The sequence below is a fragment of the Oncorhynchus clarkii genome, chromosome 9, assembly GCF_045791955.1.
Source record: "Oncorhynchus clarkii lewisi isolate Uvic-CL-2024 chromosome 9, UVic_Ocla_1.0, whole genome shotgun sequence".
Lineage (NCBI taxonomy): Eukaryota > Metazoa > Chordata > Actinopteri > Salmoniformes > Salmonidae > Oncorhynchus > Oncorhynchus clarkii.
In genome coordinates, this window is record NC_092155.1 from 38,245,765 (window position 1) to 38,317,853 (window position 72,089).

Genomic DNA, 72,089 nt, shown 5'->3' on the forward strand with positions numbered 1-72,089 from the left:
GTTGTAAATCATGCAGCGCCTTGTGTCACGATCGCAGTTTTTAGAGAAACAACAAATGTCGGTACATATAAGTGTATTATGTGTATTAAATTCGTGTTAATATAACTGCACTGTCCAATGTACAGTAGCTATTACTGCGGAAAAAAAATGTAATGCTATTCTTTGAGGAGAGCTCCTAACAACAAAACACTTTTTTTCACCGCGAAAGGTTTGATAAATTCCCCTCTGAAGGTGAAATGTGCACTTACATTCTGAAATCTTGCTCATACTTAAATTTATGAATCTGCACATACACTGTTGCCATCTTGTGAACACCATCGGAATTACAACCAGAGTGATGGCTAGAAGTGGAGCCATTCTGTTGCATTTCAAAGATGGTGGTAGAAAAGAAACGGTCGTTTTTTTCTTTGTATTGTCTTCTACCAGATCTATTGTGTTATATTCTCCTTCATTCAGTTCACGTTTTCGCAAACTTCAACGTTTTTCCTTTCAAATGGTACCAAGAATATGCATATTCTTGCTTCAGGGCCTGAGCTACAGGCAGTTAGATTTGGGTATGTCATTTTAGGCGAAAATTTATAAAAAAGGGGGCTAAATCAAAGTCCAAGTATACAGGATTGTAGTTCACGAGGCAGTCGTGGGCAAAGATAATGGCCGAGTACTGTTTGATAGCTAGGGTAGAAGTTTCCCTTATGCACAGATCTAGGATAAGTTTAACCTCTCCGATTCCTACCCTTTACTTTACGGGAGAAGATTGACATTTGACCTGAGATGCATGGGTGACTGAGAAACATGGGCAACTTCATCCTAAGCTAGCAAAATATGCCGGCTGATCCATTATGATCTTACTTCTCAGATGTAAACCAAAGTTTAAATAAATCAGGTTCTTCCATTTCATCTGAATGGCAAGAGACAGGTAATTGAATAACAACTTGGATGCTGTATCAAAATCTTACCTGGCTGAAAATCAGCAACCTGCAGATGTGTTGGTATGTCGCAGCTCCATATTATCAATATTTGTGACCAAAATAATTATATGTACAACAAGGTAAATACTAAAAGGCCATTAAAAAAAGCATACACAAACAAACACTGCCGAGCCACAAGTCCGAGAGGCTACTCCAGCCTGCAGTCACTAAGAGAGCAATCACTTTCTTATCAGGCTTGGCAGAGCACAGCACCTGGCCTGGTTGCTGCTTCCACCTAGGGATGGGGTGTGGAAGTGGAAAATTGACAGTATAACAATGGACCATATATCCTAACAAAAAGATAAACCCAAAACTATGTCATATGTGACCAATTACAGGATCTGAGTTGTTTCACGCTAGTTCCTAATTCACAGAAACACTTTTCTTAAGGTATTTATAAACTGTGTGTTCACCATTTATTAATCATTACTCCCACATTTACAAAACATTTACTAATAATTAGTAAAGTATTTTTGCAGTCCCAAATCTAAAGTGAGCGGTATTTATATGTCACGCCCTGACCATAGAGAGCTGTTTATTCTCTATGGTGGTTGGGGCGTGATAATGACTAGGGTGGGTTATCTAGGTGATTTATGATTTATGTTGGCCTGGTATGGTTCCCAATCAGAGGCAGCTGTTTATCATTGTCTCTGATTGGGGATCATATTTAGGTAGCCATTTCTCCATTGTGATTTGTGGGATCTTGACTATGTTTTTGTGTAGCTGCCTGTGAGCAGCCTAGAACGTCACGTTTAGTTTGTTTCTTCTGTTTTGTTTGGTGAGTTTATTCTTTATTAAACATGTGGAATTCTACGCACGCTGCGCCTTGGTCCAATCATTATAACGATCTTGACATTATACTTTAGAAATACTTAATAAATGTTCTGAGACCAGAGTAATTTCTGAAAAAAATAGGCATGCTAATGGCAGACATTCCTGCAGTATCTGGTACAAATATATATGTACACACTACCAGTCAAAAGTTTTAGAACACCTCCTCATTCAAGGGCTTTTCTTTATTTTGACTATTTTCTACATTGTAGAATAATAGTGAATACATCAAAACTATGAAATAACACATATTTGTATTTATTATGGATCCCCATTAGCTGCTGCGAAGGCAGAAGTTACTCTTCCTGGGGTCCAACAAAATGAAGGCAGTTTATACCATTTTAAAAACATTACAATACATTCACAGACTACATATATACAGTACAAAATCCATGTGTACGTGTGTGTATAGTGCGTATGCTATCGTGTGTGTGTGTGTGTGTATGCATGTGTCTGTGCCTATGTTTGTGTTGCTTCCAAGTCCCCGCTGTTCCACAAGGTGTTTTTTAATGTGTTTTTTCAATCAAATTTTACTGCTTGCATGAGTTACTTGATATGGAATAGAGTTCCATGTAGTCAGGGCTCTATTTTGTACTGTGCGCGTTCCATAATCTGTTCTGGACTTGTGGCATGTCTTGTGGGGTATGCATGGGTGTCCGAGCTGTGCGGCAGTAGTTCAGGCAGACAGCTCGGTGTATTCAACATGTCAATACCTCTCATAAATACAAGCAGTCAATGATTGATGAAGTCAATCTCTCCTCCACTTTGAGCCAGTAGAGTGGCATGCATATTCTTAATATTAGTACTCTGTGTACATCCAAGGGCCAGCCGTGCTGCCCTGTTCTGAACCAATTGCAATTTTCCTAAATCCTTTATAGTGGCACCTGACCACATGACTGAACAGTTGTCCAGGTGCGACAAAACTAGGGCCTGTAGGACCTGCCTTGTTGACAGTGTTGTCAAGGTAGAGCAGCGCCTTATCATGGACATACTTCTAAACATCTTAGCTACTGTTGTGTCAATATGTTTTGACCATGACAGTTTACAATCCAGGGTAACTCCAAGCAGTTTAGTCACCACAACTTGCTAAATTTCCACATGATTTATTACAAGTTTTAGTTGAGGTTTAGGGTTTAGTGAATGATTTGACCCAAATATAATGCTTTAAGTTTTATAAATATTTAGGACTAACTTATTCCTTGCCACCCGCTCTGAAACTAACTGCAACTCTTTGTTAAGTGTCAGTCATTTCATTCGCTGTAGTAGCTGACTTGTGAAGTGTTGAGTCATCCGCATACATAGACACTCTGGCTTTCCTCAAAGCCAGTGGCAATTCATTAGTAAAGATTGAAAAAGTAATGGGCCTAGACAGCTGCCTTGGAGAATTCCTGATTCTACCTGGATTATGTTTGAGAGGCTACCATTAAAGAACACCCTCAGTGTTCTGTTAGACAGGTAACTCTTTATCCATAATATAGCAGGGGATGTAAAGCCATATCATATACGTTTTGGCAGCAGCAGACTATGATCAGTAATGTCAAAAGCCGCACTGAATTCTAACAAAATAGCACCCACAATATTTTTATCACCAATTTCTCTCAGCCAATCATCAGTCATTTGTCTAAGTGTTGTGCTTGTTGAATGTCATTCTCTATAAGCATGCTGAAAGTTTGTTGTCAATTTGTTTACTGTAAAAGAGCATTGTATCTGGTCAAACACATTTTTTCCCAAAAGTTTACTAAGGGTTGGTAAAAGACTGATGCTGCATAGAAGGCTGCCTAGAAGGCCAGCATCCCTGAGTTGTCTCTTCACTGTTGACGTTAAGACTGGTGTTTTGCAGGTACTACTTTATGAAGCTGCCAGGTGAGGACTTGTGAGGCGTCTGTTTCTCAAACTAGACAATCTAATGTACTTGACCTCTTGCTCAGTTGTGCACCAGGGGCCTCCCACTCCTCTTTCTATTCTGGTTAGAGACAGTTTGCGCTGTTCTGTGAAGGGAGTAGTACACAGCATTGTATGAGATTTTCAGTTTCTTGGCAATTTTTCGCATGGAATAGCCTTCATTTCTCAGAACAAGAATAGACTGACGAGTTTCAGAAGAAAGTGCTTTGTTTCTAGCCATTTTGAGCCTGTATTCGAACCCACAAATGCTAATGCTACAGATAATCAACTAGTCTAGCCAGTTTTATTGCTTCTTTAAATCAGCACAACAGTTTCCAGCTGTGCAAACATAATTGCAAAAGGATTTTTTTATGATCAATTAGCCTTTTAAAATTCTAAACTTGGATTAGCTAACACAACGTGCCATTGAAACACAGTGATGGTTGCTGATAAAGGGCCTCTGTACGCCTAAGTAGATTTTCCATTTAAAAAATCCACCGTTTTCAGCTCCAATAGTCATTTACAACATTAACAATGTCTATACTTGTATTTCTGATCAATGTGATATTTTAATGGACAAAAAATTTGCTTTTCTTTCAAAAACAAGGACATTTTTAAGTGACCCCAAACTTTTGAATGTAATATATATATATATATATATACACTGCTCAAAAAAATAAAGGGAACACTTAAACAACACAATGTAACTCCAAGTAAATCACACTTCTGTGAAATCAAACTGTCCACTTAGGAAGCAACACTGATTGAAAATAAATTTCACATGCTGTTGTGCAAATGGAATAGACAACAGGTGGAAATTATAGCCAATTAGCAAGACATCCCCCAATAAAGGAGTGGTTCTGCAGGTGGTAACCACAGACTACTTCTCAGTTCCTATGCTTCCTGGCTGATGTTTTGGTCACTTTTGAATGCTGGCGGTGCTTTCACTCTAGTGGTAGCATGAAACGGAGTCTACAACCCACACACGTGGCTCAGGTAGTGCAGCTCATCCAGGATGACACATCAATGCGAGCTGTGGCAAGAAGGTTTGCTGTGTCTGTCAGCGTAGTGTCCAGAGCATGGAGGCGCTATCAGGAGACAGGCCAGTACATCAGGAGACGTGGAGGAGGCCGTAGCAGGGCAACAACCCAGCAGCAGGACCGCTACTTCCGCCTTTGTGCAAGGAGGAGCAGGAGGAGCACTGCCAGAGCCCTGCAAAATGACATCCAGCAGGCCACAAATGTGCATGTGTTTGCTCAAACGGTCAGAAACCGACTCCATGAGGGTTGTATGAGGGCCCGACGTCCACAGGTCGCAGGACGTTTGGCATTTGCCAGAGAACACCAAGATTGGCAAATTCGCCACTGGCGCCCTGTGCTCTTCACAGATGAAAGCAGGTTCACACTGAGCACGTGACAGAGTCTGGAGACGCCGTGGAGAACGTTCTGCTGCCTGCAACATCCTTCAGAATGACCGGTTTGGTGGTGGGTCAGTCATGGTGTGGGGTGGCATTTCTTTGGGGGGCCGCACAGCTCTCCATGTGCTCGCCAGAGGTAGCCTGACTGCCATTAGGTACCGAGATGAGATCCTCAGACCCCTTGTGAGACCATATGCTGGTGCGGTTGGCCCTGGGTTCCTCCTAATGCAAGACAATGCTAGACCTCATGTGGCTGGAGTGTGTCAGCAGTTCCTGCAAGAGGAAGGCATTGATGCTATGGACTGGCTCACCCGTTCCCCAGACCTGAATCCAATTGAGCACATCTGGGAAATCATGTCTCGCTCCATCCACCAACGCTACGTTGCACCACAGACTGTCCAGGAGTTGGCGGATGCTTTAGTCCAGGTCTGGGAAGAGATCCCTCAGGAGACCATCCGCCACCTCATCAGGAGCATGCCCAGGCGTTGTAGGGAGGTCATACAGGCACGTGGAGGCCACACACACTACTGAGCCTCATTTAGACTTGTTTTAAGGACATTACATCAAAGTTGGATCAGCCTGTAGTGTGGTTTTCCACTTTAATTTTGAGTGTGACTCCAAATCCAGACCTCCATGGGGTGATAAATTTGATTTCCATTGATCATTTTTGTGTGATTTTGTTGTCAGCACATTCAACTATGTAAAGAAAAAATTATTTAATAAGAATATTTAATTCATTCAGATCTAGGATGTGTTATTTTAGTGTTCCCTTTATTTTTTTGAGCAGTTTTTGAGCATATACACACACACACACTATTCTCTATGATTGACCCAGGTTTATACGCTAAAAGAAATGTCGCAAAAAAACGAACATTTTGCCTATATGGACACTCCTGACCTGCAAACCGATATTTCATTTAGATATTTATGGTTAGATTTCGGGTTTAAGTGCGACTGCACTCCCTGGAGAAGACCCTTGCTCTTCTTCTATGGTATAATTGCGGTCTGTAACCAAGCGTTTAAGGTGCATGCCACCACCTACTGTGCTGGAGTGTGTGAACAATTTTGGTTTGCCTAATTTTGTACTGCTAAGAAAAAGTAAACAAATAATTCCCTACTAACTTTAACCAAATCCTCCCCAAAATCCACAAACCCATCAAATCTCTTCAAACTTCCCTCTATCATGCTGAAACAATCCATCTTTAGGATTGTCTCCTAATAACCCTAATAACTCTGTTTGTCGTATCCACAATAATCTTCAACCTGCCATTTCTGCTTCTTCAATCCAACTCGTGTTGATAACCTTTCCAATGAAAGCTACAGTGCATTCTGAAATTATTAATTCCCCTTGACCTTTTCTATATTTTGTTATGTAACAGGATTATTCTAAAATTGATTAAATAGTATATTCCCCCATCAATCTATACACAATACCCCGCAATGACAAAGCAAAACGTTTTTTCTAAATGTTTCCTACTAAAAAAACTGAAATATCACATTTACATAAGTATTCAGACCCTTTACTCCGTAGTTTGTTGAAGCACCTTTGCCAGCGATTACAGCCTTGAGTCTTCTTGGGTATGACTCTAAACGCTTAGCACACCTGTATTTAGGGTGTTTCTTCTCTGCAGATCCTCTCAAGCTCTGTCAGGTTGGATAGGGAGCGATGCTACACAGCTATTTCCAGGTCACTCCGGAGATGTTAGATCGGGTTTAAGTCCTGGCTCTGGCTGGGCAACTCAAGGACATTCAGAGACTTGTCCCGAAGCCACTTCTGCATTGTCTTGGCTGTGTGCTTAGGGTCATTGTCCTGTTGGAAGGTGAACCTTCACCCCCAGTCTGAGGTCCTGAGCGCTCAAGCAGGTTTTCATCAAGGATCTCTTTGTACTTTGTTCCGTTCATCTTTGCCTCGATTCTGACTAGTCAACAAGTCCCTGCATCTGAAAAACATCCCCACAGCATTATTCTGCCACCACCATGCTTCACCGTAGGGATGGTGCCAGGTTTCCTCCAGACGTGACACTTAGCATTCAGGCCAAAGAGTTCAATCTTGATTTCATCAGACCAGAGAATCTTGCCTTTTGGCAAACTCCAAGTGGACTGTCATGTGACTTTTACAGATGAGTGGCTTCCATCTGGCCACTCTACCATAAAGGCCTGATTGGTGGAGTGCTGCAGAGATGGTTGTCCCTCTGGAAGGTTCTTCCATCTCCACAGAGGAACTCTATCAGCTCTATCAGAATGACCATCAGGTTCTTGGTCACCTCCCTGACTAAGGCCCTTCTCCCCCGATAACTCAGTTTGGCCAGCTCTAGGAAGAGTCTTGGTGGTTCCAAACTTCTTGATGGAGACCACTGTGTTCTTGGGGAACCTTTAATGCAGCAGAAATTGTTTTGTACCCTTCCCCAGATTTGTGCCTCGACACAATCTTCTCTCTGAGCTCTAAGGACAACTCCTTCGACCTCATGGCTTGGTTTTTGCTCTGACATGCACTGTCATCTGTGGGACCATATATAGACAGGTGTGTGCCTTTCCAAATCATATCCAATCAATTGAATTTACCACAGGTGGACTCCAATCAAGTTGTAGAAACATCAAGGATGATCAATGGAAACAGCTCAATTTCGAGTCTCATAGTGAAGGGTCTGAATACTTACGTAAATAAGGTATCTGTTTATGTTTAATAAATTAAAAAAATGTCTAAAAACCTAATTTCACATTGTCATTATGGGGTATTGTGTGTAGAATGCTGAGATTTTATTTGATCCACTTTAGAATAAGACTGTACTGTAATAGTTTTTTTTTTAAGTCAAGGGGTCTGAATAATTTCAGAAGGCACTGTATGAAGCCAATTTTATTTACAATGAAAGTGTCCTTTGACAAAGCACATTTATGGGAGCAGGATTTATGAACAGGCCTCGAAACCATGTCAGGACGAGTAGAAGCACCAGTTCTGACAGTAGGTCCACTTACTAAGGAAGCAGTCATAGTAGCGCCATAAGTCCGAATTGCAGTTCCACCAATATGTCTTTGGGTCTCTCTAGCCTCTTTCTGCACCTAGAAGACACTTGTTCTACAAAACCTTGCAACAAAAATAGCTTGCAACTTAGTTTCAACACGTTATGTACAGTGCCTTCAGAAAGTATTCATACCCCTTGACTTATCCACATGTTGTGTTATAACCTGAATTAAACATTTATTTTTTTAAATTCTCACTCATCGACACACAAAAAAATAATGTTAATCACTATTATTGCACACAGAGTGAGTCCATGCAACTTATTATCTGACTTGCTAAGCAAATCTTTACTCCTGAACTTATTTAGGCTTGCCATAGAAAAGAGGTTGAATATTGTTTTAACGACACAAGACCGTTCAATGGAAACGCACCGTAGGAGGCAATTGTCACATCTATTTTCTATGCAAACTTTCTAAATGTCGACAACAAGAAACAGGTTATTCCACTTCCTCTGATATTGTCAAAAACAAAATAACCCTAGTGCTGACTTAAGTAAGCTATGTTGTATGCAGGATGTTGGTCAAGCCCAGCACTTACACAATTTACACAATATCAAGGTATTGATGAATTTGGTGTGTTAGTCCTGAACTGGAGCAAAAACTCAAGTTGTTTTTGGACCATGCTCTATTTTATTCTCTCCTATGACATGGCTCTCAACCTTATCAAAGTCCCATTTATTTTGATGGGCCTACTATTGTTATACTTCTGAACCCGGCGGTTGCTAGACTCCATTAGACCAATAAGAGATGCCATTCAGATTATTGGAGGTTCTTAGCACTACATACCAAATTGTTAGTACAGATTTGTAGCTCCCATCAATTGGCGTATAACGCCTCCATGACAGACTAACCCTCATATGTCCAAAAAGCCACCAGGACAACTAGCTCATCATGAACCTAAGGGTTTGATCTCCAGGTGTGCAGAAACAAAAAGAAAACTCAATAACAGGTGGTGACAGATGTGGTGCATGCTTTTAGATTGCTAGTCATCATGATTAATAGTAATGGTTATCTAATAGTAGCTAATAGTTATCAAAGTGACATATGATTTGAAACATGTTTATTTTAATAGATATTCTTCTTTGAACAACCAAGGATGTAAAAAAGAAAACCAACAGTGAAAAGTGAGTGCCTTCCACTTATGATAAAAAAATTGTTTAAAAAAAATTGCCTGTCTCTTCCCCCTTGTTCAGAAACTGTTCTAAAACCGAAAATAACAAAAAATAAAACAAAACCGTAAAGCGTGGAAGGTCATTACATTTCTTGGCAATTATAAATATAGTGGTTGGAACAGGGGTCTGAAAAGGCTCACATGTAAAGAGCGTACGTTTATACACGACAGTAACGACACTCGGCACTGCCTGTATCAAGTTTATTTGTACAAAAAAAACTGGATCCTTCTGTCCAGTATCAATTCAATGTGTTTATGACAAGTAAATATGTACATTCAGCTCTACCAGTGTGACGTGCCCATTACCCCCTCTCTATAATTATGATCGTCTGTTCAGGGGGAGTAGTTGTGTGAGTATGTGTAATCTGAGTAGTAATCTTGTTCACCTGGCCTGGGCCAGGGGCCTCCAGGTGGGGCTCCTCTACCTCGGCACTCCCCTAACGACCCGGGACCCATTCCCCTAGAAACCATGCTCCCGCGTTCCATACCCCCATCCATCTGTCCAGACATGGCACCTATACAGCTGAAGCGACCATCGCTGAGTGGATGTACACTGGCCACGCCGCCTCGACTACCTCCAGTACCTCCAAGGATTGGCAGCATTGGCCTAGCTATTGAGCCCCCCCTGGTGGCTACAGAGGCAATAGCCATTCCCGCTCCAAGGCTTTCTATACTGTTCACTGGAGTCCGGCGCCCCTGACTTCCAGGGGTACTGCCACCAGGAGTGCCTGTCCTCTCCCTCTCCCCGCTTTGGGTGAGACCGCTGTGGGAAACAGAGCCAGGCGTGGCCCCTCCCTGGCTGTTAGGTGTTCCACCTCCTAACCCCCATGGGCTCTCCCCAGGCCCACTGAGTGTCCTGTCCCCCTGCTGGGTGGGGGTCTCATTAGTGTTGGAGCTGACCCCTTCCAGGTAGCCGAGCTGGGCCATTTCGCTCTGAGAATAGCCCAGGCCTAAGGAGGCAACAGCAGGGTCTGAGTATGTAAGTGCAGTGGATGGAGAAAAGGAAGAGACCTCTATGGCTGTGCTTGACAGAATGCTAGTACTGCTGGCTATAGAGAAGGATGCTCCAACACCAACCCCTGCTGCTCCAGTATCAGAGCCAGGCATCCTAAATGACTGAGACAGAGCCCCACCCAACGTGAGATGTGGTGGAAGGGGAGGCTGGGGGATGTCTGATAGGGTGAGGGGGGCCTGGCTGGTCAGAGGCCCTGTGGTGAGAGTGGAGCCTGGGGCTGTAGTAGGTGCTGTGGCTGGGTGTCTGTAGTCCTGTTCTTGGTTGCTGTTGCAGGGTGAGGCGGGGTAGGCCGGGGAGGCCGTGTAGCCGGAGGAGCCAGAGTAGGATGCCCACTGGGTGGAGGGACACAGGAAGCTCTGGTGGGGGTTGAGAGCAAACGCTCCTGGCGAAGTGCTGCCTACGTCCGCCAAGCCTGCCCTCCCAACCTGGTTAGAGGCTTTGAACTGGGAGATGGCTGATTTGAGAGCAGCGAAGTCGGCCAGGTTGGCGGTGCCGCTGGAGTAAGAGAGGGAGGAGGGTGTGTGTCGGCCGGGGGTGTTGAGCTGGTCGGGAAGAGGGGGGCGGAAATCGTCTGACTCAGGTAAGGGGGGCTGCTGGGTTGCGTCCCCCATGCCCCCTCCTGTTCCCCCCTCCTGGCTTTGGGCAGGGGGCTTGGCGATAAGCTGGTTTTGGGTGTCGTCATCAGAGTCCAGCGACATATCTTCCTCTTCTACACACTCGTCATGCACTACTGAGAGGAGTAGAGGGGGAGAAAAAGTGAGAGGAGAGGGGGGATGAGGGGAAGAGAAGGAAAAGGTTATAGATACATTCAAGTAAAATATTTCACATTTGGTCACACGTTTTTGAAAATTTTGTTCACAAATATCTTGCCATCACAAAGAATTATGCATTTGAATTGTGAAGTCATTGTTCATGATACCCACCAGTAGAGGGCGGCGTGGGCAGCTCGTTCAGATCGCTGCAGCCAATTAGGCTGTGAAAACTTGTCATGATGTCATCGATGTTCGCTATCACTATGCCGTTCCTGGAGTACTGCAGGAACATCTCAAACCGCCTCTCTTTAGGGACAAACAACAAAAGAGGGGTGCTCAACTGTAAAAGTAAATATTCTGATTTACAAACAGAAAAATGCCTTATAGAGAGAGATTCTCAAAGCAGTGAGTGAGAAAGAGGATGATAAATGATAATGTTGTGAAAATTATGATGGTGGTGATACCTGTGAGGAAGATGATGTGGCGGTGCTGGGTGTGGTTAGCCTGGAGCTTGACCAGGCAGTCTAGATCAGGAGCCTGACGTGATTGGGCGTCACACTCGTGGTAAGGCAGGAACTCCACCAGGTGCTTCTTCTGATAGGCTGTTAGCAGGTTCAGAAGAGCCATGGCATCACTGTTCAACCTATGAGAGAAGAGAGGGGGTGGGGATGTCTGTCTGTCGTAATCGCTCCTCTTTCACCCCAGCTGCCAAACTAACCCTGATTCAGATGCCCATCCTACCCATGCTAGATTATGGAGACATAATTTATAGATCGGCAGGTAAGGGTGCTCTTGACAGGCTAGATGTTATTTACCATTCAGCCATCAGATTTGCCACCAATGCTCCTTATAGGACACATCACTGCACTCTATATTCCTCTGTAAACTGGTCATCTCTGTATTTCCCTATCGCAAGACCCACTGGTTGATGCTTATTTATAAAAACCCTCTTAGGCCTCACTCCCCTCATCTGAGATATCTACTGCAGCCCTCATTTTTTAAATTTCACCTTTATTTAACCAGATAGGCCAGTTGAGAACAAGTTCTCATTTACAACTGCGACCTGTCCAAGATAAAGCAAAGCAGTGCGACAAAATCAAACACAGAGTTACACAAACAAAGGTACAGTCAATAACACAATAGAAAAATCTATGTACAGTGTGTGCAAATGTAGAAGAGTAGAGAGGTAGGCAATAAATAGGCCATAGAGGCACTGGAGTGATGATGTGCAAGTAGAGATACTGGGGTGCAAAAGAGCAAGAGGGTAAGTAATAATATGGGGGTGAGGTAGTTGGGTGTGCTATTTACAGATTGGCTGTGTACAGGTACAGTGATCGGTAAGCTGTACTGACAGCTGATGCTTAAATTTAGAGAGGCAGATATAAGACTCCAGCTTCAGTGATTTTTGCAATTCGTTCCCGTCATTGGCAGCAGAGCACTGGAAGGAAAGGCGGCCACAAAGGAAGTGTTGGCTTTGGGGATGACCAGTGTAATATACCTGCTGGAGCACGTGCTACGGGTGGGTGTTGCTATGGTGACCAGTGAGCTGAGGGGCAATTCCTAGCATAGACTTATAGATGACCTGGAGTCAGTGGGTTTGGCGACAAATATGTAGTGAGGGCCAGCCAACGAGAGCGTACAGATCGGAGTTGTGGGTAGTACATGATGCTTTAGTAACAAAACCGATGGCACTGTGATAGATTACATCCAAATTTGCTGAGTGGAGTGTTGGAGGCTATTTTGTAAGTGACATCGCCGAAGTCAAGGATCGGTAGGATAGTCATTTTTACGAGGGTATGTTCGGCAGCATGAGTGAAGGCTGCTTTGTTGCGAAATAGCAAGCCGATTCTAGATTTAATTTTGGATTGGAGATGCTTAATGTGAGTCTGGAAGGAGAGTTTACAGTCTAACCAGACAACTAGGTATTTGTAGTTGTCCACATATTCTTCATATTCACAAGTCAGAACCGTCCAGAGTAGTGATGCTAGTCGGGCGGGACGGTGCGGGCAGCAATCGGTTGAAGAGCATGCACTTAGTTTTACTTGCATATAAAAGCAGTTGGAGGCCTCGGAAGGAGTGTTGTACTGCATGGAAGCTCGTTTGGAGGTTTGTTAGCACAGTGTCCAAAGAAGGGCCAGATATATACAGAATGGTGTCGTCTGCGTAGAGTTGGATCAGAGAATCACCAGCAGCAAGAGCGACATCATTGATGTATACAGAGAAAAAAGTTGGCCCGAGAATTGAAACCTGTGGCACCCCCATAGACCTGCAAGAGGTCTGGACAACAGGCCCTCCAATTTGACACACTGAAATCTATCTGATAAGTAGTTGGTGAAGCAGGCGAGGCAGTCATTTGAGAAGCCAAGGCTATTGAGTCTGCCGATAAGAATGTGGTGATTGACAGAGTCGAAAGCCTTGGCCAGGTCGAAGAAGACGGCTGCACAGTACTGTCTTTAATCGATGGCGGTTATGATATCGTTTAGGACCTTGAGCGTGGCTGAGGTGCACCCATGATCAGCTCGGAAACCAGATTGCATAGTGGAGAAGGTACGATGGGATTCGAAATGGTCGGTTATCTGTTTGTTAACTTGACTTTCAAAGATTTTAGAAAGGCAGGGCAGGATGGATATAGGTATATGACAGTTTGGGTCTAGAGTGTCTCCCCCTTTGAAGAGGGGGCTGGCTGCGCCAGCTTTCAAATCTTTAGGGATCTCAGACAATACGAAAGAGAGATTGAACAGGCTAGTAATAGGGGTTGCAACAATTTCGAGAAACAAGAAAACAATAAAAATAAACAGAAAACATGGTATCATGCTGCCTGCTACTCAGGCCCAAAAGCTAGAATATGCATATAATTAGTAGATTTGGATAGAAAACACTCTGAAGTTTCTAACTGCTTGAATGATGTCTGTGAGTATAACATAACTCGTATGGCAGGCAACCTGAGAAAATATCCAACCAGGAAGTGGGAAATCTGAGGTTTGTAGTTTTTCAAGTCATTGCCTATCGAATATAGTGTCTATGGGGTCATATTGCACTTCCTACTGCTTCCACTAGATGTCAACAGTCTTTAGAACCTTGTTTCAGGCTTCTACTGTGAAGGGGGAGCGAATAAGAGCTGTTTGAGTCAGGTGTCTGTCAGAATGCCATGAGCTAAATCATGCGCGTGGCCGTGAGAGGTAGCTGCGTTCCTTTTCATTTCTAAAGACAAAGGAATTTTCCGGTTGAAACATTATTGAAGATTTATGATAAAAACATCCTAAAGATTGATTCTATACATCGTTTGACATGTTTCTACAAACTGTAATATATATTTGTTTTACTTTTCGTCAGAACTAAGCGATTGCGCATTGAGCATTAAGATTACTGGGCTAATCGCGCGAACAAAAAGGAGGTATTTGGACATAAATTATGGACTTTATCGAACAAAACAACCATTTATTGTGGAACTGGGATTCCTGGGAGTGCATTCCGATCAAGATCATCAAAGGTAAGTGAATATTTATAACGCTATTTCTGACTTTTGTGACACCTCTTTGGAAAATGGCTGTATGTTTTTCTGTGGCTAGGTGCTGACCTAACATAATCGCAAGGTGTGCTTTCGTCGTAAAGCCTTTTTGAAATCTGACATAGCGGTTGCATTAAGGAGATGTTTATCTATAATTCCATGCATAACACTTGTATCTTTTATCAATGTTTATTATGAGTATTTCTGTAATTTGATGTGGCTCTCTGCACTTTCACAGGATGTTTGTTTGAGACAATGCATTTCTGAACATAACACACCCATTTCAAATGAAGTTTTTGGACATAAAGATTAACTTTATCGAACAAAACACATTTATTGTCTAACGTAGTCCTGTGAGTGCCATCTGATGAAGATCAAAGGTTAGTGATTAATTTAATCGCTATTTCTGACTTTTGTGAGCCCCCTCCTTGGCTGTAAAATGGCTGTATGGTTTTCTATGACTAGGTGCTGACCTAACATAATCGTTTGGTGTGCTTTCGCAGTAAAAGCCTATTTGAAATCAGACACTGTGGCTGGATTTACAGGACGTTTATCTTTAAAATGGTGTATAATACGTGTATGTTTGAGGAATTTTAATTATGGGATTTCTGTTGTTTTGAATTTGGCGCCCTGCAATTTCACTGGCTGTTGTTCAGTTCATATCCCAGAGAAGTTAAGAACAAATTCTTATTTACAATGACGGCCTACACTGGCCAAACCCGGACGATGCTGGGCCAATTGTGCGCCACCCTATGGGACTCCCAATCACAGCCGGGTGGGATACAGCCGGCTTTGACACCAGGGTGTCTGTAGTGACGCCTCAAGCACTGAGATGCAGTGGCTTAGACCGCTGCGCCACTTGGGAGCCCCTGTTAAAGGTCCCCAAAGCACACACATCCCTGGGTCTCTTGTATTTTTAGTTCGTTGCAACTAGCGACTGGAACAAGCTGCAACACACACTCAAACTGGACAGTTTTATCTCAAGCTCTTCATTCAAACACTCATTCATGGACACTCTTACTGACAATTGTGGCTGCATTGTGTGATGTATTGTTGTCTCTACCTTTTTGCCCTTTGTGCTGTTGACTGTGGCCAATAATGTTTGTACCATGTTTTGTGCTGCTGCCATGTTGTGTTGCTAACATGTTGTTGTCATGTGTTGCTGACTTGCTGTTATCTTAGGTCTCTCTTTATGTAGTGTTGTCTCTCTTGTCGTGGTGTTTTATTCTATATATTTTTTTATATCATTTTTTTGAAAATACCAGCACCCGTCCCCGCAGGAGGCCTTTTGGTAGGCCGTCATTTTAAATAAGAATTTGTTCTTTAGGTTAACTAAATAAAATAAATACTAAAATCTAAATACATAAGATGAAAAAAAAGAACAAGTTATTGATGAGAGCATGATATCATGTCCTATGTTTAATAATGTTTTTTAATTTATTTTTGTTTCTCAGCGTTATAAACGTCACCACTATTACTACTTTGAACCTCCCAGAAACGTTCCTTATTGGTTGATAGACTTTCTTACCAGTCTTTGTATGGGCTGGACGATGTTACTGAATGGCTTGACATAGACCTATGCAGATGGCCATGCTCAATGGTAATAGTGGAGGTAATTACTGACCTGCCCAGCTCTTTGAGTTTCTTCTGGGACTTACAGTGGATCTTCCACTGCCAGGGGTTCTCTGGAGAGCTCTGTTCCTCTAGGAACCCCAGGAATGCCTGCAACCGGTCTGCACAGGAAACACAATAACACATTAACACACAACACTTTATACTCGTACTGACCCCCCCCCCCGCCCCCCACATAAATGACCTGTCATGAGAGTTCAGTCTTTTCCCCTCCAAAAAAAACACATGGCTTATGCCCTTCTGCTATGTAGTCAATCTATGAACACTTTACTAACCAGAATGTATTTTTTTATTTATTTTACCTTTATTTAACTAGGCAAGTCAGTTAAGAACAAATTATTATTTTCAATGACAGCCTAGGAACATTGGGTTAACTGCCTGTTCAGGGGCAGAACGACAGATTTGTACCTTGTCAGATCTGAGATTCAAACTTGCAACCTTTCGGTTACTAGTCCAACGTTTTAACCACTAGACTACCCTGCCGCCCCAGTAATGGCAGCTGCATGGTACATAAAGCAACAATGGAATTCTAACAATAAAAAATCTGACCAAATACTGTTTCTAATGAGTAAACTCAGCAAACAAAAGAAAAACGTCCTCTCACTATCAACTGAGCCAAAACCGTGACTCGTCAGTGAAGAGCACTTTTTGCCAGTCCTGTCTAGTCCTGCAACGGTGGATTTGTGCCCATAGGTGAGGTTGTTGCCGCTGAGCACTGATGGAGGGATTGAACGTTCCTGGTGTAACTCGGCAGTTGTTGTTGCCATCCTGTACCTGTCCCGCAGGTGTGATGTTTGGATGTACCGATCCTGTGCAGGTGTTGTGGTCTGCCACTGCGAGGATGATCAGCTGTCCGTCCTGTCTCCCTATAGCGCTGTCTTAGGCGTCTCACAGTACGGACATTGCAATTTATTGCCCTGGCCACATCTGCATTCCTCATGCCTCCTTGCTGCATGCCTAAGGCACGTTCACGCAGATGAGCAGGGACCCTAGCATCTTTCTTTTGGTGTTTTTCAGAGTCAGTAGAAAGGCCTCTTTAGTGTCCTAAGTTTTCATAACTGTGACCTTAATTGCCTACCGCCTGTAAGCTGTTAGTGTCTTAATGACCGTTCCACAGGTGCATCATCATTGTTTATGGTTTAAGCATGGGAAACAGGGTTTAAACCCTTTACAATGAAGATCTGTGAAGTTATTTGGATTTTTACGAATTATCTTTGAAAGACAGGGTCCTGAAAAAGGGACGTTTATTTTTTTGCTGAGTTTATATAGTATAGCTGCATGTTATTTCCAAATCCTCTAACGATGGCATTTATCCAACTTCATGGAAAGGACCGGTGACCGAAAACTCAAGATATTCACACGTGGAACCCACGTGACTGTTAACAATGACTGTTAAGGAGATTTGCGGAGACCAATTTAGGCGGCTCACCGTGAGTTATGAAGTCTGGGTTGAGGACAAATTCGTCAGATACGATGAATCCTCCAGAGACAAAGAGCTCGTTGTAGGTGTGGTTCTTCACATCGTCTAGACTGTCCACTCCAGCAAAGCTCACCATGGACAGCTTCTTCAACGACACCAGGGCTGGGATCTGACAGGGGGAATGGTTTCGAATAAATCATTAAATATGACACATACATACAGCTTTAAATTCATCCTCAACACTTAACATTGAAATGTACATTTGTGTGAAACAGAGGTAATGACCATGGCCAGACTAGTTACCGCGAGGAGCATGTCTTCCAGCTCTACCTACATATTCAATTAATGACACTATGTTTATCTCTGTGCTGCATCCATGTTTTTTGTTGGATTTAAAAATCTATTCCACAGGTCCAATTAGAATTTCATTATTTCAGATTTTTTTCTGGGGGGCTAATGAGAATTCTCTCTGGACAGACATTCTGTCTGGTGCTGTGGCGATGATGACTCATCCTAGCAGCCAGCCAGTCAATCAGGCAGTCAGTCAGTCGATAATGATGATGTTACCTTGTTAACGTGGGAAGAGATGTCCTCATTCTGAATGATGATGAGCAGTTTATCCAGATTAATGTTTTTCTCCAGGAATGTCTGGGGGTTACACTCTGTGTTACCCAGGCTCATCAAATACTCCTGTCACAGGGTGAGAGACAGAAAGAAGAGCTTTAGAAGAGGATCAAAGACATCGACACACATCACAAAACCAGATTGACATGGTGAAGATAAGGGAATGAGGGAAAGAGGAGTCGTGCAATATTGTAAACAGTTTTTTTAATGGCAGTAGTGTTCTGCAGTAAAACAAGGAAAATACAATGAAGTGGGACTCTGCTCGTCTTCCAGAGGAGAAAGTTATTTTAAGGATGTTTGTAGATCAACAACATGAGGGAACTCTTGACAAGTAAGCCACTGAGTGACCATTCACAATGCAGACGCAGGTTGACATTTATTGGGACGAGTCTTGTCCTGAAGGCAGAACTGAGCGATTTCAATGAGATGGGCCATCTGCAAAGTCAAAATTGGCTATATTGTAAAAATTCTCTTTTTGGTCTCAATTTAAGGTTAGGGTTAGGCATTAGGGTTAGCGGTGTGGTTAAGGTTAGGTTTAAAAGTTAATTTAAAGATTTACAGTGGACAGAGAAACTTTGGATAAAGGTATTGGATAAAGGTATTGGTGAAGAGTTAGCTCAATCATTGGTGAGAAGGAGTTCATCTGTGGGCAAACATTGACAACATCGGTGCTAATCATAAGTGAGGCCTACAGTACCTTGATCTCCGCACAGATGTCACTCTCGTCATCTCCAGAGTGGATGTAAAACTTGACCGTGTTCTTCTGCACGTCCTTGAAGATCTCCACCAAGCTGCTGAACACCTCAGGCTTCAGCTGGCCTATCAGTAGTCCAGCGGCTGAGGCCGGGGTCAGGGGAGAGGGGGCTGTGAGAGGGGCTTGTTTAGGCCGGGTGGGGGTGCATTCTGGGGAGCCCATGGTGGCCTGGGAAGGGGAGTAGATCTCACACTCTGAGGAAGATGGCTCAAACTTCCTCTTCGTGGAGGACTTCTGTGCTGCGGAGGGGTTCTTGTGTGGCTGTTTGACCGTACCAAGTTTGTGCCGGCTCTGGGAGGAAGAGGCGCTCTTATCCTGAGGGGGCTGTGCTTTGGTTTTGGGGACATGCTTGGGGGTGGGGGACGTGATGGGTACAGGGTCAGGGAGGTGGACGAGGGCAGTTGGGGGTGGAAGGTGAGGGATGGGGGGAAGGGGAGAGATGGAAGTGAGGGAATGGGGTGGGGAAGGGAGAGTGATAATAGGAGGGTTAGGGGTGAGGCGGATGTGATGAGGAGGTGGGGGGAGAGAGGGCATGGGAGGGGCGGGGGTGAGAGCATGTGGAGGGGGTGGCACAGTTGTGGGGGGAGCACAGAGGGTAGAACGAGCCCCATGCGCTTTAACAGAGTCAGTGTGGCGGGGTTGGGGCACCAGTCGGCCCATCCTCTCACACAGGGTGTTGACGTGGCCCTGGACAGGGACAGACACGACATAGGGTGCCACAAAGTCTGAGAAAGAGCTGTTGGGCTGCCAGGCGAGGCGCTGTGGCAGCCGTGGGGACAGCTGGGAGTTGTAGTAGATCCTCTGGGTCTCCATGAGGCCCTGGATGGAGTTGGAGAGGCAGTGGAGCCCCTGGCTAATGATGGTGTCCAGAGTGCTGGACGGCCTGGCTGGCCTCTCCATCTTGCTGTCCCTCTCTAGGGAGGTGCCCCTGGCTACCCTCTCACTTTCCAGTGAGGCTCCTCTAAGAACCTTGTCCCTTTCCAGAGAGGCTCCCCTCAGAGCCCTCTCCAAGGAAGCCCCACTTTCTATAGAGGCTTGCCTCGTAACAGTCTCCCGCTCAAGGGAGTCACCACTCTGACCTCTCTCACCCCCCTCCAGACCTCTCCTCTGCTCCAGGTGGCCGTCAGTCAGAGCATCAAGGAAGGGGAAAGGTTTGTCTGTGTGAGAGGCCAGATCCAAGGTGAGTGGTGGATTTTCTGAGGTGTGGTGTTGTTCTCCTGGAGAGCCGGGGCTGAAGAGGCTGGCCAGACTGCACTCCGTCTGCTCCTAAACAAACACCACCACCACCACCATCACCATGGTTAGTCACAATACTCCATCACAACACCAGAGGATTCAGTACATTCAAAATGTCTGAATCCGTACTTCATTTTTTCTCACAAAAATCTCACCTCCAGGCAGTCCTGTCGGGCCTGCTCCACTCGCCCTGCGTACGGCGCTCCAGCCAGGGGCTTCTCCATGCTGGCCGTGCCCGTGTTGGGCTCCCCGTGGTCGGGCAGGTCGGTGGCGGCAGCACCCTGGGCCATGGCCTTGTTGAGGGTGGAGAGCAGGATCTTGAGCAGGCGCTGGGTCTCGTTGGCTGAGGAGGCCTGAGAGGAGTTGCCCCTGTCCCTCAGGTCAGTGTTGTAGATCCCCATACTCTCCATTACTGCTGCCAGGTTGTAGTTCCCACCCTCCCCCTCCTCCTCCCCCTGGGCTACTGGGAGGACGGAGACAGTTTGGTTAGGATGGATGTAGCCTCACTTACCAGGTTTATACGGTAGGCTTCTACAGTACACACACGGAAAGGTTAGAAAGGATATTATTGACTATATAGGCCTAGATTTAAATGTTAAATCAGAACCTGAAATCAATATTTTCTCTTTGGTTGGCGTATAAATGTTAAAACACTATTATTATTAAACACTACTGCCCTACCAAACTTATGACTCCCTCCCACACTTGTTCTTTCCCTTATTCTTCAGTCTTGCACACACCGACATGGTAACTCCCACACCAACTCACTCATTCATTTTCTCATACAATTTAAAAAAACATTTTTACCCCGTTTTCTCCCCAATTTCGTGGTATCCAATTGTTTTTAGTAGCTACTAGCTGGTCTCATCGCTACAACTCCCGTACGGGCTCGGGAGAGACAAAGGTTGAAAGTCATACACAACCCAACCAAGCCGCACTGCTTCTTTAACACAGCGCGCATCCAACCAGGAAGCCAGCCGCACCAATGTGTCAGAGGAAACACTGTGCACTTGGCAACATTGGTTAGCGCGCACTGCGCCCGGACCGCCACAGGAGTCGCTGGTGCGCGATGAGACATGGACATCCCTACCGGCCAACCCCTCCCTAACCCGGGCGACGCTAGGCCAATTGCGCGTCGCCCCACGGACCTCCCGGTCGCGGCCGGTTACGACAGAGCCTGGGCGCGAACCCAGAGTCTCTGATGGCACAGCTGGCGCTGCAGTACAGCGCCCTTAACCACTGCGCCACCCAGGCGGCCCCTCTCATACAATATTTTGCTTCCTCCCACACCATCACGCTCTCTCACACAAACACACGTCACAGGCTCACCTCTACTGGGCTCTCCGTTGCTGAAGTGGGCTCCCCGTAGATATTTATACATGGCTCCTGATTCGTCCTCCTCTAGTTTTCTTTTCAGGCCGTGGGGGCCCTCCCAGGACCCATCATCACCCCCCTCGTCCCTCTCCTTCTCCCCTGGCTCCTTCACAAGGGCCTTCTTATGCAGCTGGATCAGCTTCAGAAGCTGTTTCATCTTTTCCTTATCATAATCACTCTGGGCTAGCCTGGACCTCTGGGGAGGGGCCCCTGTCCCTGCTGCAGCCCCGTTAGAATGGGCCTGGGTCTGGGAAGGGCCCCCTCTCCTCCTACTGCTACTGCTCTCTGGAGGCTGCCTCTCTGGTCTGTCCGACCCTCCTGAGCCCCCCCAGTCTGACACAGGGCTGTAGTCCGTGGTGGTGGGTGCCGGGGCAGACGGGGGCTGGTTGATCCTGTCCATCATGTCCCTGGCCTTGACCATGGGGAGGACGTAAGCCGAGGAGGGACCATGCAGGTAGGAGCGTAGCAGACCCTCCATGTTGGATTTGGGACGGGGCGCGGGGTGCATGCTGCCCCTCTCATCCAGGTTCTGTTGGTACTCTGGGACAAGGAAGGCCCTGACACTGTCCCTCCTGGTCAGGTAGTCTAGGGCCTGGCGCTCCACCCCGGTGCTGAGGTGCTTGATGTCGGGGGTGGAGCGCATCTTCAGCAGGGCGTAGTGCAGGGCTGGGATGAATGGTTCCATGGAGACCAAGAGGGGGGCCTGAGGCTCAGATGACAGGGGCTCCTGCTCTGGGGGAAGAATGACAGCAGGGACATGGTCAATGGAGGTAGTGGTTAAAAGTGCATAAGGTGCACATAAAAGTCTCTTACTAGAAATCACATATCAAGGAAAAATAAGCTGCAACTGTGGTTTGAAGAAGGATATTTTAGAATACTTACTGTACTTAATGACTCCCCTGGACTCCTGAAAGATAAACAGTGCCTGCAGGCTCTTTTCAAACCGCCCCTGTCGTTCTAGAATACACAAAACAACTTCCTCTGTAATAACCCACACAAACAACATGTCAGATCAGTTGAGAAATGAGAGGTGAGAACGAAAAAGACGTGATAAGAGATAGACAAGACATACCCTTGGGATTGACCATCTGAGTAGATGACAAGAGGAAGAGAAAGCCTTTATCAAATAAAGGCTTCACTAGCACCTACACAGGGGAGGAAACGAGACGTTAACATTCACTACATCTAAACAAACACTTTACATACATACACTGCAGCTGTGCAACACTATTCTTGACTTAACATTACAGCATTGGAATTACCTGATTCTCATTAGCTCTACCGATTAAAAACATATGGGGAACAAATGACAGCGCCCCTTCTAGGGAATTAGCTGCTCCACATTTCAAACGTCATGGGGGACCAAATGGAAGACTGGGAGGATGTACTGTATGACACTATGATCCATCCCCGCATCCCCTTCCTTTTCTAGTCTTCATGTGTAACCATTCAACTGTGACGTGATGTTCTTTAAACACTTGTAGTCCCCTGCACAGTCCCCAACCCTTATATGTGTTTGTACATTGTCAGTTGTTATTTTTATGTCCCGTTAAGGATTTTTGCTGATGCAAGGTACATTTCATTGAATTGTAAATATACAATTCTGTATTATCTATCTTGATTAAACATCCGCCAGAGGGACAGTCAGGGAGTGACTCACCATCCTCTCTCTCTCCAGTTTGTGTATTAGTCCTGATAAAGTGCTGGTGCTCGCTTTTCCCTTCCCATCCACCACCTCAAACAGGCTGCAGTACATCCCACACTTTAGCACTGAAACACACACACACACACACACACACACACACACACTTTGGTAAAAAAACACACACAAAAAACACCTACACAGTGATATCAAGACTCCGGGTGAGAGTTCCTACATTGTTGTTAGTCAGATTCAGTGTTGTTGTTGCTGTTGCCATTCTATAGCAGGGGTGTCAAACAATGACTCAAACCAAATCGAAACTGTGCAGATATGATAATGGTCCACCGTTTCTTGACTGTGTCCAGCTTGCTAATAATCACCGAAATGAAAGCTAGACAGTCAGGGAGCATCAAAAATTCCAAGAATGATGGACAGAGGACTTTTTTATTTTTTTTATGTTGATGGCAAAGAAATATATATTTTCAGTGTGGCCTCTTGTTGAAGAGCTAATGAGGCCCCAGGGGCAAAATTTGTTTAACACCCTCGTTCTATGCCTATGTACTGCTGTCTTCGTCAGAGAATAGATGAGCCAAACTAGGAGTAAGGCTATAGAGGTATGGAGTGTTTCTGACCTTCTCGTGTTCCGCTGTAGGTATCCCAGGAAAACAGAACAGAGGGAATCTTCCTCTTCACCTGGTCCAGCTGCATCCCCATACTCATCTCCAACTTCTCCGCTCTGCAAATAGAACACACACACACGTTAATCTACTTATTATATAACTTAATATTTATTAACTATGAATTACAACTGACAGCCATGTTTTAGTTATAGAAATAAATACGTGTATAGATAATAAAGGGGTACTCACAGTTTGAAAGGGAGGAAATGGCGTGTAGAGGAGCACAGACACACCTGGCACAACTCCTGTCCCTTGTTCACCAGCGGCCCACTCCACACAGTGTAGCTACTCCTCCCTGACAGGCAAATTAAACTTTATTTAAAGTGCATTCAAAACACTTTACATTTGCAATAGAAACAATGGCCCCAGTCACAGGTTAAATATGGACATAGTCAGCCAACATACAAGCTAGCTATCAAACTACATGCTACAATACCTACTTAAAAACAAACATTGGCACAGACAGTTTTTTATTTAACTAGGCAAGTCAGCGAATAACAAATTATTATTTTCAATGATGGCCTAGGAACAGTGGGTTAACTGCCTAGTTCAGGGGCAGAATGACAGATTTTAACCTTGTCAACTCAGGGATTCGATCTTGCAACCTTTCAGTTACTAGTCCAACACTCGAACCACTAGGCTATCTGCTGCCCCACACATGCATACACACACAACATACGCACTATACATGCACATGGATTTAGTACTGTAGATATGTGGTAGTGGTACAATACTTTCACCTCTACAATTACTAAATCCTTCAGTACAAACACATTAAAGCAGAGAGATAATGTGAAAAAGAAGAAATGGGAGCGTACTTCTGCTTCCTCCTTCACAGACAGTGCTGTTGAACCTGTGTGCAGCCATAGGTACAGCAGCAGACTCCTTGCCTTTGTACTGGAAGGACACCACAGCGTATGGACACACATGCCTGGGCCGAGACTTGATCTCATCAAAAGCAAACTCATAGAAATACTGCTGCGTGAGCTCAAAGGCCCTGTATGACAGCAGGGAAGTGACCCGTGTGGCGTTCTTAGAGACATGACAGTCAAACTTGGGCGTGGGGTCCAGTACACTCTTGGGCATGTTCTCAAAGATGCTCTTCAGCCGGCCCTGAGGGACAAACACACTTAATGGGTTACAGATCATTTAAACTGGTGTGGTATACAGGCTGGTATATGTTGCAGGGATGCAAACTGGTGAGGGCCCAAAAAGGCGACACTTTCTTTTGCATTGAAACATGCAAAGAATCCCTGCTAGGGGGAAATGCATGTTTTAAATAATTAAACAAAGAATATGATCTACATGATCAGTCTCTGTGTGTAAAATAAAAAGTGGTTCATGTGAACCTAACTCACAGCAAAAGAAAAAAAATGAAAGCAATCCAATGTTATTTGTTGCCTATACTGCAAATGACACTCAAGTCTTGAGAAAAAACAATACACTAATATGGCAGTTAGCCATGACAGCCTTTATAATAGAATGCTTGTGACCACACACACATTTAAATATTGCACTTGGGGGGAAAAAATCTTAAAGTAGAAATAGAATGAAACAAACAGGCATTCTATTTTTGCTCTATTATAGTGGCCTCTATAGTAGACATTGATCAAGTGCACAAGGTGAAAAAATAACGTTTACCGAGTAAAACATTTAACAATCCCACCCTCACTCACACACAAGTGTTACTGTCAAGTTCAACACAAAAGCAATACATTTGGGCTACACATTATTACATTGTACACTTTCTGCCTGTGGACGTACATCTGTTCTACAATGTGCCAGCAGAGCATGATACCCTTTGTTGGCATAATTGGTCTCTTTCAGGCAGAGTACACCTGGCATACCCCTTTTAATCCACTTTATTGAAAAAGAGGGAACATGTGTGGTGTTCCTTTCACCTCTATAGTGGCATCCAGCTTAAGCTAGGCCCAGCTCCAGCTACACTTCATCCATGAATCAACTTGTTTAACAAGCAACTCATCATTTGCACCTAACTCTCTCATTCTGAAAATGAACCACATGCATTAGACGGAAAACATCATTTCACAGATAGTAGTTAGTTCGTTCGTTAGCTAGTTAACAGTTCACAGATTGCCTGGGTCCAGTGAGCAACTAACGCGTTATAACTTGAGGAATGGCAAGGAGTCGTATACCAGTTAATACTATAGCGAATTGGTTAGGTTACTAACGCTTGCGCATCTGATGTTATAACCTTAGACAGCTGTCTGACTTTATTAGCCGGCTAATTTTCACACCATAAACTCAATTATTTGGTCAGTTGGCTAATGTTGCTCAACATTTCTCTGGCTAGTTAACAGAGAATTCGATCCAGCTAGAAAGATACTTAACAACGCTAACAATACTTATTCCACCACACTTATTCTCCCTCACCTCAAACTTTCCAAATGCCAGTTGTTTTTCGGTTACAGCTCATGAAGTAGCTTCATCACCTTCTCACCCCTCCCCCCCGTCTCCGTGGTCAGGCTTCTCACCTACCTCTTCGTTATCGTTCAGGGGACACACTGCTGTAACTGACAAACTGCCTTTCCACTCTCCCGCTGTCTTTCCAGAGCACGCCCTGATGCAGTAACCAGCACATTGGTTGTCTCTTCTCTCTTCAGTCGCGTGAAGCATTCTGTGGTTATGTGAACGATTGGCTGAGCCTTGGATACAGCCAGTATTGCGCCAAACGCGTATCACTCGTTTGCTTACAGCCAGTAGTGATCCAAAGCCCCCCCCAAAAAACTTTTCTCATCGGATCTACACGAATCACATAGGTCACCTATTTTGGATTCAAAACGGCGAATTTCGCCGAAAGGTGATGTTGGTTGCACTCAACGCTAGGCTGTAGCAATGTAAGCAACTATTTTCTAGGTATTCATAAGATACATATTAAGTTAGTTAGATAGGACATTTATTTACCCTCATGACTTTAAATACAACAATGTCTCCACAGGTTCCTGCTTCAAACGGGTTCATTTGAAGCAAATCAGAGAATTTGGACAGATAAACACCTGAAATGACAAAACAAAAGTAATGTCAAGCACAAACTAATGAGACAAAAACAATTCATAAACAACTTTCACTTTTGGCAAATCTAATTCTGTGTGTGGGCTAATATTTTATGACTGAGGTTTGAGGCAGTGTAGTTTATGTATTGTAATAAATATTTCCACAATACTCAGCTGTTGCTAGGTCATGTATTGGGTATCTTCTCATGTAGCTGTATCTGGTAGAAATGCTAAGCTGTCCATCAGTGGACAAAGCTGCTCTTACTGTGCTGAGGCATACAGCTTTTCATCATTTAAAGAGAGTCATTAAACATTAAACTTGTTCAAAAGCAGATCAACTTCAAACTGACATACACCAGGCCCAAAAACACAAGTGCATTAGCGAGAAAAGCTGTCCTTCCTGAGTCCAATCCTTAGAAGGTGAACAGCACAAATTTGACATTTGTAAACTCTCCCTAAAAACAACATAATGCATGACATTTGGTAATAAGTACACAGGCGCACACACTCACCCATTGCTGGATTTCCGAGTGCAGTGATCCTGGAGTGTCCCACGGACAGACCCTTCTCACAAATCAACGGGAGCTGGAAAAAGTAATTCACAAATTATAAGTCAAAAAATAAAGAAAAATGGTTTTAAAGGAAAACCAGGAGTAAAGCAGCAAAACTCAGATTGTAGACCTAATGCATAATCCAAAGATCCAGACTTCACTGTAGCAGCAACATCAGATCAGAGTAGTAAATCAATGAGCTGTACCACACGCCCTGGTGAGGCAGGCAGGCCCTCAGGCTCACCTTAGACTTGTCTGGGAACATGAAGCAGTAGGACTCCACCAGCTCTGGGTCTGTACGGCCCTCCTGCTTTAGCTCCCTCCTCTTCTCAATGAACTGGCACACACACACAGGAAACGATGGCATCATGAGAAAATATGTGAGCACAGCAATATAAAGGGGACACTGGTTTTGTGGGTGGGTGAAGGAGATATGAAGTACGTATTTGTTATTGGTCGTGCAAAATTATCAATTAGTATTTTGGGCCAGTCTGGGGACATTATCAGCAGAGGGTAATGTGTTTTGTTTGAACATTAGGAAGTGGAGCTGTTGCAAAACTTCAAATAACATCTTAACATTGAGAACAGCCAGAGGCTAACTGGGGGCTTGCTGATGCTACCTCTTTTTCCAGCAGCTCATTGTGAATGAGCCTGGCCTTGCTGTAGGAGAATGTCCCTCTAGACGATGCATCCAGGTAGGAGGAGGACAGAATCTTCACAAGGCCCTCAAACTCCCGGGAGTCAGGGGGCAGAAACTGGTACAGGCCTAGGAGAGAAGCAGTGGATTAGTGTTGGGGTGTGGTTGGCACAACATAGAACAGGATGACATTGTTCATTTGTATACATTCTTACTTTTAAGCATTCAATAGCATTCAATAGGCTACTTTCTGGGTATCTGGTCAGTTTAAACTGTCAAAAGGGATTAGTAAGTGTGTTTAAGAGGGGGCAGACTTGGAAAAACATGTTTCACACTGTAATGACAGTTCTTTACAGAATCCCATTTACTCTGATTTGGGAATAGCATAGCAGAGCTGGCATCACGCATATGCATTCTGAACAGCTTGCCCCTACATCTAAGCACTTTATGGAGATGTCAAGAGATTAGACAGGTATTAGCATTATGCTTAAACCACCTTCCCTCCGAGTGACAAGGTGGATTTTTCTTCTCCGTATTGCTTATACACAAGTGCCTAGAGGGTCGATCTGGGATTGGGCACATAAGGGTTGTGGAGATGGTGTTGTGTGAGTAATGCTTGGAAGCACTGCAGAATATCAGGATGGTGCTGCAGCATAATCAGGATGAACTACATTTCCTTACAATGACACCACACGCGCACACATGCCTACTGACGCCACACACACTTTCACACTCACCACATATGCATCTGCTACTGCTGCTCCACATACACTACTGCTACAGCTCAGTCCATCTATCCCGTTGCCTTGTTACTTCATTCCTACCTATATGTACCTCAATAACCTCGTACTCCTGCATCTCAACTCAGTACTGGTACTCCCAGTATATAGCCATGTTATTTTTGCTTGTTGTTATTCGTTGTGTTTTACAGTATTCCTCGTGTCACTATTTCATCTTTAATTATTTGTTGGTAAAGGACTCATATGTAGGCATTTCAGTGTCTACACCTGTTGTTTACGAAGCATGTGACAAATACAATTTGAGGAGAGGTTTAATAAATTGCCAGGTATGGAAAATCGCATTGGGCAAATAATATGGCAAGAAATGGCATTTGGGATCCAGAGTTGGGGTCAATTCATTCCGTCCTATTCTAAAATGGAATGTCATTGCTATGAGGAATGTCCCATGTCCAATGGAAATTGAATTGACCACAAAAGATGTTCACAGAACACGAGGTCAGTATGATAGACAACATATCAAAACATGAACAGACATGCCCCAACTATACAAGATGGTTAGTACACTAAAGAGCTTCACTTTCCCAAATGGTTGCCATTGTTAAGAGTGACAGGATGGGGCTGCACTGTAATGCGGACCACTACCAATAGCAATTCCCTATCTTCATCTAATGCTACTTCATCAGATCACCAAATGACCCTACCACCCTATATTCAATATTTATGCAAAAATGGCCAAGATCTCTCAATGTACTTTGAGCTCAATTATGATGCTGATGAAATATTTTCAAACAAGTTTCATCCACCAGTCTATTTTCCAACAGAGCTGGCATCACGCATATGCATTCTGAAAATTGGTCAATTGGCTATTTAGTCACATAATGCATGGGACATATCCATCAAGCAATAGGCTAGATTCTAGATCCAACATCAAATGATAATTCATGTACAGTGGGGCAAAAAAGTATTTAGTCAGCCACCAATTGTGCAAGTTCTCCCACTTAAAAAGATGAGAGATGCCTGTTATTTTCATCATAGGTACACTTCAACTATGACAGACAAAATTAGAAGAAGAAAAATCCAGAAAATCACATTGTAGGATTTTTAATTAATTTATTTGCAAATTATGGTGGAAAATAAGTACTTGGTCACCTACAAACAAGCAAGATTTCTGGCTCTCACAGACCTGTAACTTTTTATTTAAGAGGCTCCTCTGTCCTCCACTCGTTACCTGCATTAATGGCACCTGTTTGAACTTGTTATCAGTATAAAAGACACCTGTCCACAACCTCAAACAGTCACACTCCAAACTCCACTATGGCCAAGACCAAAGAGCTGTCAAAGGACACCAGAAACAAAATTGTAGACCTGCACCAGGCTGGGAAGACTGAATCTGCAATAGGTAAGCAGCTTGGTTAGAAGAAATCAACTGTGGGAGCAATTATTAGGAAATGGAAGACATACAAGACCACTGATAATCTCACTCGATCTGGGGCTCCACGCAAGATCTCACCCCGTGGGGTCAAAATGATCACAAGAACGGTGAGAAAAAATCCCAGAACCACACGGGGGGACCTAGTGAATGACCTGCAGAGAGCTGGGACCAAAGTAACAAAGCCTACCATCAGTAACACACTACGCCGCCAGGGACTCAAATCCTGCAGTGCCAGACGTGTCCCCCTGCTTAAGCCAGTACATGTCCAGGCCCGTCTGAAGTTTGCTAGAGAGTATTTGGATGATCCAGAAGAAGATTGGGAGAATGTCATATGGTCAGATGAAACCAAAATATAACTTTTTGGTAAAAACTCAACTCGTCGTGTTTGGAGGACAAAGAATGCTGAGTTGCATCCAAAGAACACCGTACCTACTGTGAAGCATGGGGGTGGAAATATCATGCTTTGGGGCTGTTTTTCTGCAAAGGGACCAGGACAACTGATCCGTGTAAAGGAAAGAATGAATGAGGCCATGTATCGTGAGATTTTGAGTGAAAACCTCCTTCCATCAGCAAGGGCATTGAAGATGAAACGTGGCTGGGTCTTTCAGTATGACAATGATCCCAAACACACCGCCCGGGCAACGAAGGAGTGGCTTCGTAAGAAGCATTTCAAGGTCCTGGAGTGGCCTAGCCAGTCTCCAGATCTCAACCCCATAGAAAATCTTTGGAGGGAGTTGAAAGTCCGTGTTGCCCAGCAACAGCCCCAAAACATCACTGCTCTAGAGGAGATCTACATGGAGGAATGGGCCAAAATACCAGCAACAGTGTGTGAAAACCTTGTGAAGACTTACAGAAAACGTTTGACCTCTGTCATTGCCAACAAAGGGTATATAACAAAGTATTGAGATAAACTTTTGTTATTGACCAAATACTTATTTTCGACCATAATTTGCAAATAAATTCATTACAAATCCTACAATGTGATTTTCTGGATTTTTTTTCCCTCATTTTGTCTGTCATAGTTGAAAGTCCGTGTTGCCCAGCAACAGCCCCAAAACATCACTGCTCTAGAGGAGATCTACATAGAGGAATGGGCCAAAATTAAGTGTACCTATGATGAAAATTACAGGCCTCTCTCATCTTTTAAGTGGGAGAACTTGCACAATTGGTGGCTGACTAAATACTTTTTTGTCCCACTGTAGCAACTTGTATGAACTTTGCAGGTTGTGCCATCATAATTCTGCATCTTCCCAACTACAAAACCAAACACATACAACCTGTGAATATAGCAGGCACCATTGCATAGCTGGAATTCTTTCCGATGACAATCCAAGCAGTGGACCAATGACAAAACAGGCTTCCACTGCCCATGGTGGTGTCCATTGCATAGTAGTCTAAAGTCGTCCGCATGCTCCCCAGACGAAACAGTTTGTGCATATATTATGACAAGATTGTGACGTTTTTGTTATTTATTTATTTTTAAAAAAAATTCTGGAGGCAAGCCGAAGTTTACGCCCCTTTGTCGGTGACTGGTTAACAGTAGAGATTCTTCAATAAAGTCTGTTGTCATTCGACGAGAGACAACTTGTTCTCATGTTAATTTTTTCATTGTGAATTACTGCACCAAACATCTGTGTTAGATATAAAATTGCGCGACTAAGATCTCCTCGGCAAACAGCTCAAAATGAATGAGAGATTTCTTGAGATATCTTAAACTAATTCTGAACATTTTGGCTAGGGCGTCTCAAAAATGGACAAACAGTACCATTGCATTTTTTCAAGCGAAGGTCTTTCAAAGGAGTATGCCAGCACATTTGTTCGGTTCGGGTAAGCGCCAGTCCTTGGCAGCTTCTCCCAGTATGGCTACACTCCTGGATTGCCAATGGGTTCACTATTTCGAGTGAGCACGGGAATAAAATTAGAGTCTGGACTTATCTTCACAGATTTGATACCGATTATGGAAGACAAGGGACGACGGCTGACTATCTTTGAAGCTTCACTGAAGGGCCAGTCTAGATGGGTGTAGTGTTTGTGCAACCGAGTGGACTTCACCACTATAGTCATTTTCCACCAAAAAGCCTTCAAATTGGGTCCTCGGCTGAATACCATCATCAAAACTACTTTTTCTCTCCACATCAGCCTGTGTAGACCCAATGAATATGGAGGCTTGATGGGCAGTTGGCTGATTAATCAGATTGTGATACAGAATTAAATTGGCATATAGCCTGAAACATAGAAGTGCAAAATCATGGAAATGTTCCTTACAAGACAGAATGTTTACATGGTTTTGCATGTCCAGCTGAAGGACCAACCGCACAGACAACCAGTTTAATTTGATTAAACATTCTGGCTTGTAAGAAACATTTCCACGATTTTGCACTCCTGTTTCAGACTGTATACCAATTCAATAGCGGAAGTGCTCAAAGATGGCGGCCCCAATGCATTTACCACAAATTCCTTGTTTTGCTAAGTTCTCAGTTACTCTTTTTTTGTTTGGTCATTAGCAGAGTATACGTGATTACAATTTTAGCTTCAAGACGCGGCCAATTTGAAAATCTAAAAAGTAGATTGTGTGGATTTATTGGCACATTGAACCATATCGCACGCCATAGTTTAAAAACTCAGTAGATGGTGCTAAAACAAAGACATATCAGAATTCTGCCATCTTTATGCACGTTATCCATTGTATCAGTCGGGAGAGGCTATACGGACACGCCTAGTGCCAAAATTGATGACGTATGTTGCACAGCTGAGAGTCAACTGGAGACAAATGGATTCGGTTCAGTCAGTCGTCCTGATGAGCCCTTCCCAGATATAGTTTATGCTGGCTAACTGGCAACCACAGAAGCATGACGCTAGTTCAAACTTGTCAAAGAAAGTGAAGTTTATTTCGATGGGTGAGGGAGAAATAACTTGTAGTATTGGTCACCATCTGGACATCACCATGACATGCCAATTAGCTAACGTTACAGAAAGCCGGTGTGAATGACAGTACAACGGTGTTGTATCGAGGTGCAATTCTCACTGGTGCTTCCCACTGGGCAGCTGTATCATTTATTTGTATTTAACATTTATTTAACCAGGAAAGTCAGTTAAGAACAAATTCTTATTTACAATGACAGACTACCCCAGCCAAACCCTAACCCAGACGATGCTGGGCCAATTGTGTGCCGCCCTATGGGACTCCCAATCACGGCCGGTTGTGATACAGCCAAGGTCTGTAGTGACGCCTCTAGCAGGGGAGATGCAGTGCCTGCTGCATCACTTGTGGTAGCTAGTGGCCAATTTGTTCCATCCCACTTGATTTTATTTATAGTGGGATAGCAGCCTACATGAGAAATAACTTGTAATATTTATAGTAACCATCTAAATGTCACCGTCAAATGGGGAGAGTATGCACCTGCTTGCCGGGCACTGCTGTCCTGCAGTAAGGAGTGGAAGGTAGCTAGATCAAAGATTGAGAACTCAGAATTATTTTTTATAATTAGGAGTCGGGGTCTTATTTTACTGTTGAGAGTTAAGATAGTAGAATACACAAGGTGCAATTTCAAAATGTGGTTGTGCATCAGCAGTTTCTCTTATGTCAATCAAATAGTTCAGGTCAGCTAAAATGTTTTTAGATTGGTAAGTTAGTCTAGCCAGCTATCTAAACTTGTAGTAATAATGGTCACTCTCCCACCCTATGGAAAAATCTGTAGAATTGCCAGAAATGTGCTTTAAAACTGACAACTATTCTCTCCACCCCATAAAATTAGTCAAAGAAAAGCTGTAGTGTAGAATTGCGGCCAACGTACTTCAAAAGTACATTCTCCACACCCCATGTCAAAATGTGTAGAATTGCAATAAATTAACTCTAAAATTAAAAAATCTCTCTGTAAATGTTTTGCTCACATGGTGGGTGAAGGCCCAACAAAAGGCTAGGAACAGCTCTGATTGCATGTGTGGGTACAGACCCACGAGTCACTTTGACCCCTCATGATGAACTGAGTAACCCCTATCCCCAGGTAGCGTAGTGGTTAGAGTATTTGGCCAGTAACCGAAAGGTTGCTGGATCAAATTCCCAAGCTGACAAAATAAATAAAATTGTTCTGCCCCTGAACAAGGCAGTTAAGCCACTGTTTCCCCTTCAGGCCATCATTGTAAATATGAATTTGTTCTTAACTGTTAAATAAATGAACATTTAAAAAGTTGCCCATCCCTGAGCTAGATGGTGTAGCCAATATCAGGCCAGGATAACAGCTAAAGCACATTTATTTGAGTGATTTTCACCAAATTTCTTTGCTTCTTGAAAGTCAAATATCTTGAAACTCTGACTGAGGATATGCAAAACATTTTGGGACTGTATCAACAATGGACTAACGTCAAAAAAAAAAAAAAAGATAGTTTGGATTTTCCCTTTATAATCTGTTTTCTTTTATTTATTTGAAATACTCTGACAAACACGGAAAGTTTCTGAACACTCGAAGTCCCACCTCCGGCAGATAAGTCTCACATTCACGCTGAAGTTTCTAGCCACAAGGGGCTCATTATGACTGACTGAACCGAATCCGTTCGTCCCCAATCAACTCTCGCTGCGCGTCATACGTCATCAATTTTGGGCACCGGGAGTATCTGCATAGTCCCTCCCTTATCAGTCTGATTAATCAGGCAAGATGGGCTGCGTCTCTTCACGTGCTTCCCTCCTTGCGCATGGTCCGAAACTTACCTGCAATGCTGACCGAGTACAGGAACCGATATTACGTTAACAAAGGCAATAACGAGGTTTGCGCGCAATAAACTAGCTACCCTCTGCAGATGGATCACATTTAACCATGTCAACCATCTAAATTCAGCCGGTAGGGAACGCGGGTTTGCAACATGCTGCACTTGAATTATGACACAAGGCAGCCTCTGTTGAAAATAGTAGAGAAAGGGCACAACCTTTCCGTTCCTTAATCTTCCTCGGTATCTGAAAATTTCTCCTTGGCAACTGTTCAGCCAGTCTCTGGCCGGGTAGCGGTGAATTATTGAAGCTTCTTGTGTCCGTGTGCCCGCTCCTCCGCCGCTCAGATGCTTCTTGTTCCGGCATTATACGGTCTTCACATCCAGTCTGATCGCCATTTTGGTTGGATGTGGCCGAGATGGCGGCTGACCACGAATTTTTCTTGCTATCGCTGCTCTCCACGTCGAGCTCGCCGGTCTTCAGACACTGTATGTCCGTTTTTCTCTCCACTTTGGAGTTCAGGGCCATTTTTCAGGCACCGTGAGCGTCTTTCGCGGGCAATGTAGTTGGTTACTGCGCCGCTTCACTAACACACTCTCCTTCTCACCCTGTCTCCGCCATTGTGAATGACGTATGCCTTCTTCTCCACCACTGCAAAGCGCTGTCGTCACTCTGTTTACGTTCAAGAAAAGCCGCGCCTCCTACAGGCCCTTAAGTCAAATAGCTTTCTTTGAGACAGCTGCTGGCTGAGCGTCTACCTTTGTGGACAATCGTAGGACACCTGACTCTCATAACGGGACTCTGCGTATGAGTATGACCAGGGCGTCATGCACCCCACAAATCTGAGGGGGCGTAAAGTATGTGAGGATGGCTGGAGTTGGGCAACAATAATGCACACACACATCTGTAAATTGGAGAATTGTGCATTTTTCAAACACCTGAAACAGGGTTTTCCTGGAATCTAGAGCAAAAATCATTATGCATAATTCTAAGTCAAAAATGTATATTTTTCTGCATATCTAAGCATACCTCTAGCTGTCTGTATTCCTGATTGGTGTTTATTTTTGAAAAACTAAATATGCTTCTGCTAAAATCTGGATAAAAAATTAAAAGGAATGTGAGTCTTTTTCAGTACATTAGGTACTGAATTAGTTATTGCTTGCTTTTCTAATGTCTACCAAGCTTGCCAGTAGGCATGCCAGCTACTCTAACTTAATTCATACCCTGAAATTGCTTGTAGGTAGGTATGTGTTTGGGAGATTGGGAACCTACTGTGTCTGGGCATGCTAAAGACAACTTCATACAATTGCTAAGTGGCTAGTAGTATTACAGGGGGGAAAATGATTAAATATTTTTACCAGTCAAAAGTTTGGACACCTATTCATTCAAGGGTTTTTCTTCATTTTTACTATTTTCTACATTGTAGAATATTAGTGAAGACGTCAAAACGATGAAATAACACATGGAATCATGTAGTAACAAAAAGTTTTAAACAAATCCAAATGTATTTTAGATTTTAGTTTCTTCAAAGCAGTCACCCTTTGCCTTGACAGCTTTGCACACTCTTTGCATTCTCTCAACCAGCTTCACCTGGAATGGTTTTCCAACCGTATTGAAGGAGTTCCCACATATGCTGATCACTTGTTGGCTGCTTTTCCTTCACTCTGCAGTCCAACTCATCCCAAAGCATCTCAATTGGGTTGAGGTCAGGTGATTGTGGAGGCCAGGTCATCTCATGCAGCACTCCACCACTCCCCTTCTTGGTTAAATAGCCCTTACACAGCCTGGAGGTGTGTTGGGTCATTTGTCCTGTTGAAAAACAAATGATAGTGCCACTAAGCGCAAACCAGACGGGATGGTGTATCCTTGCAGAATGCTGTGGTAGCCATGCAGCTTAAGTGTGCCTTGAATTCTAAATAAATCACTTACAGTGTCACCAGCAAAGCACCCCATCACCTCCTCCTCTATGCTTCACGGTGGGAACCACACATGCAGAGATTATCCGTTCACCTACTCTGCGTCTCACTAAGACACGGCGGTTGGAACCCAAAATCTCAAATTTAGACTCATCAGACCAAAGGAGAGATTTTCACCGGTCTAATGTCCATTGTACTTGATCCTTGGCCCAAGCAGGTCTCTTCTTATTATTGGTGTCCTTTAGTAGTGGTTTCTTTGCAGCAATTTGACCATGAAGGCCTGCTTCACAAAGTCTCCTCTGAACAGTTGATGTTGAGATGTGTCTGTCTGTTACTTGAACTCTGTAAAGCATTTATTTAGGCTGCAATTTCTCAGGCTGGTAACTACTGAACGTATCCTCCGCAGCAGAGGTAACTCTGGGTCTTCCTTTCCTGTGGCGGTCCTCATGAGAGCCAATTTTATCAAAGCGCTTAATGGTTTTTTCGCGACTGCACTTGAAGAAACTTTCAAAGTTCTTGAAATGTTCCGTATTGGCTGACCTTCATGTCTTAAAGTAATGATGGACTATTTTTTTCTCTTTGCTTATTTGAGCTGCTCTTGCCATAATATGGACTTGGTCTTGGTACCAAATAGGGCTATCTTCTGTATACCACTCCTTCCTTGTCACAACACAACTAATTGGCTCAAATGCATTAAGAAGGAAAGAAATTCCACAAATGATCTTTTAACAAGTCACACCTGTTAATTGAAATGCATTCCAGGTGACTACCTCATGAAGCTGGTTGAGAGAATGCCAAGAGTGTGCAAAGCTGTCATCAAGGCAAAGGGTGGCTACTTTGAAGAACCTCAAAAATAAAATACATTTTGATTTATTTAACACTTTTTTGGTTACTACATGATTCCATATGTGTTATTTCCTAGTTTTGATGTCCTCACTATTATTCTACAATGTCGAAAATGGTAAAAAATAAAGAAACCCCTTGAATGAATAGGTGTGTCCAAACTTTTGACTGGTACTGTATATATAGGATCTGAAGGGGCATGTGCCACCTATCGGCATGATGCCTCTGAGTTTGACTATTTATTTCTTCTTTACAGATAGCATGTTCCACTCAAAATAAATGTACACAATTTTCACTAAAGGATGATTATAGAAATATTTACAAAATCATATATTGTCAAATTAAACTGTTCTTGTATGTAAAGTTATGCTTTTATACCATCTGTCACACGTGGTAACTTAGTGGCATAAAGATACATTTGTTTGAATCAGAGGAATGTCCATAGATAGTATAGGCCTAATAACTCCCTGACCTATCCGCTTTCAGTCTGACATTGGATATACAAAGAGTGGTGGTCAGAGTGGGAAAAGCTCATTTTGTTTTGTCTGGCCTATTTAATTGAGATCATGCATCCAAAATGACATCTGGCAAAGCCTTCTATAAGAACAAAAATGGACAGTCATATTTTCTCAGATTTAATACACCACCAGAGAACAGCAAAGCATGCACATCTTGTTATACATTGTCCAATGTCATATGATGTGTGCACAATGGGTGAAATGGATTTTAATGTTAGTTGATGAAAATAGAAGTGTTACTGAACCCAGTTCTTAAGGTTCAGTTTAAATGTTTAATGACAAAATGCAATTCTTGTAGATTGCAGATAAAAAATAGGACATACAGTACACATACAAATACACAAAATTCCTCAATTTGTCATTCCTTACAAATTCAATAAATACAAATATCCTTTTAAGTTCCAAGTTGAAATACTTTTTACCTAACCAGTTTAACCCAGTTGGTACCAATTATGTGTTTAAATACCCAGATGACTGACAGGGGGCAATGTTTTATAACCCCCAAGCAGCCATTTAGGTACTCCTCCATTGTACTTTTAAAAAAAACTTTTGGGAAGGTATAAAAAATGCATTTACTAAAATCTACATTCGTTTTTGCCAAGTATATTTTACTACAAACACCTTAATGTATACTTTTAAATGATATTAGGCTCCCGAGTGGCGCAGCGGTCTAAGGCACTGCATCTCAGTGGTAGAGGGGTCACTACAGACCCTGGTTTCGATCCTGGGCTGACTCACAGCTGGCCGCGAATGGGAGACCTATGAGGCGGTACACAATTGGCCCAGAATCATCAGGTGTAGGGGAGGGTTTGGCCGGCCAGGATGTCCTTGTCCCATCTTGCTCTAGCGACTCCTGTGGCGGACGGGGCGCATGCACGCTGACTTCAGTCGCCAGTTGTACAACACATTGGTGCTTCTGGGTTGAGCGAGCAGTGTGGCTCTTGACCTTCGCCTCTATTTCTTTATTTTATTTAATCTTTATTTAACTAGGTAAGTCAGTTAAGAACAAATTCTTATTTACAATGGCGGCCTACCCCGGTAAAACCCGGATGACGCTGGGCCAATTGTACGTCACCCTATGGGACTCTTAATCACAGCCAGATGTGATACAGCCTGGATTCAAACTAGGGTCTGTAAGTGACACCTATTGCACTGAGATGCAGTGCTTTAGACAGCTGCACCACTCGGGAGCCCGAGCACGTACGGGAGTTGCAGCGATGGGACAAGACTGTAACTACCAATTGGATATCAGAAAAAGGGGTAAAAAGCACAAAAATAATAATAAAAAAATATACAGCACCAGTCAAAAGTTTAGACACACCTACTCATTTAAGGGTTTTTCTTTATTTTTACTATTTTCTACATTGTAGCTCAGGTGCATCCTGTTTCCATTGATCATCATTGAGATGTTTCTACAACTTAAGTGGAGTCCACTTGTGGTAAATTCAATTGATTCGACATGATTTGGAAAGGCACACACCTTTCTATATAAAGGTCCCACAGTTGACAGTGCATGGCAGAGCAAAAACCAAGCCATGAGGTCAAAGGAATTGTCCGTAGAGCTTCGAGACAGGATTGTGTCAAGGCACAGATCTGAGGAAGGGTACCAAAAAATGTCTGCAGCATTGAAGGTCCACAAGAACACTGTGGCTTCCATCATTCTTAAATGACGGACAGACAAAATCCACTCCTTAGTAAAAGGCACATGACAGCCCGCTTGGATTTTGCCAAAAGACACCTAAAGGCTCTCAGACCATGAGAAACAAGATTCTCTGGTCCGATGAAACCACGATTAAACTCTTTGGCCTGAATGCCAAGTGTCATGTCTGGAGGAAATGGTGAAGCATGGTGCTGGCAGCATCATGCTGTGGGGATGTTTTTCAGCGGTGGGGACTGGGAGACTAGTCAGGATCGAGGAAAAGATGAACGGAGAGATCCTTGATGAAAACCTGCTCCAAAGCGCTCAGGACCTCAGACTGGGGCGAAGGTTCACCTTTCAACAGGACAACGACCCTAAGCACACAGCCAAGACAACACAGGAGTGGCTTTGGGACAAGTCTCTGAATGTCCTTGTGGCCCAGCCAGAGCCCGGGCTTGAACCCAATTGAACCTCTATGGAGACCTGAAAATAGCTGTGCAGCGATGAACTCATCCAACCTGAGAGGATCTGCAGAGAAGAATGGGAGAAACTCCCTAAATACAAGTGTGCTAAGCTTGTAGCGTCATACCCAAGAAGACGTCAGGCTGTATTGGCTGCCAAAGGTGCTTTAACAAAGTTATGAGTAAAGGGTTTGAATACTTTTGTGATGTGATATCATTTTTTTATATATATAAATTTGCAAAAAAAAAAATTGCTTTGTCATTATGGGCTATTGTGTATAAATTGATGAGGGGAAAACATATTTCATCCATTTTAGAATAATGCACTTTGTTGAATAAAGTTTGATTTGACTTGAGTTTGATTCCTACCTCAGCAGAGTGTTTATAAGCTCCTAGTTTCCCAGCCACAGTGCCACCTGTAGACAGTTGACAAGGTCCTGGTTGACCATGAGCTCAGACTGTGCCTGGACTGGGCACCGGCGCAGAGGAAGGCTCCTGCCCTGGAGCAGAACTGGACACCGTGCCTGGGCTGGGCATCGGCGCAGAGGAAGGCTCCTGCCCTGGAGCGGGACTGGACACTGTGCCTGGACTGGGCACCGCGGCAGAGGAAGACTCCGGCCTTGGAGCTGGCACCGGAAGTACCTGGCTGGAGAGACGCACTGGAGGCCTGGTGCCTGGAGCCAGCACAGGTGGCACCGGACTAGTGACACGCACTTCAGGGAGAGTGCGGGGAGCTGGCACAGGATGTACCGGACTGGGGAGGCGCACTGGAGGCCAGGTGCGTGGAACTGGTGACACGCACTTCAGGAAGGGTGCGGAGAGCTGGCACAGGACTCACCAGACTGCTGACAGGCTCTTCAGGTTGGAACCAAGGGCTCTCTATGGTCAGGGCGTGACATATACATATCTACAAGCAACAGTAAGTGTGGAGATAGTGGGACAGAAATGATGAGTAGTTCAGATAGGAATGATTCATTAGCTTTAGGAGGATGGTACATAAGGATAGTGGTCGTGGAGCAAGATAATTTGTAAGCAATGTATTCCAATGAAGAGACAGTAGGTGTCACGCCCTGGCCATAGAGAGGTTTTTATTCTCTATTTTGGTTTGGCCAGGGTGTGACTAGGGTTGGCATTCCAGTTTCTTTATTTCTATGTTTTCTGTTTCTATGTTTTGGCCGGGTATGGTTCTCAATCATGGACAGCTGTCTATCGTTGTCTCTGATTGGGAATCATACATAGGCAGCCTGTTTTGCCACCTTAGTTGTGGGTAGTTGTCTGTGTTAGTGGCCTGTATAGCCCTAGTCACGGTCGTGGCCTTATTCTTTGTTTTGTTGGCGACATTTATAAATAAAAAGAAATGTACGCTCACCATGCTACACCTTGGTCCGATCATTTCCACCCTGGCAATGATTGTGACAGTAGGGAAAGACAGTTCAGTTATTTTGATTTTGGAGTACACCGATGTCGATGGAGCGGGGGTGACACAGGTAGCCATAACCAGCGGGAGTAGCTTGCTTAAGAGAGAATAAATCACCAGGTTGTTGCCAACTTTCAGTTAGGAGAAGTAAGTCTAGCTTGTTGTCAGATTTTAGTTAATGGAGCAAGGGGGCTTTGTTGCTCATTGACCAAGTGTTGAGGAGAGCAAAGTTAGTATTGTGAGACAGAGGTGAGTTTATCGATAGTGGTAGGCTGAAGGCAGTCGTGGTTTACAGTACGAGATGATCTATTGGGAGCAGGGTGGAGTGAAACCAAAGAGAGTTAATGTTGCTACCAGTAGTATAGTTGAAAGACCAGTTGCAATGTGAGCCACGATGCAGGTAGCGGCGTCTACGTAGGATGTATGATGAGCGGGCAAGGATAAGTACATCAGAGGAGAGCCAATAGTTATATTTCAGGTGGCGAAGATCAAGGGGGGAATAGTATTTGGTCTTGAAAAAACAGGGAGGGGGAAACCATAGTAACCAGAGCCTCGTACAAACAGGAGGCACAGAGAGGAGCCAGTGAGCGGGTCTGTGATTTAGATCCAAGAAAACATCAGATAAATCCACACAGAAACCTCCACAGTAGGCAAAGCAGCAAGCAACTAACCTACTTTATCCAGCTAGCACTCGAACCCACAGTCAAAACACATCTGAAACACAACCTTTGCCAGCAGAGCAAAAGCAAAGAGAGAACGGAAACGTCCTCAATGAGATTGACGGCTGGAGCTCACATGATGGCAAAAGAGTGGAGGCTGGGTTACAATAACGAAAGCCAGGGAGAGAAGCGCTTCAGGGGAGAGGCTGTAGAGCTAGCCGGTGAATAACCATGGAGGAGGCGGGAGGTACACCAGGCCACGGGAATGCCAAGGAGGGTAATCTGACAGGTATTCCAGAGGGAGGTATTTGGCGAGGGAAATTCAAAATAGATAAATTCCCAAAGCAATAATCCATAGGTGGGTCAGAGAACCATGATTACAGCAATCAGAGGAAGACTGCATGCTGGTATGTGGTCACAGCAGCGCAGTCCAGACTCAGAGGTAGGCTAACTAGAAAGCTAGCTTACACTAATATCCAAGGTTGTAAGAGTCACAAAACTCCAGTAGGCCTAAAAGTGGACAAAAACAACAGGCCGGAAAATAGACAAAACAAACGCTTAACGAAAAACAGACAAGTAACACTGCTACTATACAGGTACCAGGGCGAAGCGACAGCCAAGTACGACGGTAGCATATACTCTCGCCCAGAAATTACCTCACAGTGACACATTAGAAAGTAGCAGGTATTATACCATTTGGAAGGTCTTACTTGGGGAATGAGCCATTGTGCTTGTTGCATTTCAAAAGGCTCTATTCAGTCATGTACTATGTGTCTTCGTCTTCATCCTAGTTCTTCTGATTGGTCATCCTGCCTCTGTCTCGTGTTAACATGTCACTCCAGGTAGGGTTAACAAACCAGAGGGGTATACTACAGAGCAGCTTCCTCGTCTTCATCCTAGTTCTTCTGATTGGTCATCCTGCCTCTGTCTCGTGTTAACCTGGCACTCCAGGTAGGGTTAACAAACCAGAGGGGTATACTAACAGAGCAGCTTCAATTAGTTAGCCAGCTAACTTGGATAAAGGTTCAGAATTATTATTATTTTTTTTTTAAAGATATTTGTTTTCATGCATATCTAAGTTTAGATTCTTAATGAACCAGAAAGTCAATAGTTATTTCTGGATGCTCATCAAACTTAGCTGGCTAACTCATTGATTCTGGTTTGTAGAATACCCCTGTGGAAAGTACTGACTTGAGCTGGTGGAGATTATGTTTAACAGTCTTCCTTCTTTGTTCATCTACTTGTATTTGATCTGGGCCACCGATTTAGGTAACACTTTACAATAAGGTTCTATTTGTACAGGGTTTATGAAGGATTTGTAATTACAATTACAACGGTTATTTAATCAATTGTTAATGCATTATAAACCATTAATAAATGGGTTATAACAAATGTCTCAAATTACTGTGATAGCCAGTCAGTGCTTGCCACATAGTGAGCCACTATTTACCTCCAGCTAATAACCATTTATAAATGCATAATGTGCGCATAATATTGAACCCTTATGTATCATCATGGAACCTTACTTTCAATGGTTATTTTCTCACTTTTGGGTGTGGTGCATTGTTGCACTGTCCCAGGAACATAAATGGTTGGTTTTCAGAACAATGGTCAAGTGCCATGATGTGTCTTGCCCCATGTTTGAAACCCTGATGATGCATTGGTACACTTATTTATTACACAAATTAACGCTCAATGTTTCAATACATATTATTGGTGTGAATCGTAGGTTTCTGAAAAATGCATCCGACTGTGAGATCTGTCCATCTGTGAAACGTGCTTGAAATAAAGACGACCTGGAACGTGCCCAGAATGTTGAATTGACACTTACATCATGTGACAGTGCCTCGTAAATAATCAGTACGACGTGGCTATAAGAAGTGTTCAAAATCCAGACAAGAGATTGCGTAAAAAAAACGTTCAAAGGATACAGGGTAGAAAGGGTGAATTCGCTATGCAATTTGTTTCACCTTTGAATACAGAAATTCTGCTGGATTTAGCACGCTGCTCAGCTAGCACCTCTGTCCTACCTATAGTAGCTGGCTAGGAAACGTTAGCTAGCTAGCATTAGGTCAATTTTAAAACGTATTTTTCAATATAGACGTTATGCTAGACGATTTAACACGATATGATCCTTGGCATGATATAGCTAAATAGATCACATTTGTTAGCTAGTTAGCTAACATCGACATGATATTCCATGCAATTGGTTTAGAATGTTTTTTTGGGGATTAGCATGCTAGCTATCTAACCTTTGAACTCATGTTCAGTCTCTCGCTAGGTAGCTGGTAAATTTGCTATCATCCTTTGTCAGCCCACTACAATTAGTGGTTCCAATTTTAAGACGAATTTACTAGTTTATTATAAAAATTGTGATAACTAGCTAACCCCTTTCAGCAGTGGTAGCTAGCTATTAGTGTTAGCAAGTTATTAGCTAGCAGTGGATAACATAACTAGCTAAACCTAAATGGTAGAATTTCTATTCTGACTTGTAATGTTAAAAAAGGTAGAGAAAATGAACTCCTGTTTATCTGAATTAGCTAGGCTCACGTTGATGAACTACACAGATTTGAGTCACTGAAATTAAAATTGTTTTCCCAATGTATCCTTCAATTCAATTGTTTTCACTATGTATTGCATGTTTGAGGAGATTATATACTGTTAAACATGTTTGTAACTTAATATTAATAAATGGCCAGAAGGTTTCCACTTTTAAGCTATAGTTTTTAAAGTTATACATATTGGTAGGCTTAACTCTTTAATAAATGGTCAATAGGTTTTATCTTTCTTTAAAGGTTATAGATCTGTCATTGAAAGCAAGTCTAAGAAGTGGTAGATGTGTTCTATGTGTGCATTTTTTTTTTTAATTGAACCTTTATTTAACTAGGCAAGTCAGTTAACACATTCTTATTTTCATTGACGGCCTAGGAACAGTGGGTTAACTGCCTTGTTCAATGGCAGAACTACAGATTTTTATCTTGTCAGCTCGGGGATTCGACCTGCAACTGAAGGCCCAACGCTCTAACCACCAGGCTACCTGCCACCCATACTTCTATGCTTCCCATTCTTAAGTTTCGTTTTGTACACCAGCTTCAAACAGTTGAAAATACAATATTTTTGGTTATGGGAAGCATATTTCACAGTGGTTTAGATGGTACAATTATTCTCTAAACAATGACTGCTTGTTTTGACACATTAACTGAAATTAGGCAAACTATTAGAATTTTTGCAACCAGGAAATGGCAGTGATTTCTGTATATTGCACCTTTGAAGGTATCATTTTAGCAGTTATAAATGTTGATAACTCAGTTATGTTTATAGGCCTGTCACTTTAAAATGAGATATACTTTTAACAGTTATACATGTGGGGAAATAATTTCGACATGATTTGAGAGTTCTCTCAGAGCTTAGACATTTGGTACTCACCACTGCTGGGTACTCATCACCACATACATGAGTGAAGATTCAACACTTTGTTAAACGTGTTTAGTCAATGAATGGTGGGTATGAAGATCAAAACATTCAACGTTGTGAGAGGATTTCTCCACTGTTTCACCAACCAAAGGTATTAGGGTTACCATTTCACACCAGTGTTCACCATACTTCGGCTATCACAGAGAAGTGGTAAGTATGTGTTGATATAATCTGGTAAGCGGTAATGATGATGATTGAATAATGTCCTGAATGTAAATTTGGCCTGGGCATCAGGGCAAAGGTTGGTCAAGACACATGAAAACCAACCTCTTCAGTTCCTGGGACAGAAAAATTGAGAGAAAAAAAGGTGAGAAAAGAACTATTGTTCCACTGTACAACTAGAAAATGAGGATGCACAAGGGTTCATATGATAAACATTTGTAAGTGCATTTATAAATGGTTAATAAGTGGAGGTAAATATTGGCTGACTATTTGGCAAACATTGACAAGTGACGGCACTCTTGACCAATGCGATATAACCATTAATGTAATTATAACTCTTTTACAAATGGAACCTTATTGTAAAAGTGTTACCCAGATGGGTAAACTACCAGGAACCATACACATTTTGACATTGCATTTGAATCATTTAGCAGATGCTCTTATTGAGATCGACTTAGTGCATTCATCTTAAAGTTGCCAAGAGAGACAACTGCAAAGATCACAGTCATTCTGACATACACATGATCCACCATCAGCTTCAAATACCAAACGGGCCTCAGAAGACATTCAATGGACAACAGTAAAACTGGAGAGCAGTGCAGTAATGTTGCAGTATGTTATGTGAGTATGTATGGACTCATCACATACACAAAAAACTGGAGAATGCATTGAAAATATAAAGCTGTACAGTATATTCACATGCTCAATGGTTGTGTTCTGCATGAAATAGCTGCTCCAGTTCTCATTGGTGTTAGGCAGTTACCAGGGACTTAGAATATTACAGTAGATAGATGCATCATAAGGACTAAACAAGGCATGGGTTTGGTATATTATGTGTGGCTTTGTGTTGGGTATTGGACATTGAAAACTACATCAGCTGTGAAGCCTGGATAACATTTTCAGGATAAAAAAAGCTGAAATTCAACAGTTATCAAGCCTCTTACTGTAAGTTTAGCATGCAATGGCCATTCAAAGTTCAATAGTTTAAGGTATAATGGATGACAGCATTGCAGATTAACTCATGGAAACATTCTATCTTCAAGACCTACTGGAGGATTGTTTCTTATCAAAACTCAGATTTGTTTAATGTTTACCTTCACTCAACAGGCTGTGTTTCTCACTATCTTGAGTGGGTCACACACACTCAGCTCCCAAATCACATCTATTTATATCTCCCCAGCTATTTATATGTGATATTTAAAATATATTAAGAAACGTCCTCTCACTGTCAACTGCGTTTATTTTCAGCAAACTTAACATGTGTAAATATTTGTATGAACATAACAAGAATCAACAACTGAGACATAAACTAAACAAGTTCCACAGACATGTGACTAAATGTCATAATTTGTCCCTGTACAAAGGGGGAGGGGGGGTCAAAATCAAAAGTAAGTCCTATCTGGTGTGGCCACCAGCTGCATTAAGTACTGTAATGCATCTCCTCCTCATGGACTGCACCAGATTTGCCAGTTCTTGCTGTGAGATGTTACCCCACTCTTCCACTAAGGAAGTTCCTGGACATTTCTGGGGGGAATGGCCCTAGCTCTCACCCTCCATCCAACAGGGCCCAGATGTGCTCAATGGGATTGAGATCCGGGCTCTTTGCTGGCTATGGTAGAACACTGACATTCCTGTCTTGCAGGAAATCACACACAGAACGAGCAGTATGGCTGGTGGCATTGTCTTGCTGGAGGGTCAGGTCAGGATGGGCCTGCAGGAAGGGTACCATATGAGGGAGGAGGATGTCTTCCCTGTAACGCACAGCGTTGAGATTGCATGCAATGACAACAAGCTCAGTCCGGTGATGCTGTGAAACACCGCCCCAGACCATGACGGACCATACAACTCCAAATCGATCCCGCTCCAGAGTGCAGCCCTAGGTGTAACGCTCAATCCTTCAACGATAAATGCAAATCCGACCATCACCCCTGGTGAGACAAAACCGTGACTCGTCAGAGAAGAGCACTTTTTACCAGTCCTGTCTGGTCCAGCGACGATGGATTTGTGCCCATAGGCGATGTTGTTGCCGGTGATGTCTGGTGAGGACCTGCCTTACAACAGGCCTACAAGCCCTCTCTCAGCCTATTGTGGACCGTCTGAGCACTGATGGAGGGATTGTACGTTCCTGGTGTAACTCAGGCAGTTGTTGTTGCCATCCTGTACCTGTCCCGAAGGTGTGATGTTCGGATGTACTGATGCTGTGCAGGTGTTGTTACACGTGGTCTGCCACTGCGAGGACAATCAGCTGTCCGTCCTGTCTCCCTGTAGCTCTGTCTTAGGCGTCTCACAGTAAAGAAATCCATCTCACCGTGTTGCATGATCCAATTCCCCAAGCACAGAAGGAGCAGAGTATGCTCATGGTAGGAGCTGCAAAGGAGCTGTACCTCGACCAGCAGAACCGGTCTCCAAGGGTCATGTTGAAGGTGGTCAAGGTCACTCTGCAAAGTGAAGGGAGAAGCATTGATACATTCGCCGTTCTAGATGATGGGTCAGAAAGAACAATCATTCTCACAGCGGCCACCGGTCAGCTTAACCTGGAAGGGACCCCCGAGACCCTTAATCTCAGAACAGTGCGACATGATGTTATCCAAATGAAAGGCTCTGCTGTAACCTTTAGCATTTCACCTTCAGGAAACAGGGACGTGGCCTATAACATCACCAATGCCTTCACGGCAGATGGCTTGAATCTCGCAGAGCACTCCTGCCCGGTAAGTGTTCTACAGAAACAATATCCTCATCTACGAGGATTGCCTCTTCCTAACCTGGCCAGAGTAGTGCCACTTATCCTGATTGGGTCAGACCACCCACATCTCGTCACCCCGACTGAGCCTATACGAGCTGGACCAGAAGGAGGGCCCATTGCTGTCCATACATCCTTGGGTTGGGCTGTGCAAGGTCCATCCCATCTACTTCTCTCCACCCAAGCTGTACAGTCACAGCAAGTCCTCTTCACCAGAAGCAATCCAGATCCATTCCCCTGTGCAGCCACTGACCTCCTTCGTGAATGTTGAGATGCTCTGGAAGATGGACACCTTCTCCAACTTGAAGCTACAGGAGGTCACTCGCTCGAAACATGACTGCTATGCATTAGACCTCCTGGAGAAGAGCACCACCACCACTGAAATGGATGGCGTTCGCAGGTATGCAACCCCACTGCTACGGGTGCCCAACCATCCTCCTCTGGCAACCACGACACGGGCATTACTCCCACTACTGCGTGGAACGGAGCGATGCCTGGTGAAGAATCCTGAGCTTGCAGAAGGTCATAACCGAGAGATTCATAACCTTGTGAAGGCAGGCTATGTCACTGAAGTGACAGCTCATGAAGAGGGAAATGCACTCCGTGAATCCTGGTATCTCCCTCACCATGTTATCCAGCAACATGGTGGGAAGTATAGACTTGTCTTCAACTGTTCATTCCAAGCTGCTGGTCAAAGCCTGAATGACTGTCTACTCCCCGGACCAACCTTAGGTCCTTCCTTGCTCGGTGTCCTTCTCTGGTTCTGGCAGCACTCTACAGCCATCAGTGGAGACATCAAAGCCATGTTTCATCAGATTCGTTTACTGCTTTCGACACCACACTGCTCCGGTTCATATGGCGAGATATGGAACGAGATGCAGAGCCCACAATCTATGAATGGCAGGTACTCCCATTTAGCACCACCTGCAGTCCTTGCTGTGCCATATACGCTCTGCAGAGACACGCACGGGAGCATCCAGACAGTGACCCAGAAGTATTGGATTCAGTGGAAAATGCCTTCTATGTGGATAACTGCTTACAGAGCGTCCCATCCACGGCTGAAGCGAAAGCACTCCGTGATAAAGTACGGAATCTCCTGTCCAAAGGGGGATTTGAGGTCCAACAGTGGGCTAGTAACAGAGCGGAGGTTATCCAGCACCTCCCGCCACAAGCTAGGTCCAGTAGCAGTGAACTATGGCTAACGCAGTCTGGTGCTAACCCAGAAGAGCCCACTCTGCGCACCATCTATCGGACCCTGGCCAGTCAATACGATCCCCTTGGGTATACCCTGCCATACACAACACGGGCCAAAGTCTTAGTCCAGGACCTGTGGCAGACCAAGAGGGACTGGGATGAACCAATCCACCCGGCTGACCTAGTGGAACGATGGATCTGTTGGGAAACTGAGTTAACGGAGCTCTCTGATTTCCAAATGCCAAGATGTTATGTACCATCCTGTGCTGACCAACTGGGATCATGCCTGGAACTGCATGTGTTCTGTGACGCTTCGGAGCGAGCTTATGGGGCGGTTTCCTATCTTAGAGTGGAGGATAACACCCATGTCTCCTTTGTCATGGCCAGGTCCAGGGTCGCACCCAAGAAGCAGTTGTCAATGCCCTTTCCGGAGCCCAGTTGGCCTCTACCTTGCGAGCCGAGCTCACCTTGCCAATCCAACGGGTCATCTACTGGAGTGATTCGACCACTGTATTGGAGTCCTGCAGGTATAAGGTGTTCGTCGGAACTTGCATTGCGGAAATCCAAGACCTAACAGAAGTCCAGGACTGGAGGTATGTTGATAGCATAAACAATCCCGCTGATGACATTACTAGAGGTAAAACCTTTCAGGAACTGGCTCAACCCCATCGCTGGAGCTTGGGACCACCATTCTTGTCCCAACCAGAGAACGAGTGGCCGACAGCCCCCAGGCGTGCGGCCCCTCCGCAACCAACTGAAGCTCATGAGTTAAGGAAGTCTGCCCAATGCTACAGCATCTCTACGGAACCAACAACGGCTCTCCCTGACCTAACACAATCTCAAACACTGCCGGATCTGATCGCCGCCACAAACCAGACCTCAGATGGGGTGGCTTCTATACCCACCTCCCTCGCGGCAGAGACACTACTCCTCCAGCAAGCACAAGCGGTTAGCTTCCCTGAGGAGTTAAAAGCTCTGAAAGCCGGTAGGGAAGTGGCTAAGGACAGCCGTCTTCTCTCCCTTGCCCCAGAATATGATCCAACCTTTGGAGTGATCAGAGTCGGAGGGAGGCTGCGCCAAGCAGAGGTTTTGGACCCAGATGCTATCCACCTAATTATCCTTGACACCAGACACCCTCTTACCAGGCTCCTCATCAAGAGTTATGATGAGAGGCTTCTCCACCCAGGGCCAGAGAGGGTCTATGGGGAGATGAGGCGGAAGTACTGGATAATTGGAGGACGAGGAGCCATTCGTAAGCACCAATATGCCTGCGTAGAATGTCAGAGATGGCGGTCCGGAGCTACGATGCCCAAAATGGCAGATTTTCCCCCTACTCGCTTGCGCCTCCTTAAACCACCCTTCTGGTCAACAGGAGTAGATTTCTTTGGCCCCTTGATGATCAAGCTAGGTCGTCGTGTGGAAAAGCGCTGGGGCATTCTATTCAAGTGTTTGACAACCAGATGTGTCCACCTGGACCTACTGGAGAGTTTGGATACGGAAGACTTCCTCATGGCCCTACGGCGGTTTATCTCCCGACGGGGGAAACCCTACGAGATCCTGGCTGACAGAGGTGCGAACTTCAAGGCAGGAGAAGCCAGGTTGGAGGAAGCCTTCCAAGCCATGGAACCCAGCCTCCAGGATCAGCTGATGGACCAACAAATCTCATTCAAATTTAACCCTCCAGGCGCTCCTCATTTTGGAGGAACATGGGAGCGAGATATCAAATCTGTAAAGACGGCCTTACGAGTCGTCCTGGGGGACCAACCTGTCACTGAAACTGTCTTGAGGACCGTCCTGATAGAGGTGGAAGGGATTCTGAACTCCAAACCCTTGGGATATCTCTCTGCAGACATCGCTGACCCCGATCCGGTTACACCAAATATGCTCTTGATGGGACGCCGAGATGCGTCACTTCCTCAAGGCATGTATGCTGATACCAACCTCGTAGGCAGACGCCGGTGGCGACACAGCCAAATCTTAGCTGACCATTTTTGGGCCCGATTCATTCGGGATTACCTACCAAGTCTACAGCACAGAGGGAAATGGCGGAGAGAAATGGCCAGCCTGAAAACTGGCCAAGTAGTAATGATGGTGGACCCTCAGCTGTCTCGAGCCTCCTGGCCGGTGGGCCGTATAACTAAGACCATGCCTGGGACCGATGGTCGTGTTAGAGAAGTAGAGATCCAGGTGAAGAACCGGACATATATTCGGACAGTTGCCCGACTAATTCCTCTCCCTGAGATGACAGAGGACGGGGAGCAATGAGCCTTTTTTTGAGGAGTGTGGAATTTAACACATTTCCGGGGTGGCTGTAGAAAAGGCCCATGGAGTTGGTGGAATAGTCCTTTAATTCATTGCCATTTACTCAGCTGGGCCAGGGGCGCTTTAATTAGGTCAGGTGGAAATGTCCGACAGATCTCAACTACATAAAAGGAGGAAATTGCCATCGCCTGATCTCGCTGCTTTCTCTTCCTTAACCTCTTTGATCTCTAGGGGCGCTATTTCATTTTTGGATAAAAAACGTTCCCGTTTTAAGCGCGATATTTTGTCACGAAAAGATGCTCGACTATGCATATTCTTGACAGTTTTTGAAAGAAAACACTCTGAAGTTTCAGAATCTGCAAAGATATTGTCTGTAAGTGCCCCAGAACTCATTCTACAGGCAAAACCAAGATGATGCATCAACCAGGAAATGATCAGAATTTCTGAAGCTCTGTTTTCCATTGTCTCCTTATATGGCTGTGATTGCGCAAGGAATGAGCCTACACTTTCTGTCGTTCCCCCAAAGTGTTAGCAGCATTGTGACGTATTTGTAGGCATATCATTGGAAGATTGACCATAAGAGACTACATTTTCCAAGTGTCCGCCTGGTGTCCCTGCGTCGAAATTGGAGCGTAAAGCCAGGTGCAATTATTTTTCCATTTGAGAGCAAGGAGAAACCAGGCTTCCACGAAGGATATATCATTGAAGAGATATGTGGAAAAACACCTTGAGGATTGATTCTAAACCACGTTTGCCATGTTTCAGTCGATATTATGGAGTTAATTTGGAAAAAAGTTCGCGTTTTGAGGGCTGAATTTTCGTTTTTTTTTTTTTTTTTTTTTTTTTTTTTGGTAGCCAAATGTGATGTACAAAACGGAGCTATTTCTAATACACAAAGAATCTTTTTGGAAAAACGGAGCATCTGCTATCTAACTGAGAGTCTCCTCATTGAAAACATCAGAAGTTCTTCAAAGGTAAGTTATTTTATTTGAAGGCTTTACTTGTTTTTGTGATAGTTGCCTGCTAAATGCTAACGCTAATGCTAACGCTAATGCTAACGCTAAATGCTACGCTAGCTAGCTACTGTTACACAAATGATTGTTTTCCTATGGTTGAAAAGCATATTTTGAAAATCTGAGATGACAGTGTTGTTAACAAAAGGCTAAGCTTGAGAGCTAGCATATTTATTTCATTTCATTTGCGATTTTCATGAATAGTTAACGTTGCGTTATGGTAATGAGCTTAGGTCCATAAATAGAATCCCGGATCCGGGTTTGGTCGTCGCAACAGGTTAACTCCATCTGATCCAGAAATTCTGTGCGTCCATGAATCCACGTAAGTCCACCGACTCTTACCTTACATCTGAATTATCTGTGACGATCGGGAGAGTGGGCCATTCAGTTATTGTTTATAGTTATTACCGCGGAGCGCGGCTTGGAGCGCACGCTTCAAACATATTGTGTAATGTGAATTGTCAATGATCACGGCCCTACGGATCCTCATAGGCTAATTATGCAGTCGATATGGTTCATATGTATTGAAATTAATTATATGTACACATGAAGACAATTGAAAGAGTGAAATGAGAAACGTCATTGTTTGCTAACTGATTGACTTTGATGGGGATTATAGATTGTATAACCTTTCACTGTTTGTATTCTTTCATGATTTATGATAAATAGTTACGAGCCTAAATGACTTGCGGATGATTACTATTGACTTAATGAACTGAACTGTTGAACTCCCTAACAGGGAATACCCCCCTGAATTGGACAAAAATGAATGGCAAGATATTGGCATTGGACAAACCATATACACGATGTCCAATACCACCCAAAGCGGCGTTGATTCGTGCAAAGTAAATGGCAAATGCCATATGGCAATTGCCAATTGTAACACTTCAAAAATCCAACAGGGGGCGAGTGCGCTCCACCTGGGTTTTTCATATTGGAAATGCAACCCAAGTCAACATCCAAAAGCAAAATTTTGAAAAAAGGATTTTTTTTCCAAAAACTTTTCACCCCTTAAAAAAGTGCTCTCTGGGCCTTTTTTCGAAATTCTTTCGATTTTTTTGTCAATTACAGATGTGTAAGAACTGTATGAATATACTTTTGTCCAATTTTGTTATCATATATATTTTTTTTAATTACATGCGCATAAGGCATATGTTTTGTCCATTTGCAATATAATTTCATAGGAAGTCAAAAGTCAAAAATGTCAAAATTTGGTAAAAAACTTCACACATCCTTAAAAAAGTGCTTTCTGGACCGTTTTTCAAAATTCTTTCAATTTTTGTGTCAATTACACATGTATAAGAACTTTATCAAAAAAACTTTATTCGTATTTTATTATCATAATTTATTTTTTTTTTTTTTTACTTGCGCATAAGGCATATGTTTTGTCCATTTGCAATATGATTTAATAGGAAGTCAAAAGTCGAAAATTTGATTTTTTTAAAAAACTAAAAAAACTTTAAAAAAGTGCTTTCTGGACCGTTTTTCGAAATTGTTTCGATTTTAAGACAATTAATCATGTGTAAGAAATGTATGAATATACTTTTGTAAAATGTTATTATCATAAAAAAATTTTTTTTACTTGTGCATAAGGAATATGATTTGTCCATTTGCAATATGATGTCATAGGAAGACAAAAGTCAAAGTCTGATCTGAAATGTGCAACTGGTGATCTGAAATGTGCAAAAATTTTTGATTTTTTTTGTTTATGTTTCCTTACTTTTTCAAAGTCACTGTGCATTTGCAATATGTTTTAATGGGCAGGTACCATCACGAATTTGTCATGCTCAAAATTCAAACTATACTTTGCTCAAACTATGCCTTTGTCAACTTGTATTATCATAATTTTTTTTTGTTTTACTTGTGCATAAGGCATATGTTTTGTCCATTTGCAATATGATGTCATAGGAAGTCAAAAGTCAAAGTGAAAAGTAACGATTTTCCTCCGTCCAACTAGTGATCTGAAATGTGCAACTGGTGATCTGAAATGTGCAACTGGTGATCTGAAATGTGCAACTGGTAACTCAAAAAAAAAAAAATTTTTTTTTGTTTATGTTTCCTTACTTTTTCAAAGTCACTGTGCATTTGCAATATGTTTCAATGGGCAGGTACCATCACGAATTTGTCATGCTATAAAAATCCTGCAGGAATGTGAAATTGACTGGCCCGATGAACTCGGGATGGCTTTGCAGTGATTCTGGTTCATCTCAATCGCTCGTTAGGGTAGATTTCAGAATGTCGCTTTTGGTGATGTTTTTTCACTATAGAATCATATTGCAAATGCACGTGCAACAGGTCACCCAAAAATAAAAAAAATGTTGATTTCATTATGTCCATTTGTTTATGTTTCCTTACTTTTTCAAAGTCACTGTGCATTTGCAATATGTTTTAATGGGCAGGTACCATCACGAATTTGTCATGCTATAAAAATCCTGCAGGAATGTGAAATTGACTGGCCCGATGAACTCGGGATGGCTTTGCAGTGATTCTGGGTCATCTCAATCGCTCGTTTGGGTTGATTTCAGAATGTCGCTTTTGGTGATGGTACCTCACTGTTTAAACATATTGCAAATGTACAAGAGTCAAGTGGACAAGAGTCCATCAGTCAATTAGATATCATTCTGACACCAAACTGATACAAACGGACACCAAACCCACTTTTTCCAACTCGTTTAGTAGCCAACTATTACATACTTCAGAGCTGGCCCAAAATTCACAACGCCTTCGGTTCAAACCATAAAAAAAACATAAAACACGTAGTTACGTTCTAGCTGCGGGTCCATTTCTTATGTTATGTGTTGGCCTAGCTGAGGCGACCCCGAATCCCAAGTTTCGGCTCGATAGGTCATTTGGTGTCCGAGAAAAACCCTAATTGGTGCTGAAAATCCACTATTTTCCATGACTTGCTACGGGGTCCTTGAACGAGCTATCGGACAGAAACGTTGGGGTCCGTCTCTATGGGCCGAGCCGGTTTCAATGCACCTAGCCTTGCGTCTCTGAGACTTTTCTAAACGTCGTCATTTTCGTGATGGTCAAAATGAATTGAAGGTATTGCAAATGTATGAGGCTGTTTCTCGGTCCGAGAACCGTCTAGAGCCACGTAACTCACCACGCACCATCGACCGGAGGTCTAGAACAGGTTTCTAAAGTTTCGGAACTCTAGGTCTGACGGTTCTTTTTTAGCTCCAACAAAGCTAACTATTGCAGCCACTGTCTGTCTCTACGCACCCCAATACGTCCCTCCATCCAAGTTGTGTTTTAGTGTGATTTTTTTTTCCTTTGAATTTTTTTGGGAAAAATGACTGATTTACAGTTCATGGGGGTTGCCTAATCACACATATGAAGTTTTGGAAAGATCAGACTTTTTTAACCCTTCGAAACAGCCCCTGAGACACAAACTATGGCACTTCCGGTTGGCACAGGAAGCTATAAATCACCACATATCCTCATTGGGGTATGCTTTTACATAATCCTGAGTTTTAAGTCTTTACGTTAAGAACTGAGTTATTTACGAAGGGTTTAGTATGTGTGTGTTATTTCAGAAAATCATAGAAAATCACAGAAATCTCGCAGAGCTCCGCAGCACACTTTAAAAAGATTCGTATGAACACCCTGCAACTGGATCTGTAACCGTTGGAAAAAAAACGCCTATTTGTGAACATCACCAAGTTGTCATTGTTCTGTTTCTCTTAAATGACGATAGATAAATGGCTGGTTCTTTTTTTATTGACACCGGAGGCTCCTTGACTTTGACCTGAAGTGGAAAAATAATTTCTCTATTTCCATTTTGGACCTTTAATCCCAGAAAAATGGCCATAACTCAAAAACCGTCGAGGCCTAGACGCCATCTTGTTCGGGGCCAACTGCCCATTATGCCAAACCTACGCTCACCAAGTTTTGGCTTCGAAATATTTTCCGTTTTCGAGATAAGGCCCCGTCGTGATTCGTGATGTTTTGCCAAATTGCCATATGATTCCGTATGCCCTCTTGTGGGAATTTCCGGGATAGCGGAAAAACGGTCAAAAACTTGTTTATTTTATAAAACGGAAACCGAATGTCCGACAAAGTTCATTTGATGACTTCCCGGTAGGTCCGGCCCTACCGCACGGCCCGGCGCCGACCGCAAATTTTACAAACGATTTCGGACGTCTAGTAAGGGACCGTACATTTGCAAAATGGACTTTTTCACTAATCATACACGAAATGCCGAAATGTTCCCTTAATGTATGTTAATAATGAATGATCTGATTTGATATTTGATTGGATACATGTTATTTGTTTCCTTTGTGATGTAGCACAGACTACTCAGTAAATATACCACTTTATGGTTAAAGGAATTCCTGCCTCATCCATTCCTCTGTCACCTGACACGTGACCACCTGTTCACCTTCACTGTCAGTCATCCTACCTGTCCAGCTACCCACACAGATTCCACTAATCTTTCACGGACATTGCAATTTATTGCCCTGGCCACATCTGCATTCCTCAATCCTCCTTGCAGCATGCCTAAGGCACGTTCACGCAGATGATCAGGGACGCTGGGCATCTTTCTTTTGGTGTTTTTCAGAGTCAGTAGAAAGTCTTCTTTAGTGTCCATAGGTTTTCATAACTGTGAACTTAATTGGCTATTGTCTGTAAGCTGTTAGTGTCTTAATGAACACTGAAAACAAAACAATAAACAACCAACGAACAGTCCTGTAAGGTGCAACACAACACTAAACAGAAAATAACCACCCACAAAACACAATGGAAAACAGGCTACCTAAATATGGTTCTCAATCAGGGACAACGATTGACAGCTGCCTCTGACTGAGAACCATACCAGGCCAAACACAGAAATAGAAAATCGTAGACAAACTAACATAGACAACCCACCCAACTCACGCCCTGAACATACTAAAACAAAAGACAAAACAAAGGAACTAAGCTCAGAACGTGACAGTTATACTCACAGACAATATTTTGACAGTTTTGGAAACTTTAGAGTGTTTTCTATCCTAATCTGACAATTATATGCATATTCTAGATTCTGGGCCTGAGAAATAGGCAGTTTCATTTGGGTACGTTTTTCATCTAAACATCAAAATACTGCCCCCTACACTCAACAGGTTAACAGGCTTTTCCCGCCGAAACCCTAACACGTTCAAAAAGTGAATACTGTCCCAAAATTTCTAACATAAGAATGTGTGGGAATGGTCAGAGATGGATCTGTAGAAAATGAATGTCATATATATTTTTATTTTGTGATGTCATTAAAAAGGTTAGCAATGAAATACTGTAACTTGGAAAGTATATCCCTTTATCTGTCAAGTTTCCATCCTTAATGTTGTACATTAAATATGATCAATATGAAATTATTTTTTGTTAAGATAGGAATGGGATTTTAGGAGCCATAAGAGAATCTCTCCTATAAACTGTGCATAGTAATAGCCATGCCCCAAGTAAGGTCAGACTGAGGGATCCACCATTTCGAGAGAATGCATAAAAGGGAATTGGTAACAGAAAGTAACATTAGACCAGAAAACATGGTTCGAAATGGTTGGAACTTTGAACCTCAACACGAGGTGAAGAAAATAAGCTATTCTCCCAGACCAGAGAGGCATGTAGAGCTGCAGCTCACGTCCAGAGAGCTTTTGAACTTTGAATATCAACACAAGGAAGAGGCGAGAAGCTCACCTCTCAGACAATCACTGGTATGGCTGATTAGCTGTTCAAAATCAAATATCTAGAAAAGCGCATTTAAGTGGGAACATCCTACTACTCTAATAAAATCACTGTATCCTACTATACTCATCACCAATGGGATCCGTCGACACGGCTGGCTAGCCTTTCCAAGGAGTATCTTCCATAGTGAACAATAGTAGAAGACAGGAAAGGGGAGACCCCTCTCGGACAATTAGAGCCATACAAGCTTGCCACTGAAAGGCCAACAACCTTCCTAAGGAGGGCTGGTTCCGACAGAGAAATGGCGAATGAAGGCATAACGTAACATTAATACATTCATGATTTCCCAAACGGGCGTTGGTTCGTGTGCAAAGTATATGATTACTGTGAGAATAGTTTAAAAAATGAATCAACGATAAGTGTATTTTCCTCTCTCTTCCCCCCTTCATTTTGTTGTGTAAGAAGCCGCAATTTGTTTTGTTAGTCCGCTAGGGACCTTCTCTCATGTATTAAGTGTGTATGTGTCACAAGCATTGTTGTAAGAATCGGACCAAAATGCAGCGTGGTTTGGGTTCATCATCTTTATTACGTGGTCCGGCAAAAAACAATAAAGAACAAAACGAACGTGACGCTATGCAGTGCTCAAGGCAACTAAACACAAACAAGATCCCACAACAAACAGGTGGGAAAAGCTGCCTAAATATGATCCCCAATCAGAGACAACGATAGACAGCTGCCTCTGATTGGGAACCATACCAAGCCAACCTAGAAAAAAAGAAACTAGAATGCCCACCCTAGTCACACCCCGACCTATCCGAAATAGAGAATAAAGGATGTCTAAGGTCAGGGCGTGACAGTACCCACACCCCCCCCCCCCCCCCCCCCCAAAAGGTGCGGACTCCGGCCGCAAAACCTGACTCTATAGGGGAGGGTCCGGGTGGGCATCTGGCCTTGGTGGTGGCTCCGGTGCGGGTAACCCTCACAGGAGGCTTGGACTGGGAACCCTCACAGGAGGCTCTGGACTAGGAATCCTAGCTGGAGGCTCCGGACTGGGAACCCTCGCTGGAGGCTCCGGACTGGGAACCCTTGCAGGAGGCTTCGGACTAGGAACCCTTGCAGGAGGCTCCGGACTGGGAACCGTCGCTGGAGGCTCCGGACTGGGAACCGTCGCTGGAGGCTCCGGACTGTGAACCGTCGCTGGAGGCCTGGTGAGTGGAGCTGGCACAGGGTGTACCAGGCTGGGGAGACGCACTGGAGGCCGGGTGCGTGGAACCGGCACAGGATGTACTGGGCTGGGGAGACGCACAGGAGGCCTGGAGAGTGGAGCCGGCACAGGACGTACCGGGCTGGGGAGATGGACTGGAGGTCTGGAGTTTAGAGCTGGCACAAAGTATCCTGGACAGATGACAATCTTCGCACGGCAAGTGCGGGGAGCTGACACAGGACGCACTGGGCTGTGGAGGCGCACTGGAGACACGGTGCGTAGAACCGGCACAGGACGTACTGGGCCGTGGAGGCGCACTGGAGGTATGGCGCGTAAAGCTGGCACAAAATGTCCTGGACAGATGACAACCTTTGCACGTCAAGTGCGGGGAGCTGGCACAGGATGTACCGGGCTATGGAGGCGCACTGGAGACACGGTGCGTAGAACCAGCACAGGACGCACTGGGCCGTGGAGGCGCACTGGAGGTCTGGAACGTAAAGCTGGCACAACGTGTCCTGGACAGATGACAACCTTCGCACGGCAAGAATGGGGAGTTGGCACAGAACGTACCGGGCTGTGGAGGCGCACTGGAGACACGGTGCGAAGAACCGGCACACATTGTACCAGAACGATGACACTCTCCTCAAAGCGAGTGCGGAGAGCTGGCACAGGTGGCATCGGGCGGCTAACACGCTCCTCAGGGCGACTGTCTTGCCTCTCCAGCCAAACCAACAGCTCTTCCACTTCACACTCTTCACATTTCGCCAACCACTCCTCGAAGGTCTCTATCTCACCCCTCCGTTCACTCTCTCTCAATCTATCCAACACTTCCACCATGGTCTCTGACTCACCCCTCAGCGTCGCAAACCACCCCGTGTGCCACCCCAAAACTTTTTTGAGGCTGCTTCTTGGGCCTAAGTCGTGGCTGCGAACCCCTGTGTCGTCGCTGTCCCTCCTTCGCTGCTTCCGCCTGCTTGATTCGGTCTTACGTAGCAAAATTTGAAATTGTGTTTTCGACATTTGATAAAAAGAGAGACTCAGAGCCACAAAATGGTATATCATACACTATAGTTGAGGAACAATGGGAAAGTAATTCTTCTTTGTAAGTTGATAAACTTGTAACCTCACTTTTGAATGTACTAAACAACCAAAGATTTCAAGACTAAAGGCTGGTTTATACAATGAGTGTGTTCATAAATTAAATCTGGAGTGCCAGAGTGTGCTCTGGGTGTTGTCATATTGCCCGTTAGTAAATTCAGAGCATTTCGCTCTCGGAGCACACAGGACGCTGTCACGTTCTGATCTTAGTTCTTTTATTATGTCTTTGTTTTAGTATGGTCAGGGCGTGAGTTGGGTGGGTGGTCTATGTTAGTTTTTCTATGATTTGGGATTGCTGTGTTCGGCCTGGTATGGTTCTCAATCAGAGGCAGTTGTCAATCGTTGTCCCTGATTGAGAATCATACTTGCAGTAGGTAGCCTGGTTTCACTTTTGAGTTGTGGGAGTTTGTTTCCTGTTGTAATGTTTGTTTCACATTACAGGACTATTTCGGTTTTCGTTTGTATCATTCACTTTGTTATTTTGTATTTTTTAGTGTTCAGGTTAATAAACTAAAATGGACACTGACGACGCTACACATTGGTCCGATCTCTCCTACTCCTCATCAGAGGAGGAAGAAGAAACCCGTTACAGACGCTCTGGACGAAAAGTAGGGTTGATCCGAGTGTTCTGACTTAACAACAACAGTCAAAAACTCAAGCTAACTGACTTACGTTGGCTAGCTTTCAAGCTACTCCCAGACACAAATGAGAGAACAGCTCACTCTGACCATTTCATTCATCCTAGCAGAGCTGGTTAGGCTGTTTTTATATTATCCAGAGCGTTGGTGACTGCAACTGTCTAGTTACACTTCAGAGCAGTTTTTGACATTATTGATCATAGTCTGCTGCTGGAAAAACTTGTGTTATGGCTTTACACCCCCTGCTATGATGTGGATAAAGTGTTACTTGTCTAACAGAACACAAAGGGTGTTAGTTAATGGAAGCCTCTCAAATATAAACCAGGTAGAATCAGGAATTCCCCAAGGTACTGTTTAGGCTCCTTGGTTTTTACATTTTTTAATAACGTCACACCACTGACTTGAGTAAAGCCAGAGTGTCTATGTATGCGGATGACTCAACACAATACACGTCAGCTACTACAGCGACTGCAATCAATAAAGAGCTGCAGTTAGTTCCAGAGTGGGTGGCAAGGAAAAGGGTAGCTCTAAATATTTCTAAAACTAAAAGCATTGTATTTGGAACAAAACACTCACTAAACCCTAAACCTCAACTAAATATTGTAATGAATAATGTGGAAATTGAACAAGTTGAAATGAATAAACTGCTTGGAGTAACCCTAGATTGTAAATTGTCATGGTCAAAACATATTGATGCAGTAGTAGCTCAGATGGGGAGAAGTCTGTCTATAATAAAGCGATGCTCTGCCTTCTTAACAACACTATCAACAAGGCAGGTCCTACAGGCCCTAGTTTTGTCGCACCTTGACTACTTTTCAGTCGTGTGGTCAGGTGCCACAAAAAAGGCCAGCTCATTATAGTCAGAAGCGCGCTACATGGCAGACAAATCAGAACTCTCGGAAAGTCCAGCCCACTCATTATCTCAGCCAATCATGGCTAATGGGAAGGTTGCTGACTTTTTCCATGGCTAAACCAACTAAGGTTGTAATTCAAGTTTGTTATTAAGGCACATGAAAGTTCACATGTTCCAGAAGGCATTTCTGCCCAAAAACGCATTTTGATTTAAAAAAGTTTCAGTTCAAATGGTGCTCCTGTGAAGTAGTGACGTTATATGGTGCTCCTGTGAAGTAGTGACGTCATATGCCTAGTTTCCTGAAACGAGTCACATGTAATCATAATTTTCATTATTACAAGTAGTGAAAGTAAAGTAAATAAAGTATTCTACCTGAAAGGTTAGACGTGTCATTCTGAAATGTGAACGTAATTATTCATCTAATTATTCATCTCATCTAAAAACTCCTGCAGCAGCACACCACAAACAATCGCTCGGTCAGTGGCCATGCTGACAGCGTTCCCCAACCTACCAACCCCTCCCAATTTTTCAACTGGTTGTTCAGTACAGTACCATTTACGTTCAACTGAATGTTCCAGAACATAAAAATGTACTGAACGCAGCACAGGACAGGACTGAAGGATTGCAACAAAGAGTATTTATATACTGTCGTTGTCCACAAAGCGGCACACTTTGCCTCTATCTGGATTGGTGGATACATATTTGATGAGGGTTGTTGACGTCAACTGCCTGTATTCAATACAGAGAGGTGCTATGCTACTAGCCTCATGTCATGAATATGCATAGCCACCTCGAGACAACTCCTATATAAAGAGTTTTTTCACAAACTTGCGTGTCATACTTACATCAGTCCATTCATAACAACGTGAGCATTATGAAACTTCTATTAGATCAAATAAACCTCATTTAGCAAATAAGCCATTATATTTTTTGTTGAACAAATTTGACACTCATTGACCGCCATACAAAAACTCCTTGCTTGGTGAGCAAAAGAAACGAAACACTACCTGCTGGAGAAGACAGATTTTTGGCCGAGTTGGGCCTCTCGCTCGTTCATGGCTAGAAGGTACCCAGCTTTTGTAAAATTTACTTCAAAAGTTGGCTTTTTGGGGGCATTTTAGCTAATCCTAACCCCTTTCCCAACCTTAACGTAATTCTCCTAACTTGCGATGTTAATTCTCCTAACCTCCTGCATAAATTCTTCTAACCTGCTACCAGTGGCATATAATCATGGATGCAAAAGGAATCCAGGCTTCCCACAAAAATGTACCAAGGAAAAATATACATTATTTTATCTTTTGTTTCTCTGTTTCATCATTTTCCTTCAATTCACAAAAGGCTAAATGTATCACACTGGAGAAAGCAACCGAGTGAGGGAATGAAGGCCCATCTGTCTCAATATGTGTAGCCCATCAATCTGATGCTGTCTGGTCAAAAAGAGTATGACATTGTTGCCAACCGTAACACTGAATGCAAGGGAAGCCAGTGATAAAAAAAGAGCACAACATTATATTCAATCAGCGTTGCACTAAACTGAGTGAGCTCAACTGTGAATGGTCCTGGTGCACCCCAAAAAAAACTGTCAAGGGAAGCTAGTTTGGATTTGGCTTCACATCAAATCAAATGCAAAACTAAATTTACAGAAAAAAACTTGAATTGTTGCATCTTGTTGTGTCCTTGTCTTCCGGTGGCTGGCTAGCTAGCGAGCTAGCTTAAATCATCCCCTTCCTAAATTAACCATGGATGTAGATAGGGATTTGTACTTGTGGTTTTACTTAATTCCCCGTATTGGACAATGATTATAACGGTGATTCTGATCCAACCATAAATTCATTCTAGCGCCAAGCCTAGGTCCAAAAGGCTTCTTAGCAGATTCTACCCCAAGCCATAAGACTCCTAAACAGCTAATGAAAGGGCTAACCAGACCCTTATTTTACGCTGCTGCTACTCTCTGTTTATTATCTATGCATAGTCACTTTAACTCTACGTACATATATTACCTCAATTACCTCGACTAACCGGTACCCCCTGTATATAGCTTCGCTATTGTTATTTTACTGCTGCTGTTTAATTATTTGTTACTTGTATTTTCACATTTTTTTTTACTTATCTTTTTTTTACTTAACCAACAATGCAGTTTTAAGAAAAAGTGTTAAGGGCTTGAAAGCAAGCATTTCACTGTAAGGTCTACAGTGCATCTGACAAATACAAATACAAATACAATTTGATTTTATTTGATTGGCTTTTCTCTACCAGTAGGTTGGGTCAACATTTTTTTCTACACATACACACACACACACACATGCACACAGTATCGTTAACCTGAAGAAATCGATTGATTTCAATGCTGAGGAAGTAAAAGCTCTGAAGCAGCAGAACGCAATATTGAACATTCAGGTTGCAAAGCAGGAGAAGAAACTCACTGAAATGGAGTCAAAGGTAAACGAGAATGACCGGTATAGTCGGAGATGGACGAGAACATCGAAGCAAGAGTGAAGACATTTGCAGGGCAATAGTCCCGGAGGAGGAGCGAAATGTTGTTGCAGGTTCTCTGGATGTAGTGAAACACCTGGGTAGGCTGAGAAATGGGGAAAACAACCAGCCACCACGACAAGTGATCATGAGATTCATCTCGAGATCATGAGATTCATCTCCAGGACAGTGAGGGATATGACATGGAAAAATGCAAAGAAAAATGACTATTTAAAGAAGAACAACCTGGGGTTCAAGGAGGATCTGACGGCATTTGATAAAGAAGCTCGGAATCGTCTGTGGCCGATGGGACCAGAGGGACCAGGATGACTGATCCGTGTAAAGGAAAGAATGAATGGGGCCATGTATCGTGAGATTTTGAGTGAAAACCTCCTTCCATCATCAAGGGCATTGAAGATGAAACATGGCTGGGTCTTTCAGCATGACAATGATCCCAAACACACCGCACGGGCAACGAAGAAGTGGCTTCGTAAGAAGCATTTCAAGGTCGTGGAGTGGACTAGATAGTCTCCAGATCTCAACCCCATAGAAAATCTTTGGAGGGAGTTGAAAGTCTGTGTTGCCCAGCAACAGCCCCAAAACATCACTGCTCCAGAGGAGATCTGCATGGAGGAATGGGCCAAAATACCAGCAACAGTCTGTGAAAACCTTGTGACGACTTACAGAAAATGTTTGACCTCTGTCATTGCCAACAAAGGGTATATAATAAAGTATTGAGATAAACTTTTGTTATTGACGAAATACTAATTTTCCACCATAATTTGCAAATAAGTTAATTAAAAATCCTACAATGTGATTTTCTAGATTTTCTTTCCTCATTTTGTCTGTCATAGTTGAAGTGTACCTATGATGAAAATTACAGGCCTCTCTCATCTTTTTAAGTGGGAGAACTTGCACAATTGGTGGCTGACTAAATACTTTTTTGCCCCACTGTATATATGATTAAGGTCAACCACTTGCGTGTTGCAAAGGACTGTTTTTGTTTGGAACTAGTAAGAACCTTTCTTTTTGTGAGAACCCGATTCATTTGAATGTATAAGTTGAATATTCTTCATATAGTCACTGTGATAGTAAATGTCAATTTCTGTTTTTTCTATTAATGCCAGGGTAATCCGTAATATTTTGAAAAGGAAATCTTTATTTTTATATTGTACGTGTAAGAGTGCCGACTTTTATTTAATTCAAGAAACTCATGCGTGTTCCACAGATACTGCGTTTTGGAAGTGTCAATGGGGAATGATATTTGGTTTTCATTTGGTACTAAATCAGTCAGCAGGTGTCACTATTTTAAAAGGCAACTTTAAGGGTCATATATTGAGTCATGAAGCAGATAATACAGGGAGATGGATTATACTATTGGTAGATGTCAACCACATTCAATTCATTGTTGTAAATACTTATGCTTCCAATAACAAGTCAAGTAACTGTATTTTCTTTAGAGACTTTGAGAGGAAAATAAGTAAAATTATGTCTAAATTTCCATTGGCCAATGTAATATGGGGTGGAGATTTTAATAATGGTATTACATGATAATCTAGATAGATGGCCTCCTAAGGATAGCAATTATGTTTGTGAGATAAGGAATACATGTCTAATTTTAGGTGTTCTAGATATTTGGAGACATAAGAACTGAGAGAAGATTATGTTTACATGGAGTACCAAAGATTGACTATAATGACCTCATTCTTGATGATAGTTTTCTTATGTTTGTTGATTTTAATAAAGCTTTTAACACTGTAGAACATGAGTTTATGTTCAAAGCAATACGTTTTTTGGGGGTTTGGTGACTTAAAAAAAAAAAAGCAGTCCAAACATTATATAGTGGTTGTACTAGCTCTGTAAAATTAGCTCACGGGACATCCCAAAGATTTGATATTGGCCGTGGCATTAGGCAGGGCTGCCCAATTAGTCCATTTTTATTTTTATTATGGCTCTTCATATCAAGAAAGGGAATTTTCAAGGTGTTTCAGCACTTGGAAATTAATTTAAACTATGTCAACTGGCTGATGATACCACTATATTTTTAAGAAACAGGAACAAGGTTTCTAAAGCCGTTTACTGTATTGAAGACTTTTCCTTAGTTTCCTGTTTGAATATATCAATAAGTCAGTCTTATTTCTACTCAAGGATTGTGTTTTACAGGAAGTATATGCTATCCCAATTAAAGATACGGTTACTTGTCTTGGAACTATTATATGCAAGGTTGAAAAACAAAGGATTGAATTAAACTTTAACCCCATTATTGAGAAAATAAAGAAGAAATTGAACCTCTGGTTGCTGAGAGATATTTTGTTATACGGTCGGGTTTTAGTGTCCAAAGCTGAAGGGTTATCCAGATCGGTTTATGTCACATTATGACTTGAATTATCCCCTAAAATTGTAAAGGACTTAGATAAGATTCTTTATAATTTTATTTGGAGGAACAAGCCTCACTATCTACAAAAATATATTCTTACTAATACCCAAGAACAAGGTCTTGAGGTTTTAGATTTCAGTACTCTAAATAAAACTTTTAAAATAAATTGGATTCTGAAGTATGTTATGAACCAGAACAGCATTTGGAATATCTTCCCTAAGTATTTATTTGAATCGGTTGGTGGTTTAGAATTTTTGCTTCAATGTCATTTTGATGTTGATAAAATCCCAGTAAAGTTGGCCAAATTCCAAAAGCAGGCAATGTTAGCTTGGATGTTAGCATATAAACACACATTTCCCATCACAGATACTTTTTATGGAACAACAAAGATTTAAACATTTTCGTAACTGGTTTGAGAATAACATTAGGAGAGGAGGCCTGGAGAGTGGAGCCGGCACAGGACGTACCGGGCTGGGGAGATGGACTGGAGGTCTGGAGTTTAGAGCTGGCACAAAGTATCCTGGACAGATGACAATCTTCGCACGGCAAGTGCGGGGAGCTGACACAGGACGCACTGGGCTGTGGAGGCGCACTGGAGACACGGTGCGTAGAACCGGCACAGGACGTACTGGGCCGTGGAGGCGCACTGGAGGTATGGCGCGTAAAGCTGGCACAAAATGTCCTGGACAGATGACAACCTTTGCACGTCAAGTGCGGGGAGCTGGCACAGGATGTACCGGGCTATGGAGGCGCACTGGAGACACGGTGCGTAGAACCAGCACAGGACGCACTGGGCCGTGGAGGCGCACTGGAGGTCTGGAACGTAAAGCTGGCACAACGTGTCCTGGACAGATGACAACCTTCGCACGGCAAGAATGGGGAGTTGGCACAGAACGTACCGGGCTGTGGAGGCGCACTGGAGACACGGTGCGAAGAACCGGCACACATTGTACCAGAACGATGACACTCTCCTCAAAGCGAGTGCGGAGAGCTGGCACAGGTGGCATCGGGCGGCTAACACGCTCCTCAGGGCGACTGTCTTGCCTCTCCAGCCAAACCAACAGCTCTTCCACTTCACACTCTTCACATTTCGCCAACCACTCCTCGAAGGTCTCTATCTCACCCCTCCGTTCACTCTCTCTCAATCTATCCAACACTTCCACCATGGTCTCTGACTCACCCCTCAGCGTCGCAAACCACCCCGTGTGCCACCCCAAAACTTTTTTGAGGCTGCTTCTTGGGCCTAAGTCGTGGCTGCGAACCCCTGTGTCGTCGCTGTCCCTCCTTCGCTGCTTCCGCCTGCTTGATTCGGTCTTACGTAGCAAAATTTGAAATTGTGTTTTCGACATTTGATAAAAAGAGAGACTCAGAGCCACAAAATGGTATATCATACACTATAGTTGAGGAACAATGGGAAAGTAATTCTTCTTTGTAAGTTGATAAACTTGTAACCTCACTTTTGAATGTACTAAACAACCAAAGATTTCAAGACTAAAGGCTGGTTTATACAATGAGTGTGTTCATAAATTAAATCTGGAGTGCCAGAGTGTGCTCTGGGTGTTGTCATATTGCCCGTTAGTAAATTCAGAGCATTTCGCTCTCGGAGCACACAGGACGCTGTCACGTTCTGATCTTAGTTCTTTTATTATGTCTTTGTTTTAGTATGGTCAGGGCGTGAGTTGGGTGGGTGGTCTATGTTAGTTTTTCTATGATTTGGGATTGCTGTGTTCGGCCTGGTATGGTTCTCAATCAGAGGCAGTTGTCAATCGTTGTCCCTGATTGAGAATCATACTTGCAGTAGGTAGCCTGGTTTCACTTTTGAGTTGTGGGAGTTTGTTTCCTGTTGTAATGTTTGTTTCACATTACAGGACTATTTCGGTTTTCGTTTGTATCATTCACTTTGTTATTTTGTATTTTTTAGTGTTCAGGTTAATAAACTAAAATGGACACTGACGACGCTACACATTGGTCCGATCTCTCCTACTCCTCATCAGAGGAGGAAGAAGAAACCCGTTACAGACGCTCTGGACGAAAAGTAGGGTTGATCCGAGTGTTCTGACTTAACAACAACAGTCAAAAACTCAAGCTAACTGACTTACGTTGGCTAGCTTTCAAGCTACTCCCAGACACAAATGAGAGAACAGCTCACTCTGACCATTTCATTCATCCTAGCAGAGCTGGTTAGGCTGTTTTTATATTATCCAGAGCGTTGGTGACTGCAACTGTCTAGTTACACTTCAGAGCAGTTTTTGACATTATTGATCATAGTCTGCTGCTGGAAAAACTTGTGTTATGGCTTTACACCCCCTGCTATGATGTGGATAAAGTGTTACTTGTCTAACAGAACACAAAGGGTGTTAGTTAATGGAAGCCTCTCAAATATAAACCAGGTAGAATCAGGAATTCCCCAAGGTACTGTTTAGGCTCCTTGGTTTTTACATTTTTTAATAACGTCACACCACTGACTTGAGTAAAGCCAGAGTGTCTATGTATGCGGATGACTCAACACAATACACGTCAGCTACTACAGCGACTGCAATCAATAAAGAGCTGCAGTTAGTTCCAGAGTGGGTGGCAAGGAAAAGGGTAGCTCTAAATATTTCTAAAACTAAAAGCATTGTATTTGGAACAAAACACTCACTAAACCCTAAACCTCAACTAAATATTGTAATGAATAATGTGGAAATTGAACAAGTTGAAATGAATAAACTGCTTGGAGTAACCCTAGATTGTAAATTGTCATGGTCAAAACATATTGATGCAGTAGTAGCTCAGATGGGGAGAAGTCTGTCTATAATAAAGCGATGCTCTGCCTTCTTAACAACACTATCAACAAGGCAGGTCCTACAGGCCCTAGTTTTGTCGCACCTTGACTACTTTTCAGTCGTGTGGTCAGGTGCCACAAAAAAGGCCAGCTCATTATAGTCAGAAGCGCGCTACATGGCAGACAAATCAGAACTCTCGGAAAGTCCAGCCCACTCATTATCTCAGCCAATCATGGCTAATGGGAAGGTTGCTGACTTTTTCCATGGCTAAACCAACTAAGGTTGTAATTCAAGTTTGTTATTAAGGCACATGAAAGTTCACATGTTCCAGAAGGCATTTCTGCCCAAAAACGCATTTTGATTTAAAAAAGTTTCAGTTCAAATGGTGCTCCTGTGAAGTAGTGACGTTATATGGTGCTCCTGTGAAGTAGTGACGTCATATGCCTAGTTTCCTGAAACGAGTCACATGTAATCATAATTTTCATTATTACAAGTAGTGAAAGTAAAGTAAATAAAGTATTCTACCTGAAAGGTTAGACGTGTCATTCTGAAATGTGAACGTAATTATTCATCTAATTATTCATCTCATCTAAAAACTCCTGCAGCAGCACACCACAAACAATCGCTCGGTCAGTGGCCATGCTGACAGCGTTCCCCAACCTACCAACCCCTCCCAATTTTTCAACTGGTTGTTCAGTACAGTACCATTTACGTTCAACTGAATGTTCCAGAACATAAAAATGTACTGAACGCAGCACAGGACAGGACTGAAGGATTGCAACAAAGAGTATTTATATACTGTCGTTGTCCACAAAGCGGCACACTTTGCCTCTATCTGGATTGGTGGATACATATTTGATGAGGGTTGTTGACGTCAACTGCCTGTATTCAATACAGAGAGGTGCTATGCTACTAGCCTCATGTCATGAATATGCATAGCCACCTCGAGACAACTCCTATATAAAGAGTTTTTTCACAAACTTGCGTGTCATACTTACATCAGTCCATTCATAACAACGTGAGCATTATGAAACTTCTATTAGATCAAATAAACCTCATTTAGCAAATAAGCCATTATATTTTTTGTTGAACAAATTTGACACTCATTGACCGCCATACAAAAACTCCTTGCTTGGTGAGCAAAAGAAACGAAACACTACCTGCTGGAGAAGACAGATTTTTGGCCGAGTTGGGCCTCTCGCTCGTTCATGGCTAGAAGGTACCCAGCTTTTGTAAAATTTACTTCAAAAGTTGGCTTTTTGGGGGCATTTTAGCTAATCCTAACCCCTTTCCCAACCTTAACGTAATTCTCCTAACTTGCGATGTTAATTCTCCTAACCTCCTGCATAAATTCTTCTAACCTGCTACCAGTGGCATATAATCATGGATGCAAAAGGAATCCAGGCTTCCCACAAAAATGTACCAAGGAAAAATATACATTATTTTATCTTTTGTTTCTCTGTTTCATCATTTTCCTTCAATTCACAAAAGGCTAAATGTATCACACTGGAGAAAGCAACCGAGTGAGGGAATGAAGGCCCATCTGTCTCAATATGTGTAGCCCATCAATCTGATGCTGTCTGGTCAAAAAGAGTATGACATTGTTGCCAACCGTAACACTGAATGCAAGGGAAGCCAGTGATAAAAAAAGAGCACAACATTATATTCAATCAGCGTTGCACTAAACTGAGTGAGCTCAACTGTGAATGGTCCTGGTGCAC

The 72,089-nt window shown here is 43.3% G+C and overlaps 1 protein-coding gene across 4 annotated transcripts; it reads right to left on the bottom strand.

Moving 5' to 3' along the window:
• Positions 1-9,158: 9,158 nt before the first annotated feature.
• Positions 9,159-35,635, bottom strand: LOC139416254 (protein TASOR-like). Of its 4 annotated transcripts, none has more exons than XM_071164696.1 (20): positions 35,218-35,627; positions 28,109-28,254; positions 27,733-27,825; positions 27,450-27,522; positions 26,849-26,940; positions 24,742-25,036; positions 24,113-24,218; positions 23,876-23,979; positions 23,262-23,371; positions 22,674-22,746; positions 22,484-22,558; positions 21,557-22,333; positions 20,383-20,690; positions 18,935-20,257; positions 18,181-18,303; positions 17,623-17,782; positions 16,186-16,294; positions 11,518-11,696; positions 11,225-11,359; positions 9,159-11,028 (listed from the first exon to the last, which is right to left on the bottom strand). In XM_071164696.1, the coding sequence occupies exons 1-20, from the start codon at positions 35,525-35,527 to the stop codon at positions 9,620-9,622; spliced, it is 6,000 nt and encodes a 1,999-aa protein (XP_071020797.1). In that variant the 5' UTR covers positions 35,528-35,627; the 3' UTR covers positions 9,159-9,619. The 4 variants fall into 4 exon arrangements, with proteins under 4 accessions (XP_071020797.1, XP_071020795.1, XP_071020798.1 ...); XM_071164694.1 differs by having other exon boundaries at positions 9,161-11,031; positions 35,218-35,635; XM_071164697.1 differs by having other exon boundaries at positions 9,161-11,028; positions 20,383-20,687; positions 35,218-35,634.
• Between the last annotated feature and the right edge of the window lie 36,454 nt (positions 35,636-72,089).

Bases quoted from the DNA above. Each gene is read 5' to 3' on its own strand.
- LOC139416254 (XM_071164694.1), bottom strand. From the start codon at position 35,527: ATGGCCCTGAACTCCAAAGTGGAGAGAAAAACGGACATACAGTGTCTG. The intron at 17,783-18,180 runs GTAACATCATCA...TCCCCCTGTCAG, and splicing joins TCTCTTCCCACGTTAACAAG to ATCCCAGCCCTGGTGTCGTT. The intron at 16,295-17,622 runs GTGAGCCGCCTA...TTTCCTGTGCAG, and splicing joins CCCAGACTTCATAACTCACG to ACCGGTTGCAGGCATTCCTG.